General features: G+C 47.6%; 1 protein-coding gene and 1 long non-coding RNA gene across 3 annotated transcripts; one reads left to right on the forward strand and one right to left on the reverse strand.

The window, feature by feature from the left end:
- Positions 1 to 1,941: 1,941 nt before the first annotated feature.
- ERCC2 (ERCC excision repair 2, TFIIH core complex helicase subunit) lies at positions 1,942 to 43,349 on the reverse strand. The gene is made up of 24 exons (XM_056539841.1): positions 43,200 to 43,349; positions 39,688 to 39,787; positions 38,928 to 39,005; positions 17,908 to 17,970; positions 17,720 to 17,833; positions 17,527 to 17,643; positions 15,290 to 15,406; positions 15,090 to 15,213; positions 14,920 to 15,016; positions 14,688 to 14,821; positions 14,247 to 14,415; positions 12,351 to 12,469; positions 12,207 to 12,276; positions 10,679 to 10,748; positions 10,498 to 10,599; positions 10,358 to 10,421; positions 10,161 to 10,282; positions 9,955 to 10,047; positions 9,804 to 9,876; positions 9,655 to 9,725; positions 9,321 to 9,464; positions 6,035 to 6,178; positions 2,213 to 2,330; positions 1,942 to 2,100 (listed from the first exon to the last, which is right to left on the reverse strand). The coding sequence occupies exons 1-23, from the start codon at positions 43,202 to 43,204 to the stop codon at positions 2,238 to 2,240; spliced, it is 2,283 nt and encodes a 760-aa protein (XP_056395816.1). The 5' UTR covers positions 43,205 to 43,349; the 3' UTR covers positions 1,942 to 2,100; positions 2,213 to 2,237.
- Positions 39,682 to 51,679, forward strand: LOC130291261 (uncharacterized). 2 transcript variants are annotated; one of them, XR_008847852.1, is made up of 3 exons: positions 39,682 to 39,817; positions 43,213 to 43,536; positions 51,407 to 51,679. It is a non-coding gene; the product is annotated as an uncharacterized LOC130291261 (long non-coding RNA). The 2 variants fall into 2 exon arrangements; XR_008847853.1 differs by having other exon boundaries at positions 39,698 to 39,817; positions 43,216 to 43,536.
- Positions 51,680 to 57,157: the final 5,478 nt, after the last annotated feature.

Genomic DNA, 57,157 nt, shown 5'->3' on the forward strand with positions numbered 1-57,157 from the left:
CTGACACAGACAGAGGTGTCAGCAGAGAGCACTGTGGTCAGACTGGAAAGAACTACACAACTTCCTCTAGAGCATACAGCAGCTGATAAGTACTGGAAGGATTAAAAGGGTACTCTGGTGTAATGTTTTAAACTCAACTGGTGCCAGAAAGTCAAACAGATTTTTAAATAACTTCTATTTAAAAATCTTAATCCTTCCAGTACTTATTTTTCTGGGATGTGATGTGACTAGAAGCCGAAATTTTATTTTAATAGTACGGACATTTACGCACCTGGCAATACCAACTATGTTGATTTATTTTATTTTTGCCTTTTTGTTTGGTAAAATGGAAAAAGAGGGGAATTTAAAAAAAAAATTATTGGGGGAGGAGCTTATTCACTTAAAACTTTTTTTCTTTTTTTACACTATTGTCAATGTATTTATTTATTGTGTATTTATTGCAATCCTAGGCTTCAGTGTTATCTGCTATCTACTTCTCTGCTCTGCCGGAAGGCCAAAGCAGGTGAGTGGAGTTCCATCGGCCATCTTAAAGGGGTACTCCGGTAGAAAACTATTTTTTTTTTTTTTAAATCAACTGGTACCAGAAAGTTAAAACAGATTTTTAAATGACTTCTATTTACAAATCTTAATCCTTCCAGTACTTATCAGCTGCTATATACCACAGAGGAAGTTGTATAGTTCTTTCCAGTTTGACAACAGTGCTCTCTGCTGACACCTCAGTCCATGTCAGGAACTGTTTGGAGTAGGAGAAAATCCCCATATCAAACCTCTCCTGGTCTGCACAGTTCCTGACATGGACAGAGGTGTCAGCAGAGAGCACTGGGGTCAGACAGAAAATAACTATTCCATTTCCTGTGGAGCATACAGCAGCTGATAAGTACTGGAAGAGTTAACATTTTTGAAATAGAAATAATTTACAAATCTGTATAACTTTCTGGCACCAGTTGATTTAATTATTATTATTTTTTCCCACCGGAGTACCCCTAAAACACATTGGACCACTGAGATTGCACCCCGGGGGTCCGATGTGTGTCTATACACACACCCAATATTTCAGATGCCCTGAATAGTATTGAGGTGGGGGTGAAGGATACCTACCCCGGGCACTGTGTATATATCTTATAGGAAGCAACAAAGACTCATACTTTTAAGTGATGTCATCAGTTACATTATATTCACTTGGATCATGAAAATAACAGAAAAATAGAATTTCAGTGAAAATTCTGTGTCCGAAAAGTCAGTTTAGAACTACGAAATTTTATCTACAAATCGAGAACATTTTTTTCTTTTAGATTTTAGAATTTTGTGAGAAAAATCTCTTCTATTGAGGCAGCAGGTCTGGAGACCGGAGTGAGAAGCGAGTAAAAGTATCTCTCCTCCAGAAGAAAGAGTCGGCCCTCTAGTGCCACCTAGTGGACAACCAGATATTTTTCTTCTGGAAGTAGCTAATTTGCATGTTTTTGTTTTTTTTCCCCCAGGGAGCATTGTCCGATCTATTGGAATTAGTATATTACCCCCCCCCCCCCCCCCCCCCCGCCGAATCAACCAGTGTTTTCCAACCAGGGTGCCTCCAGCTGTTTCAAAACTACAACTCCCAGCATGCCTGGATACACGCTATAACGGCTTATTCGTAAAATACAGTGACAGCTTCTGCTTTATTTACAGAAAATTTGAAAAAGAACAAGTCTGAAAATGATCGATTGTACATCACCAAAAATTCTTTAAAAAAATAAAATAAAAAATAAAAAACAATAAAAAAAAAATTAAAGTTAAATTTTTCATTTAAAGATCTGTATCACAAATAATGCTAAAATCCTGCAGTTTTCACTCTGGCCACTGGGCGGACCATAGACAGTCACTTCCTGTTTTTAATGTTATGGCTGCCGGGTGTAAATCCGTATAGTGAGTATTTGTATACAGATCACTCCGGTCACACACACAGATAAGAAATGTGATTTATTCAGTATGTAAAAACACATACAGCGTCCTCGGGGGCCAGCAGGAGGTCCGCACAGGGGCCCCCCCTCATAGGTCACATCCTGGACACAAGTCAGGACTGGAGGAAAACCAGGAGACAACAGTGTTTTTGAACCAGGGTGCCTCCAGCTGTTGCAACACTACAACTCCCAGCATGCCCGGACAGCCTTCGGCTGTCCGGGCATGCTGGGAGTTGTAGTGTTGCAACAGCTGGAGGCACCCTGGTTTGGAAAGCCTGTCTTAGAGGTTGAAAGAAATGGTCACACTTGATGGGCGATCTCCTGTATCTTCTGCAGCATCTCCTCGGACTGTAGCTGCTCCAACGTCAACAGAGACAGGCCCAGCTGGTCCTCCTACGGAAGAGACAGAGAGGATGAAAAGAGACAGTCCAGCTGGATGTCCTACAGAAAAGACAGAACATGAACAGAGACAGCCCAGCTGGTCCTCATATACAAGAGACAGAGAACATGAACAGAGACAGCACAGATGGACCTCCTACAGAAAAGACAGAGAACATGAACAGAGACAGTCCAAATGGATGTCTGACAGAACATGAACAACCCAGTTGGACCTCCTATAGAAGAGACAGCCCAGCTGGAACTCCTATAGAAGAGACAGCCCAGCTGGGCCTCCTATACAAGAGACAGCCCAGCTGGACCTCCAATAGAAAAGACAGCCCAGCTGGACCTCCTATAGAAGAGACAGCCCAGCTGGACCGCCTATGGAAAAGACAGTCCAGTTGGACCTCCTATAGAAGAGACAGCACAGTTGGACCTCCTATAGAAGAGACAGCCCAGCAGGGCCTCCTATAGAAGAGACAGCCCAGCTGGACCTCCTATAGAAGAGACATTCCAGTTGGGCCTCCTATAGAAGAGACAGTCCAGCAGAACCTCCTATAGAAGAGACAGCACAGTTGGACCTCCTATAGAAGAGACAGCACAGTTGGACCTCCTATAGAAGAGAAAGCACAGATGGACCTCCTATAGAAGAGACAGCACAGATGGACCTCCTATAGAAGAGACAGCACAGGTGGACCTCCTATAGAAGAGACAGCACAGATGGACCTCCTATAGAAGAGACAGCACAGATGGACCTCCTATAGAAGAGACAGCACAGATGGACCTCCTATAGAAAAGACAGCACAGTTGGACCTCCTACAGAAAAGACAGAGAACATGAACAGAGACAGTCCAAATGGATGTCTGACAGAACATGAACAACCCAGCTTGACCTCCTATAGAAGAGACAGCCCAGCTGGACCTCCTATAGAAGAGACAGTCCAGCTGGACCTCCTATAGAAGAGACAGCCCAGCTGGACCTCCTATAGAAGAGACAGCCCAGCTGGACCTCCTATAGAAGAGACAGCCCAGCTGGACCTCCTATAGAAGAGACAGCCCAGCAGGGCCTCCTATAGAAGAGACAGCCCAGCTGGACCTCCTATAGAAGAGACAGTCCAGCTGAACCTCCTATAGAAGAGACAGCCCAGCTGGACCTCCTATAGAAGAGACAGCCCAGCTGGACCTCCTATAGAAGAGACAGCCCAGCTGGACCTCCTATAGAAGAGACAGCCCAGCTGGACCTCCTATAGAAGAGACAGCCCAGCAGAACCTCCTATAGAAGAGAGTCCAGTTGGACCTCCTATAGAAAAGACAGCACAGTTGGACCTCCTATAGAAGAGACAGCCCAGTTGGACCTCCTATAGAAGAGACAGTCCAGCTGGACCTCCTATAGAAGAGACAGTCCAGCTGGACCTCCTATAGAAGAGACAGTCCAGCTGGACCTCCTATAGAAGAGACAGTCCAGCTGGACCTCCTATAGAAGAGACAGCCCAGCTGGACCTCCTATAGAAGAGACAGCCCAGCTGGGCCTCCTATAGAAGAGACAGCCCAGCTGGACCTCCTATAGAAGAGACAGCCCAGCTGGACCTCCTATAGAAGAGACAGTCCAGCAGAACCTCCTATAGAAGAGACAGTCCAACTGGACCTCCTATAAAAGAGACAGCACAGTTGGACCTCCTATAGAAAAGACAGCACAGTTGGACCTCCTAAAGAAGAGAGAGCACAGTTGGACCTACTATAGAAGAGACAGCACAGATGGACCTCCTATAGAAGAGACAGCACAGTTGGACCTCGTATAGAAGAGACAGCCCAGCAGGGCCTCCTATAGAAGAGACAGCCCAGCTGGGCCTCCTATAGAAGAGACAGCCCAGCTGGGCCTCCTATACAAGAGACAGCCCAGCTGGGCCTCCTATACAAGAGACAGCCCAGCTGGACCTCCAATAGAAAAGACAGCCCAGCTGGACCTCCTATAGAAGAGACAGCCCAGCTGGACCGCCTATGGAAAAGACAGTCCAGTTGGACCTCCTATAGAAGAGACAGCACAGTTGGACCTCCTATAGAAGAGACAGCCCAGCAGGGCCTCCTATAGAAGAGACAGCCCAGCTGGACCTCCTATAGAAGAGACATTCCAGTTGGGCCTCCTATAGAAGAGACAGTCCAGCAGAACCTCCTATAGAAGAGACAGTCCAGCTGGACCTCCTATAGAAGAGACAGCACAGTTGGACCTCCTATAGAAGAGACAGCACAGTTGGACCTCCTATAGAAGAGACAGCACAGATGGACCTCCTACAGAAAAGACAGAGAACATGAACAGAGACAGTCCAAATGGATGTCTGACAGAACATGAACAACCCAGCTTGACCTCCTATAGAAGAGACAGCCCAGCAGGGCCTCCTATAGAAGAGACAGCCCAGCAGGGCCTCCTATAGAAGAGACAGTCCAGCTGGACCTCCTATAGAAGAGACAGTCCAGCTGGACCTCCTATAGAAGAGACAGTCCAGCTGGACCTCCTATAGAAGAGACAGTCCAGCTGGACCTCCTATAGAAGAGACAGCCCAGCTGGACCTCCTATAGAAGAGACAGCCCAGCTGGACTTCCTATAGAAGAGACAGCCCAGCAGAACCTCCTATAGAAGAGAGTCCAGTTGGACCTCCTATAGAAAAGACAGCACGGTTGGACCTCCTATAGAAGAGACAGCACAGTTGGACCTCCTATAGAAGAGACAGCCCAGCTGGACCTCCTATAGAAGAGACAGCCCAGCTGGACCTCCTATAGAAGAGACAGCCCAGCTGGACCTCCTATAGAAGAGACAGCCCAGTTGGACCTCCTATAGAAGAGACAGCCCAGCTGGACCTCCTATAGAAGAGACATTCCAGTTGGGCCTCCTATAGAAGAAACAGCCCAGCTGGACCTCCTATAGAAGAGACAGTCCAGCAGAACCTCCTATAGAAGAGACAGTCCAGCTGGACCTCCTATAAAAGAGACAGCACAGTTGGACCTCCTATAGAAAAGACAGCCCAGCTGGACCTCCTATAGAAGAGACAGCCCAGCTGGACCTCCTATAGAAGAGACAGCCCAGCTGGACCTCCTATAGAAGAGACAGCCCAGCAGAACCTCCTATAGAAGAGAGTCCAGTTGGACCTCCTATAGAAGAGACAGCACAGTTGGACCTCCTATAGAAGAGACAGCACAGTTGGACTTCCTATAGAAGAGACAGCACAGTTGGACCTCCTATAGAAGAGACAGCACAGTTGGACCTCCTATAGAAGAGACAGCCCAGCTGGACCTCCTATAGAAAAGACAGCCCAGCTGGACCTCCTATAGAAAAGACAGCCCAGCTGGACCTCCTATAGAAGAGACAGCCCAGCTGGACCTCCTATAGAAGAGACAGCCCAGCTGGACCTCCTATAGAAGAGACAGCCCAGCTGGACCTCCTATAGAAGAGACAGGCCAGCTGGACCTCCTATAGAAGAGACAGCCCAGCTGGACCTCCTATAGAAGAAACAGCCCAGCAGAACCTCCTATAGAAGAGACAGCCCAGCAGAACCTCCTATAGAAGAGACAGCCCAGCTGTCCCTCCTGAGAAGGTTACACTTGAGCAGTCTACCAACAGGACTTCTCTCCGGGTCTAACATTATTAATACGAGGCCAGCTGTCATGTGATCAGTCCTCAGGGTTTGATGGGTATTAGTTAGGAGGTGCTGGGAAGGGTTAACTCACCCTGCGGAATGGTTGTGCCATTTCTCTCAGGAAGTGTCGGGAGAGGTGGATGCACTCGTCCACCGTCAGGTTCAGGTTGGCATCTACCAGATGTTCCTGAATCCACAGCGGTAACTTTCCCCTCTTGTCGGATCGCGCATATCTCTGTGAAGGGGAGATCATCATGTGGACACAGCATGTGACCCCATCACATGTACACATGGGAGGAGCCTGTCCTGACCACATCACACGTACACATGGGAGGAGCCTATCCTGACCACATCACACATACACATGGGAGGAGCCTATCCTGACCACATCACACGTACACATGGGAGGAGCCTATCCTGACCACATCACACGTACACATGGGAGGAGCCTATCCTGACCACATCACACATACACATGGGAGGAGCCTGTCCTGACCACATCACATGTACACATGGGAGGAGCCTGTCCTGACCACATCACACGTACACATGGGAGGAGCCTATCCTGACCACATCACACATACACATGGGAGGAGCCTGTCCTGACCACATCACATGTACACATGGGAGGAGCCTATCCTGACCACATCACACATACACATGGGAGGAGCCTGTCCTGACCCCATCACATGTACACATGGGAGGAGCCTATCCTGACCCCATCACATGTACACATGGGAGGAGCCTATCCTGACCACATCACACGTACACATGGGAGGAGTCTGTCCTGACCACATCACATGTACACATGGGAGGAGCCTGTCCTGACCACATCACATGTACACATGGGAGGAGCCTGTCCTGTCAGCAGCCACATCACACATAAACATGGGAGGAGCCTGTCCTGACCCCATCACATGAACACATGTGAGGAGCCTGTCCTGACCCCATCACATGAACACATGGGAGGAGCCTGTCCTGACCACATCACACATAAAAATGGGAGGAGCCTGTCCTGACCCCATCACATGAACACATGGGAGGAGCCTGTCCTGACCCCATCACATGTACACATGGGAGGAGCCTGTCCTGACCCCATCACACGTACACATGTGAGGAGCCTATCCTGATCCTGACCACATCACACGTACACATGGGAGGAGCCTGTCCTGACCACATCACACGTACACATGGGAGGAGCCTGTCCTGACCACATCACACGTACACATGGGGGGAGCCTGTCCTGACCACATCACACGTACACATGGGAGGAGCCTATCCTGACCACATCACACATACACATGGGAGGAGCCTGTCCTGACCACATCACACGTACACATGGGAGGAGCCTATCCTGACCACATCACACATACACATGGGAGGAGCCTATCCTGACCCCATCACACGTACACATGGGATGAGCCTATCCTGACCCCATCACATGTACACATGGGAGGAGCCTATCCTGACCACATTACACGTACACATGGGAGGAGACTATCCTGACCACATCACATGTACACATGGGAGGAGCCTATCCTGACCACATCACACACATACACATGGGAGGAGCCTATCCTGACCCCCTCACACGTACACATGGGAGGAGCCTGTCCTGACCCCATCACATGTACACATGGGAGGAGCCTATCCTGACCCCATCACATGTACACATGGGAGGAGAATATCCTGACCACATCACACGTACACATGGGAGGAGCCTGTCCTGACCACATCACATGTACACATGGGAGGAGCCTGTCCTGACCACATCACATGTACACATGGGAGGAGCCTGTCCTGTCAGCAGCCACATCACACATAAACATGGGAGGAGCCTGTCCTGACCCCATCACATGAACACATGTGAGGAGCCTGTCCTGACCCCATCACATGAACACATGGGAGGAGCCTGTCCTGACCACATCACACATAAAAATGGGAGGAGCCTGTCCTGACCCCATCACATGAACACATGGGAGGAGCCTGTCCTGACCCCATCACATGTACACATGGGAGGAGAATATCCTGACCACATCACACGTACACATGGGAGGAGCCTGTCCTGACCACATCACATGTACACATGGGAGGAGCCTGTCCTGACCACATCACATGTACACATGGGAGGAGCCTGTCCTGTCAGCAGCCACATCACACATAAACATGGGAGGAGCCTGTCCTGACCCCATCACATGAACACATGTGAGGAGCCTGTCCTGACCCCATCACATGAACACATGGGAGGAGCCTGTCCTGACCACATCACACATAAAAATGGGAGGGGCCTGTCCTGACCCCATCACATGAACACATGGGAGGAGCCTGTCCTGACCCCATCACATGTACACATGGGAGGAGCCTGTCCTGACCACATGACACGTACACATGTGAGGAGCCTATCCTGATCCTGACCACATCACACGTACACATGGGAGGAGCCTGTCCTGACCACATCACACGTACACATGGGGGGAGCCTGTCCTGACCACATCACACGTACACATGGGAGGAGCCTGTCCTGACCACATCACACGTACACATGGGAGGAGCCTGTCCTGACCACATCACACGTACACATGGGAGGAGCCTGTCCTGACCCCAACACATGTACACATGGGAGGAGCCTATCCTGACCACATCACACGTACACAGGGGAGGAGCCTATCCTGACCACATCACATGTACACATGGGAGGAGCCTGTCCTGTCAGCAGCCACATCACACATAAACATGGGAGGAGCCTGTCCTGACCCCATCACATGAACATATGGGAGGAGCATATCCTGACCACATCACATGAACACATGGGAGGAGCCTGTCCTGACCACATCACTCGTACACATGGGAGGAGCCTATCCTGACCCCATCACATGAACACATGGGAGGAGCCTGTCCTGACCCCATCACACGTACACATGGGAGGAGCCTGTCCTGACCACATCACACGTACACATGGGAGGAGCCTGTCCTGTCAGCAGCAACGTCACGTGTGCACATGGGAGGAGCCTGTCCTGACCCCATCACACGTACACATGGGAGGAGCCTGTCCTGACCACATCACACGTACACATGGGAGGAGCCTGTCCTGACCACATCACATGAACACATGGGAGGAGCCTGTCCTGACCACATCACACGTACACGTGGGAGGAGCCTGTCCTGACCACATCACATGAACACATGGGAGGAGCCTGTCCTGTCAGCAGACACATTATATTTACATACAGGTGGAGCATGTTAGTAGATGATGGCCACAGGTTGGCCCCTGTACAGGTCACACAGCATGCTCACAACACTCCCCTATAAAAGTCAATCAGATGGCCACAGCTCCCCTCCTGCCCCTCTTGTTGTACATTGGGGAAAAGTAACTTTACCTTATCAGCAAACAGCATGATCCCATAGTCCGTCTTCCCACGTATGGCTCGGCCCACGCACTGCGCGGCGTGTCTCATGGCATCGAACGTCAGGAAATCGTTCTCCCGTAGGTGGAACTGATCGCGCAGGAACTGGAGGCGAGCCTGGAGGACGAGAAGCAGAAAAAGAAAAAACTAATGGGCAGCATTCCCGAACCAGGGTGCCTCCAGCTGTTGCAAAACTACAACTCCCAGTATGCCCGGACAGCCGTTGGCTGTCCGGGCATACCGGGAGTTGTGGTTTTGCAATAGCTGGAGGCACACTGTATGGGAAACAAATGATCTAGAGACTAACCTTCAGTATCCGGCTCTGGGTGTACACATAGGGGATCCCGAACATGATCACGGCGCGGCCATAGTGGTGGACTGCGGGGGAGGAGCAAACACATGGTCATGTGATGTCATAGAGCGGGAACAGTCAAATAAAGCCCGGCCCCCGTTTACCGAAATCAATTCCTTCAGACACTTTTCCGCGAGCGACAGAGAGTAAGATGGCGCCTCGACCGTTCTCACAGGCCTGAAACGGTGGCTTGTTAGTAGGGTATCCCCCCACAACAGACCCCCCCCCCCCCCAAAGACCTAAACTGGTCCTCACCTCCTGATACTTCTCTAGGGCCACACTGGTCTCCGCCCCGTCCTGGGTCTCGATGAAGATCAGCTTGTTCCTCTGGATGTTCTCCAGAATTCCCTGTGGAGACACGGAAGAAGTTCAGTGGTCACATACATCATGGCTGCCGCCTAGCAGAGGGGGGCGCCACCTGACCCCCACACATTATAAGGAATACCACAGATAGGACTCACCTGTTCGTACCACGAGGCCACTATGTTCTCCATATACTGGTAGCTGGTGAAGAATCCCACTATCCCATCAGGGACAATGGCGGACATCTCCAGGAGAAGGTTCCCATAGTTTCGCATGACAGCTGTGGAGGTCAGAGGTCAGTCACATGACATAGAAAGCCCCCAGGGGGCCACACATTCAGAACAAAATCTCTTACCCAGATCCTCCCTTGTCTCAAACTTTGAGCTCATCGCTACTTGGTCGTTTCCACGGGCGATGACCTGTGGAGATGGCAACAAGAGGTTTACGCCCAGGTGCTGTTGCTATGGTTACCACCTCACCCTATGCTTTCCTTACCATCGGACACAGGCAGACCCGGGCAAGTGTCATTGTGAATGTTGCCATGGTTACGGGTCGGAAGTCCAGAATTTTGGGATAGATGTCCAGCGGGGAGAGAGTCTGCGGGAGACAAAGAGTTAACGGTGATGTGACATGTCAGGGGTACGGAGCGGCGTGAGGTAACGTGTGCGCCTCATACCCCGGATGTGATGATGACGGACTGGAACCTCTGGAACACCGGCTTAATGGCGAGGGAGGCGTCCAGGCAGCTGCGCGACAGAAACGTAAACATGTGAGATGACCTGAAAGGGCCCTACTATCCCCGCCCCCCACAGCCCCGACTACAATATGAATATGTATCCCCGCCCCCCACAGCCCCGACTACAATATGAATATGTATCCCCGCCCCCCACAGCCCCGACTACAATATGAATATGTATCCCCGCCCCCCACAGCCCCGACTACAATATGAATATGTATCCCCGCCCCCCACAGCCCCGACTACAATATGAATATGTATCCCCGCCCCCCACAGCCCGACTACAATATGAATATGTATCCCCGCCCCCCACAGCCCGACTACAATATGAATATGTATCCCCGCCCCCCACAGCCCGACTACAATATGAATATGTATCCCCGCCCCTCCCCACAGCCCGACTACAATATGAATATGTATCCCCACCCCCCACAGCCCCGACTACAATATGAATATGTATCCCCGCCCCCCACAGCCCGACTACAATATGAATATGTATCCCCGCCCCCCCACAGCCCCGACTACAATATGAATATGTATCCCCGCCCCCCACAGCCCGACTACAATATGAATATGTATCCCCGCCCCCCACAGCCCGACTACAATATGAATATGTATCCCCGCCCCCCACAGCCCCGACTACAATATGAATATGTATCCCCGCCCCCCACAGCCCCGACTACAATATGAATATGTATCCCCGCCCCCCACAGCCCGACTACAATATGAATATGTATCCCCGCCCCCCACAGCCCCGACTACAATATGAATATGTACCCCCGCCCCCCCCACAGCCCCGACTACAATATGAATATGTATCCCCGCCCCCCACAGCCCCGACTAAAATATGAATATGTATCCCCGCCCCCCACAGCCCGACTACAATATGAATATGTATCCCCGCCCCTCCCCACAGCCCCGACTACAATATGAATATGTACCCCCGCCCCCCCCACAGCCCCGACTACAATATGAATATGTATCCCCGCCCCCCACAGCCCGACTACAATATGAATATGTATCCCCGTCCCCCACAGCCCGACTACAATATGAATATGTATCCCCGCCCCCCCCACAGCCCCGACTACAATATGAATATGTATCCCCGCCCCCCACAGCCCGACTACAATATGAATATGTATCCCCGCCCCCCACAGCCCGACTACAATATGAATATGTATCCCCGCCCCCCACAGCCCCGACTACAATATGAATATGTATCCCCGCCCCCCACAGCCCCGACTACAATATGAATATGTATCCCCGCCCCCCCACAGCCGACTACAATATATAAACTTACCCAGGCCCCCCATAATAGGACTAAAATATATATAAGTACCCCCTTACCTCCAAACAGGCCGACTACAATATATCTATGTACCCCAACACCTCAGGTCCTGACTACAGACTATATAAGTCCAGGATGACTCCCCACACTGAATATCTGACCGCAGGAATCGGGGGTCACCTGAAGTGTAACACGGGGTTACTGATCGTTGGCGTCCGATCCTCAAATGGCTCAATAATGATCATGAATCCTGTGGGGAGAGAGGCCGAGTATGAGGACACAGAGGAGGCTCAGCTCAGGGGAGGCCATCCCCCAGACTCTCACCTTTGGTGTACGTGCTGACCAGGGTGGCAAAGTTGGTAATGAGGACGAGAGGAGACAGGTCGGTGATGTCTGCAATCTCCAGCGTCCTCGTAAGAGAGCGCAGCCGCTCCGCGCAGAACCTAATAGAGTCAGAAGTGACAGAGATGAGGACGGGGGCAGCTGGAGGCTGAGAGAGAAGCCTGAGGGCTCATTCACACTACGGAATCTCCATCAGTGAAGGGCGACGACAATGCATTTCCGAGCGGGTTTCCGCTGATAGAATGAACGTTCTTTCGGCAAAGTCTGTGATCGGGAATTTCAGTGGCGGACATTCTGTAGTGTGAACAGTGCAGCAGAATCCAATAAAAAAAACAATGGTTGGAGGCTTTTGCATCATATTTTCTATTTATCGTATATACTTGAGTATAAGCCGACCCGAATATAAGCCGAGGCCCCTAATTTCACCCCAAAAACCCAGGGAAAAAATAAAAAAAAATAAATAAATAAATAAATAAATAAAAAAAAATTATTGACTCGACTATAAGCCTAGGGTGGGAAATACATCATCCCTCCGTCATTAACACCCCTGTCATCATCACCCCATCATCATCATCACGGCCTGTCATCATCCCCTTAGTCATCCCCCCCCCCTTCATCATCACCGCCTGTCATCATCCAGACCCCCATCATTAACACCCCCATCATCATCATCCCGTCATCATCCCCCCCCCCCCCCCGCCCTTCATCATCACTGCCTGTCAATCCCTTCATCAGTGGTCTTCAACCTGCGGACCTCTAGATGTTGCAAAACTACAACTCCATCTATGCTGCAGGGACCATCTGGTGGGGAGGGTTAGTGGTTGCGGCCTGTCCATTTTCACAGGGAGGCCCTCTTCTCCGCTCTGTGCCCGGCCTAGTGACACGCACGGACGTCCCTGTGCATCGTCATCAAGGCAACGTCACTAGGCCGGGCCCAGAGCGGAGAAGAGGGCCTCCCTGTGAAAATGGACAGGCTGCAACGACTAACCCTCCCCACCAGACGGTCCCTGCAGCATAGATGGCCCGGACCAGCTCACCCTAATGTCCCACCGAGGGGAGGTGAGTAGAAAACTAAAGGGGGGGGGTCTGGATGATGACAAAGGCCGCAGTGGTCTTCAACCTGCGGACCTCCAGAGGTTTCAGAACTGCAACTCCCAGCATGCCTGGACAGCCGATGACTGTCCGGGCATGCTGGGAGTTGTAGTTTTGCAACATCTGGGGGTCCGCAGGTTGAAGACCACTGAGAAGGGGTTGACAGGCGGAGAGTTCACTCAAGTAGAAGCCGAGGGGGGCGTTTTCAGCACGAAAAATCGTGCTGAAAAACTCGGCTTATACGCGAGTATATACGGTATTTTTATTTTTTTTTTAAATAAAACAAAATGGGACATTTCTGCATTTCTTTGTGCCATAGCAGCCGCCGGTCACTGATCTTATAGCGGGAGCTGACACCGTGGCCACGTTAAGTCAGTGAGCAGCGTCTGCCGCTATTGTGTCAAGTGACGCTCCTGATGTTGCGCCCTGAGAAGCGCGAGTCTGGACCCTGAAGCGGGCACCGCGATGGTAACTCAACTACCACCCACGTCAGCTTCAGTGCCCGACTGCTCCTCCAGTGTGGAGACCTTCTGCTATCAGCCAGCCATAACAGTAGGTCCTGGCTCCGGACCGGAGGAACGGTGGGGCACTATGTCTGTGGGGTGGGGCCACATACCTACTACTACATATGGGGGCATAAAGGAGCCTATATATAGGGTAGTATAGGGGCCTTCAACTATATATGGAGCATGATATAGGCCGGAGTAAGAAGTCACGTCCAGAATCCTTTGTTGCCCTTAACGGGTCCTATAAAACGAGTCACATGATACAAGGGGTTCCTCTCACCTCATCGGCTTCCGTTCGATGCAGACTTTCTCGTAAAGGTCACGCAGGAAGGCCGCCGGGCCCTCCTGGGTCACGTGTCCCGAACGCAGACGAGACTTGATATAGCCGACCAGGCGCCGCAAGAAACCCAGGAAGTGCAGCGCGTTACGGATACAGCCGGGGACGGCCTCTGCCAAAAAGAGGAGGGTGATCCATGATGTGTACAATGTGTACATACAACGAGCGGCCCAATTATTACTACTCCCAATTGGATCTGCCCCGGAGATCTAATTTGCGGACCTCCAGGTGTTGCAAAACTACAACTCCCAGCATGCCCGGACAGCCGTTGGCTGTCCGGGCATGCTGGGAGTTGTAGTTTTGCAACGCCTGGCGGTCCACAGTGAATAGTGACATACACAGTGAACAAACATGGCAGCATTCACTCCCCCCAGGATGATTTACCTTGCAGGATTTCATCGGGTAACACTGGATTCGCTAGGTAAACATCAGTCTCGCGGGCGACCGTGGCCTCGCGCAGACCTTCCACCAGTCGGGCGTACTCTTGTTTTAACCTCTGCTCATCAGTTTCCTTAATCCTGACAATAAAGCAGTGATTCAGCGTGACCCTCCTGAGCGTTCCCCATCGTCCTCATCACTCACCCGCCTCCCTTATCCCCCCCCCCCATTTCCTCACTTTTGGATGGCGGTGTTGAGGGTTTCGATGTTGTTCTGGCTGCGCTCCAGGGTCCGTCGCGTGATGGTGACGCTCATGGAGTCGATGCAGACATTATCTAGGGGCGACAGGAAGGTTAACTGAGGGTCACAATGAGACAAGATGAATAAGGGAAGATTCACCCGACTCACCGATGTTATGAGCCTCGTCAAAGACGACGACCGCTTTCTTAGCCAGTTCTCGGGACACCTGGTCAGCGATCTTGGGGTCCAGAAGGTAATGGTAACTGTACACGATGATGTTACACTGCGCCAACTGAGGGAAAACGGGCCGGATGAGCAGAGGTCAGGGGAGGGCTGCATGAAAATGTATCCAACCCCCCGATACTCACAGCATGGCGGGCCAGGTAGTACGGACACCAGCCGCGCTGCCTTCCCAGAGTCCGAAGGTCATCTAGATTGTAAATCCCAGGAGGAAGAGGGGTGTCCCTGCCAATGGCATCGAACTCCTGGGGGTGAGGGAAGGGAAATTAATGTGCTAAATCAGGGCAGGACAAATCCCAAGTGCCAGGTTGCCATGGCTACTAAGAATTTCATTGTAATGCCTAGGTTTTTGTCAGCCCTTTCCAACAGGGCTTGGGCAATTATTTGTTGTTTGTTTAAATTTACCTTCAACTCCGTTCCCGCGCTGATCCCCCGTTCTGCTTTTGGTTGGCGCTACAGTGTTATATAAGCAGGGGATGTCAGGTGACCACAGCAGCCAATTAATGACAGTCACGTTCTGTGCTTGAGAGTATATCCGCTGCTCATGTAACACTGGAGTGTCGACCAGAGGATCAGAGGAAGAACGGAGGCGGAGATAACAGAGTTAAACGGTTTGTTTTTTAACCAAAGATGAGGGGACACTAATGACCGTGACACATGAGGGGAGATGAGGGGGACACTAATAATCGTGACACATAAGGCGACTTTAATGTGACACGAGGGGAGATGAAGCGGACACTAATGATCGTGACAAATGAAGGGGGACACTAAGGACTGACACATGAGGGGGACGTTAATGATTGTGACACAAGGGAAGATGAGGGGGACGCTAATGATTGTGACACATGATGGGGGGACACTAATGATTGTGACACATGATGGTGGCACACGAGGGGAGACACCAATGATGGTGGCACACGAGGGGAGACACCAATGATGGTGGCACACGAGGGGAGACACCAATGATGGTGGCACACGAGGGGAGACAGCAATGATGGTGGCACACGAGGGGAGACAGCAATGATGGTGGCACACGAGGGGAGACAATAATGATCGTGGCACACGAGGGGAGACAATAATGATCGTGGCACACGAGGGGAGACAATAATGATCGTGGCACACGAGGGGAGACAATAATGATCGTGGCACACGAGGGGAGACAATAATGATCGTGGCACACGAGGGGAGACAATAATGATCGTGGGACACAAGGGGAGACAATGATCGTGGCACACGAGGGGAGACAATAATGATCGTGGCACACAAGGGGAGACAATAATGATCGTGGGACACGAGGGGAGACAATGATCGTGGGACACGAGGGGAGACAATAATGATCGTGGCACACGAGGGGAGACAATAATGATCGTGGCACACGAGGGGAGATAATGATCGTGGGACACGAGAGGAGACAATGATCGTGGGACACGAGGGGAGACAATAATGATCGTGGCACACGAGGGGAGACAATGATCGTGGCACACGAGGGGAGACAATAATGATCGTGGGACACGAGGGGAGACAATAATGATCGTGGCACATATGGGGAGACAATAATGATCGTGGCACATGATGGGAGACAATAATGATCGTGGCACACGAGGGGAGACAATAATGATCGTGGGACATGATGGGAGACAATAATGATCGTGGCACATATGGGGAGACAATAATGATCGTGGGACACGAGGGGAGACAATAATGATCGTGGGACACGAGGGGAGACAATAATGATCGTGGGACACGAGGGGAGACAATAATGATCGTGGGACACGAAGGGAGACAATGATCGTGGCACACGAGGGGAGACAATAATGATCGTGGCACACGAGGGGAGACAATAATGATCGTGGCACACAAGGGGAGACAATAATGATCGTGGCACACGAGGTGAGACAATAATGATCGTGGCACACAAGGTGAGACAATAATGATCGTGGCACATGAGGGGAGACACCAATGATCGTGGCACACGAGGGGAGACACCAATGATCGTGGCACACGAGGGGAGACACCAATGATTGTGGCACACGAGGGGAGACACCAATGATTGTGGCACACGAGGGGAGACACTAATGATTGTGGCACACGAGGGGAGACAATAATGATCGTGGCACATGAGGGGAGACAATGATCGTGGCACATGAGGGGAGATAATAATGATCGTGGCACATGAGGGGAGACAATGATCGTGGCACATGAGGGGAGATAATAATGATCGTGGCACATGAGGGGAGACAATAATGATCGTGGCACATGAGGGGAGACAATGATCGTGGCACATGAGGGGAGATAATAATGATCGTGGCACATGAGGGGAGATAATAATGATCGTGGCACACGAGGGGAGACAATAATGACTTACCTCATAGAAGCGGCAGGAGGGAATGCTGGGGTCCCGCTGCCTCTGTGTCCTCACAAATGAGGCGGTCAGACTGTGGCATCGCCCGTCAATCTCCTTACCGAAGCGGAGAGAGCTGACCTAAGATGTCAGGACAAAGATATGAAGTAACACAGGATGGGGAGAGAGGACTGAGGGGCCGGGGGGCTGCACCCACCTCTGGGTTCACACACAGGTTACGTCTGGAGCTCAAGGCCAAAGCCAAGAAGTTGAGCTTCTCTTTGGTTTGGGACTGAATGTATTCCGTCAGTTTCCGGAGCTCCTCCACCACCTGCAAATAGTGACCATGTGATCAGTGAGACGCCCAATGCCACCCCGGGCATGACCACCGGCGCCGGACCTCACCTTCTCTATCTCCGGGACCGTCCGAGAGCAGTAGATCAGCTTGGTTACCTCCAGAGGGTAGGCCTGGAAAACAACACACAGTAAGAGCAGTGACTGGGAATCTCTAGATGTTGCAAAACTACAACTCCCAGCATGTCCGGACAGCCAACGGCTGTCCGGGCATGCCGGGAGTTGTAGTTTTGCAACAGCTGAGGCACCCTGGTTGGGAAACACCAACCTATAAAGTCAGGAAGTGTGAACAAGGAGATGGATATACAGTGATAGAGGAGGGGCCCCGCCATATAATCTATGAGGAGCTGGATATATACAGTGATAAAGGAGGGGCCCCACCATATGATCTATGAGGAGCTGGATATATACTGTGATAGAGGAGGGGCCCCACCATATAATCTATGAGGAGCTGGATATATATAGTGATAGAGGAGGGGCCCCACCATATAATCTATGAGGAGCTGGATATATATAGTGATAGAGGAGGGGCCCCACCATATAATCTATGAGGAGCTGGATATACACAGTGATAGAGGAGGGGCCCCACCATATGATCTATGAGGAGCTGGATATATACAGTGATAGAGAAGGGGCCCCACCATATAATCTATGAGGAGCTGGATATATACAGTGATAGAGGAGGGGCCCCACCATATGATCTATGAGGAGCTGGATATATACAGTGATAGAGGAGGGGCCCCACCATATAATCTATGAGGAGCTGGATATATACAGTGATAGAGGAGGGGCCCCGCCATATAATCTATGAGGAGCTGGATATATACAGTGATAGAGGAGGGGCCCCGCCATATGATCTATGAGGAGCTGGATATATACTGTGATAGAGGAGGGGCCCCACCATATAATCTATGAGGAGCTGGATATATATAGTGATAGAGGAGGGGCCCCACCATATAATCTATGAGGAGCTGGATATACACAGTGATAGAGGAGGGGGCCCCACCATATAATCTATGAGGAGGTGGATATATATAGTGATAGAGGAGGGGCCCCACCATACAATCTATGAGGAGCTGGATATATACAGTGATAGAGGAGGGGCCCCACCATATAATCTATGAGGAGCTGGATATATACAGTGATAGAGGAGGGGCCCCACCATATGATCTATGAGGAGCTGGATATATACAGTGATAGAGGAGGGGCCCCACCATATAATCTATGAGGAGCTGGATATATACAGTGATAGAGGAGGGGCCCCGCCATATAATCTATGAGGAGCTGGATATATACAGTGATAGAGGAGGGGCCCCGCCATATAATCTATGAGGAGCTGGATATATACAGTGATAGAGGAGGGGCCCCCGCCATATAATCTATGAGGAGCTGGATATATACAGTGATAGAGGAGGGGCCCCACCATATAATCTATGAGGAGCTGGATATACACAGTGATAGAGGAGGGGCCCCCACCATATAATCTATGAGGAGCTGGATATATACAGTGATAGAGGAGGGGCCCCACCATATGATCTATGAGGAGCTGGATATATACAGTGATAGAGGAGGGGCCCCACCATATAATCTATGAGGAGCTGGATATATACAGTGATAGAGGAGGGGCCCCACCGTATAATCTATGAGGAGCTGGATATATACAGTGATAGAGGAGGGGCCCCACCGTATGATCTATGAGGAGCTGGATATATACTGTGATAGAGGAGGGGCCCCACCATATGATCTATGAGGAGATGGATATATACAGTGATAGAGGAGGGGCCCCACCATATGATCTATGAGGAGCTGGATATATACAGTGATAGAGGAGGGGCCCAACTATATAATCTATGAGGAGCTGGATATATACAGTGATAGAGGAGGGGCCCCACCATATAATCTATGAGGAGATGGATATATATAGTGATAGAGGAGGGGCCCCACCATATGATCTATGAGGAGCTGGATATATACAGTGATAGAGGATGGGCCCCACCATATGACCTATGAGGAGATGGATATACACAGTGATAGAGGAGGGGCCCCGCCATATAATCTATGAGGAGCTGGATATATACAGTGATAGAGGAGGGGCCCCACCATATAATCTATGAGGAGCTGGATATATACAGTGATAGAGGAGGGGCCCCACCATATAATCTATGGGGAGCTGGATATATACTGTGATAGAGGAGGGGCCCCACCATATGATCTATGAGGAGCTGGATATATACAGTGATAGAGGAGGGGCCCCACCATATGATCTATGAGGAGCTGGATATATATATAGTGATAGAGGAGGGGCCCCACCATATGATCTATGAGGAGCTGGATATATACAGTGATAGAGGAGGGGCCCCACCATATGATCTATGAGGAGCTGGATATATACAGTGATAGAGGAGGGGCCCCACCATATGATCTATGAGGAGATGGATATATATATAGTGATAGAGGAGGGGCCCCACCATATAATCTATGAGGAGGTGGATATACACAGTGATAGAGGAGGGGCCCCACCATATGATCTATGAGGAGCTGGATATATACAGTGATAGAGGAGGGGCCCCACCATATAATCTATGAGGAGCTGGATATATACAGTGATAGAGGAGGGGCCCCACTATATAATCTATGAGGAGCTGGATATATACAGTGATAGAGGAGGGGGCCCCACCATATAATCTATGAGGAGCTGGATATATACAGTGATAGAGGAGGGGCCCCACCATATAATCTATGAGGAGGTGGATATATACTGTGATAGAGGAGGGGCCCCACCATATAATCTATGAGGAGCTGGATATATACAGTGATAGCGGAGGGGCCCCACCATATAATCTATGAGGAGCTGGATATATACAGTGATAGAGGAGGGGCCCCACCATATGATCTATGAGGAGCTGGATATATACAGTGATAGAGGAGGGGCCCCACCATATAATCTATGAGGAGCTGGATATACACAGTGATAGAGGAGGGGCCCCACCATATAATCTATGAGGAGGTGGATATATACAGTGATAGAGGAGGGGCCCCGCCATATGATCTATGAGGAGCTGGATATACACAGTGATAGAGGAGGGGCCCCGCCATATAATCTATGAGGAGGTGGATATATACAGTGATAGAGGAGGGGCCCCGCCATATGATCTATGAGGAGCTGGATATACACAGTGATAGAGGAGGGGCCCCGCCATATAATCTATGAGGAGGTGGATATATACAGTGATAGAGGAGGGGCCCCACCATATAATCTATGAGGAGCTGGATATATACAGTGATAGAGGAGGGGCCCCATCATATGATCTATGAGGAGATGGATATATATATAGTGATAGAGGAGGGGCCCCACCATATGACCTATGAGGAGCTGGATATACACAGTGATAGAGGAGGGGCCCCGCCATATAATCTATGAGGAGGTGGATATATACAGTGATAGAGGAGGGGCCCCACCATATAATCTATGAGGAGCTGGATATATACAGTGATAGAGGAGGGGCCCCACCATATAATCTATGAGGAGCTGGATATATACAGTGATAGAGGAGGGGCCCCGCCATATAATCTATGAGGAGCTGGATATATACAGTGATAGAGGAGGGGCCCCGCCATATAATCTATGAGGAGCTGGATATATACAGTGATAGAGGAGGGGCCCCACCATATAATCTATGAGGAGCTGGATATACACAGTGATAGAGGAGGGGCCCCACCATATAATCTATGAGGAGCTGGATATATACAGTGATAGAGGAGGGGCCCCACCATATGATCTATGAGGAGCTGGATATATACAGTGATAGAGGAGGGGCCCCACCATATAATCTATGAGGAGCTGGATATATACAGTGATAGAGGAGGGGCCCCACCGTATAATCTATGAGGAGCTGGATATATACAGTGATAGAGGAGGGGCCCCACCGTATGATCTATGAGGAGCTGGATATATACTGTGATAGAGGAGGGGCCCCACCATATGATCTATGAGGAGCTGGATATATACTGTGATAGAGGAGGGGCCCCACCATATAATCTATGAGGAGGTGGATATATACAGTGATAGAGGAGGGGCCCCACCATATGATCTATGAGGAGCTGGATATATACAGTGATAGAGGAGGGGCCCAACTATATAATCTATGAGGAGCTGGATATATACAGTGATAGAGGAGGGGCCCCACCATATAATCTATGAGGAGATGGATATATATAGTGATAGAGGAGGGGCCCCACCATATGATCTATGAGGAGCTGGATATATACAGTGATAGAGGATGGGCCCCACCATATGACCTATGAGGAGATGGATATACACAGTGATAGAGGAGGGGCCCCGCCATATAATCTATGAGGAGCTGGATATATACAGTGATAGAGGAGGGGCCCCACCATATAATCTATGAGGAGCTGGATATATACAGTGATAGAGGAGGGGCCCCATCATATAATCTATGGGGAGCTGGATATATACTGTGATAGAGGAGGGGCCCCACCATATGATCTATGAGGAGCTGGATATATACTGTGATAGAGGAGGGGCCCCACCATATAATCTATGAGGAGCTGGATATACACAGTGATAGAGGAGGGGCCCCGCCATATAATCTATGAGGAGCTGGATATATACAGTGATAGAGGAGGGGCCCCACCATATAATCTATGAGGAGCTGGATATATACAGTGATAGAGGAGGGGCCCCACCATATAATCTATGAGGAGATGGATATATATAGTGATAGAGGAGGGGCCCCGCCATATAATCTATGAGGAGCTGGATATATACAGTGATAGAGGAGGGGCCCCACCATATAATCTATGAGGAGCTGGATATATACAGTGATAGAGGAGGGGCCCCACCATATGATCTATGAGGAGCTGGATATATACAGTGATAGAGGAGGGGCCCCACCATATGATCTATGAGGAGCTGGATATATACAGTGATAGAGGAGGGGCCCCACCATATGATCTATGAGGAGATGGATATATATATAGTGATAGAGGAGGGGCCCCACCATATAATCTATGAGGAGGTGGATATACACAGTGATAGAGGAGGGGCCCCACCATATGATCTATGAGGAGCTGGATATATACAGTGATAGAGGAGGGGCCCCACCATATAATCTATGAGGAGCTGGATATATACAGTGATAGAGGAGGGGCCCCACTATATAATCTATGAGGAGCTGGATATATACAGTGATAGAGGAGGGGGCCCCACCATATAATCTATGAGGAGCTGGATATATACAGTGATAGAGGAGGGGCCCCACCATATAATCTATGAGGAGGTGGATATATACTGTGATAGAGGAGGGGCCCCACCATATAATCTATGAGGAGCTGGATATATACAGTGATAGCGGAGGGGCCCCACCATATAATCTATGAGGAGCTGGATATATACAGTGATAGAGGAGGGGCCCCACCATATGATCTATGAGGAGCTGGATATATACAGTGATAGAGGAGGGGCCCCACCATATAATCTATGAGGAGCTGGATATACACAGTGATAGAGGAGGGGCCCCACCATATAATCTATGAGGAGGTGGATATATACAGTGATAGAGGAGGGGCCCCGCCATATGATCTATGAGGAGCTGGATATACACAGTGATAGAGGAGGGGCCCCGCCATATAATCTATGAGGAGGTGGATATATACAGTGATAGAGGAGGGGCCCCGCCATATGATCTATGAGGAGCTGGATATACACAGTGATAGAGGAGGGGCCCCGCCATATAATCTATGAGGAGGTGGATATATACAGTGATAGAGGAGGGGCCCCACCATATAATCTATGAGGAGCTGGATATATACAGTGATAGAGGAGGGGCCCCATCATATGATCTATGAGGAGATGGATATATATATAGTGATAGAGGAGGGGCCCCACCATATAATCTATGAGGAGCTGGATATATACAGTGATAGAGGAGGGGCCCCACCATATAATCTATGAGGAGCTGGATATATACAGTGATAGAGGAGGGGCCCCACCATATAATCTATGAGGAGCTGGATATATACAGTGATAGAGGAGGGGCCCCACCATATAATCTATGAGGAGCTGGATATACACAGTGATAGAGGAGGGGCCCCACCATATAATCTATGAGGAGATGGATATATACAGTGATAGAGGAGGGGCCCCACCATATAATCTATGAGGAGCTGGATATATACAGTGATAGAGGAGGGGCCCCGCCATATAATCTATGAGGAGCTGGATATATACAGTGATAGAGGAGGGGCCCCACCATATAATCTATGAGGAGCTGGATATATACAGTGATAGAGAAGGGGCCCCACCATATAATCTATGAGGAGCTGGATATATACAGTGATAGAGGAGGGGCCCCACCATATAATCTATGAGGAGATGGATATATACAGTGATAGAGGAGGGGCCCCACCATATAATCTATGAGGAGCTGGATATACACAGTGATAGAGGAGGGGCCCCACCATATAATCTATGAGGAGCTGGATATATACAGTGATAGAGGAGGGGCCCCACCATATAATCTATGAGGAGATGGATATATACAGTGATAGAGGAGGGGCCCCGCCATATAATCTATGAGGAGCTGGATATACACAGTGATAGAGGAGGGGCCCCGCCATATAATCTATGAGGAGCTGGATATATACAGTGATAGAGGAGGGGCCCCACCATATGATCTATGAGGAGCTGGATATATACAGTGATAGAGGAGGGGCCCCACCATATGACCTATGAGGAGCTGGATATATACAGTGATAGAGGAGGGGCCCCACCATATAATCTATGAGGAGCTGGATATATACAGTGAGAGGAGGGGCCCCACCATATAATCTATGAGGAGCTGGATATATACAGTGATAGAGGAGGGGCCCCACCATATAATCTATGAGGAGCTGGATATAAACAGTGATAGAGGAGGGGCCCCACCATATAATCTATGAGGAGCTGGATATATACAGTGATAGAGGAGGGGCCCCACCATATAATCTATGAGGAGCTGGATATACACAGTGATAGAGGAGGGGCCCCACCATATAATCTATAAGGAGATGGATATATACAGTGATAGAGGAGGGGCCCCACCATATAATCTATGAGGAGCTGGATATACACAGTGATAGAGGAGGGGCCCCACCATATAATCTATAAGGAGATGGATATATACAGTGATAGAGGAGGGGCCCCACCATATAATCTATGAGGAGCTGGATATACACAGTGATAGAGAAGGGGCCCCACCATATAATCTATGAGGAGCTGGATATACAGTGATAGAGGAGGGGCCCCACCATATAATCTATGAGGAGCTGGATATACAGTGATAGAGGAGGGGCCCCACCATATAATCTATGAGGAGCTGGATATATACAGTGATAGAGGAGGGGCCCCACCATATGATCTATGAGGAGCTGGATATATACAGTGATAGAGGAGGGGCCCCACCATATGATCTATGAGGAGATGGATATATATATAGTGATAGAGGAGGGGCCCCACCATATGATCTATGAGGAGCTGGATATATACAGTGATAGAGGAGGGGCCCCACCATATAATCTATGAGGAGCTGGATATATACAGTGATAGAGGAGGGGCCCCACCATATAATCTATGAGGAGCTGGATATACAGTGATAGAGAAGGGGCCCCACCATATAATCTATGAGGAGCTGGATATATACAGTGATAGAGGAGGGGCCCCACTATATGATCTATGAGGAGATGGATATATACAGTGATAGAGGAGGGGCCCCGCCGTATAATCTATGAGGAGCTGGATATATATAGTGATAGAGGAGGGGCCCCACCATATGATCTATGAGGAGCTGGATATATACAGTGATAGAGGAGGGGCCCCACCATATAATCTATGAGGAGCTGGATATATACAGTGATAGAGGAGGGGCCCCGCCATATAATCTATGAGGAGCTGGATATATACAGTGATAGAGGAGGGGCCCCGCCATATAATCTATGAGGAGCTGGATATATACAGTGATAGAGGAGGGGCCCCGCCATATGATCTATGAGGAGCTGGATATATACAGTGATAGAGGAGGGGCCCCACCATATAATCTATGAGGAGCTGGATATACACAGTGATAGAGGAGGGGCCCCACCATATAATCTATGAGGAGCTGGATATATACAGTGATAGAGGAGGGGCCCCACCATATGATCTATGAGGAGGTGGATATATACAGTGATAGAGGAGGGGCCCCACCGTATAATCTATGAGGAGCTGGATATACAGTGATAGAGGAGGGGCCCCACCATATAATCTATGAGGAGATGGATATATACAGTGATAGAGGAGGGGCCCCACCATATAATCTATGAGGAGCTGGATATACACAGTGATAGAGGAGGGGCCCCACCATATAATCTATGAGGAGCTGGATATACATAGTGATAGAGGAGGGGCCCCACCATATAATCTATGAGGAGCTGGATATATACTGTGATAGAGGAGGGGCCCCACCATATGATCTATGAGGAGGTGGATATATACAGTGATAGAGGAGGGGCCCCACCGTATAATCTATGAGGAGCTGGATATACAGTGATAGAGGAGGGGCCCCACCATATAATCTATGAGGAGATGGATATATACAGTGATAGAGGAGGGGCCCCACCATATAATCTATGAGGAGCTGGATATATACAGTGATAGAGGAGGGGCCCCGCCATATGATCTATGAGGAGCTGGATATATACAGTGATAGAGGAGGGGCCCCACCATATAATCTATGAGGAGCTGGATATATACAGTGATAGAGGAGGGGCCCCACCATATGATCTATGAGGAGCTGGATATATACAGTGATAGAGGAGGGGCCCCACCATATAATCTATGAGGAGATGGATATATACAGTGATAGAGGAGGGGCCCCACCATATAATCTATGAGGAGGTGGATATATACAGTGATAGAGGAGGGGCCCCACCATATAATCTATGAGGAGATGGATATACAGTGATAGAGGAGGGGCCCCACCATATAATCTATGAGGAGCTGGATATATATAGTGATAGAGGAGGGGCCCCACCATATGATCTATGAGGAGCTGGATATATACAGTGATAGAGAAGGGGCCCCACCATATAATCTATGAGGAGCTGGATATATATAGTGATAGAGGAGGGGCCCCACCATATAATCTATGAGGAGCTGGATATACACAGTGATAGAGGAGGGGCCCCACCATATGACCTATGAGGAGCTGGATATACACAGTGATAGAGGAGGGGCCCCACCATATAATCTATGAGGAGGTGGATATATACAGTGATAGAGGAGGGGCCCCGCCATATGATCTATGAGGAGCTGGATATACACAGTGATAGAGGAGGGGCCCCGCCATATAATCTATGAGGAGGTGGATATATACAGTGATAGAGGAGGGGCCCCGCCATATGATCTATGAGGAGCTGGATATACACAGTGATAGAGGAGGGGCCCCGCCATATAATCTATGAGGAGGTGGATATATACAGTGATAGAGGAGGGGCCCCACCATATAATCTATGAGGAGCTGGATATATACAGTGATAGAGGAGGGGCCCCATCATATGATCTATGAGGAGATGGATATATATATAGTGATAGAGGAGGGGCCCCACCATATAATCTATGAGGAGCTGGATATATACAGTGATAGAGGAGGGGCCCCACCATATAATCTATGAGGAGCTGGATATATACAGTGATAGAGGAGGGGCCCCACCATATAATCTATGAGGAGCTGGATATATACAGTGATAGAGGAGGGGCCCCACCATATAATCTATGAGGAGCTGGATATACACAGTGATAGAGGAGGGGCCCCACCATATAATCTATGAGGAGCTGGATATATACAGTGATAGAGGAGGGGCCCCACCATATAATCTATGAGGAGCTGGATATACACAGTGATAGAGGAGGGGCCCCACCATATAATCTATGAGGAGATGGATATATACAGTGATAGAGGAGGGGCCCCACCATATAATCTATGAGGAGCTGGATATATACAGTGATAGAGGAGGGGCCCCGCCATATAATCTATGAGGAGCTGGATATATACAGTGATAGAGGAGGGGCCCCACCATATAATCTATGAGGAGCTGGATATATACAGTGATAGAGAAGGGGCCCCACCATATAATCTATGAGGAGCTGGATATATACAGTGATAGAGGAGGGGCCCCACCATATAATCTATGAGGAGATGGATATATACAGTGATAGAGGAGGGGCCCCACCATATAATCTATGAGGAGCTGGATATACACAGTGATAGAGGAGGGGCCCCACCATATAATCTATGAGGAGCTGGATATATACAGTGATAGAGGAGGGGCCCCACCATATAATCTATGAGGAGATGGATATATACAGTGATAGAGGAGGGGCCCCGCCATATAATCTATGAGGAGCTGGATATACACAGTGATAGAGGAGGGGCCCCGCCATATAATCTATGAGGAGCTGGATATATACAGTGATAGAGGAGGGGCCCCACCATATGATCTATGAGGAGCTGGATATATACAGTGATAGAGGAGGGGCCCCACCATATGACCTATGAGGAGCTGGATATATACAGTGATAGAGGAGGGGCCCCACCATATAATCTATGAGGAGCTGGATATATACAGTGAGAGGAGGGGCCCCACCATATAATCTATGAGGAGCTGGATATATACAGTGATAGAGGAGGGGCCCCACCATATAATCTATGAGGAGCTGGATATAAACAGTGATAGAGGAGGGGCCCCACCATATAATCTATGAGGAGCTGGATATATACAGTGATAGAGGAGGGGCCCCACCATATAATCTATGAGGAGCTGGATATACACAGTGATAGAGGAGGGGCCCCACCATATAATCTATAAGGAGATGGATATATACAGTGATAGAGGAGGGGCCCCACCATATAATCTATGAGGAGCTGGATATACACAGTGATAGAGGAGGGGCCCCACCATATAATCTATAAGGAGATGGATATATACAGTGATAGAGGAGGGGCCCCACCATATAATCTATGAGGAGCTGGATATACACAGTGATAGAGAAGGGGCCCCACCATATAATCTATGAGGAGCTGGATATACAGTGATAGAGGAGGGGCCCCACCATATAATCTATGAGGAGCTGGATATACAGTGATAGAGGAGGGGCCCCACCATATAATCTATGAGGAGCTGGATATATACAGTGATAGAGGAGGGGCCCCACCATATGATCTATGAGGAGCTGGATATATACAGTGATAGAGGAGGGGCCCCACCATATGATCTATGAGGAGATGGATATATATATAGTGATAGAGGAGGGGCCCCACCATATGATCTATGAGGAGCTGGATATATACAGTGATAGAGGAGGGGCCCCACCATATAATCTATGAGGAGCTGGATATATACAGTGATAGAGGAGGGGCCCCACTATATGATCTATGAGGAGATGGATATATACAGTGATAGAGGAGGGGCCCCGCCGTATAATCTATGAGGAGCTGGATATATATAGTGATAGAGGAGGGGCCCCACCATATGATCTATGAGGAGCTGGATATATACAGTGATAGAGGAGGGGCCCCACCATATAATCTATGAGGAGCTGGATATATACAGTGATAGAGGAGGGGCCCCGCCATATAATCTATGAGGAGCTGGATATATACAGTGATAGAGGAGGGGCCCCGCCATATAATCTATGAGGAGCTGGATATATACAGTGATAGAGGAGGGGCCCCGCCATATGATCTATGAGGAGCTGGATATATACAGTGATAGAGGAGGGGCCCCACCATATAATCTATGAGGAGCTGGATATACACAGTGATAGAGGAGGGGCCCCACCATATAATCTATGAGGAGCTGGATATATACAGTGATAGAGGAGGGGCCCCACCATATGATCTATGAGGAGGTGGATATATACAGTGATAGAGGAGGGGCCCCACCGTATAATCTATGAGGAGCTGGATATACAGTGATAGAGGAGGGGCCCCACCATATAATCTATGAGGAGATGGATATATACAGTGATAGAGGAGGGGCCCCACCATATAATCTATGAGGAGCTGGATATACACAGTGATAGAGGAGGGGCCCCACCATATAATCTATGAGGAGCTGGATATACATAGTGATAGAGGAGGGGCCCCACCATATAATCTATGAGGAGCTGGATATATACTGTGATAGAGGAGGGGCCCCACCATATGATCTATGAGGAGGTGGATATATACAGTGATAGAGGAGGGGCCCCACCGTATAATCTATGAGGAGCTGGATATACAGTGATAGAGGAGGGGCCCCACCATATAATCTATGAGGAGATGGATATATACAGTGATAGAGGAGGGGCCCCACCATATAATCTATGAGGAGCTGGATATATACAGTGATAGAGGAGGGGCCCCGCCATATGATCTATGAGGAGCTGGATATATACAGTGATAGAGGAGGGGCCCCACCATATAATCTATGAGGAGCTGGATATATACAGTGATAGAGGAGGGGCCCCACCATATAATCTATGAGGAGATGGATATACAGTGATAGAGGAGGGGCCCCACCATATAATCTATGAGGAGCTGGATATATATAGTGATAGAGGAGGGGCCCCACCATATGATCTATGAGGAGCTGGATATATACAGTGATAGAGGAGGGGCCCCACCATATAATCTATGAGGAGCTGGATATATATAGTGATAGAGGAGGGGCCCCACCATATAATCTATGAGGAGCTGGATATACACAGTGATAGAGGAGGGGCCCCACCATATGACCTATGAGGAGCTGGATATACACAGTGATAGAGGAGGGGCCCCACCATATAATCTATGAGGAGGTGGATATATACAGTGATAGAGGAGGGGCCCCGCCATATGATCTATGAGGAGCTGGATATACACAGTGATAGAGGAGGGGCCCCGCCATATAATCTATGAGGAGGTGGATATATACAGTGATAGAGGAGGGGCCCCACCATATGATCTATGAGGAGGTGGATATATACAGTGATAGAGGAGGGGCCCCACCATATGATCTATGAGGAGGTGGATATATACAGTGATAGAGGAGGGGCCCCATCATATAATCTATGAGGAGGTGGATATATACAGTGATAGAGGAGGGGCCCCACCATATAATCTATGAGGAGCTGGATATATACAGTAATAGAGGAGGGGCCCCATCATATAATCTATGAGGAGCTGGATATATACAGTGATAGAGGAGGGGCCCCACCATATAATCTATGAGGAGCTGGATATATACAGTGATAGAGGAGGGGCCCCACCATATGATCTATGAGGAGGTGGATATATACAGTGATAGAGGAGGGGCCCCACCATATGACCTATGAGGAGATGGATATATATATAGTGATAGAGGAGGGGCCCCACCATATAATCTATGAGGAGCTGGATATATACAGTGATAGAGGAGGGGCCCCACCATATAATCTATGAGGAGCTGGATATATACAGTGATAGAGGAGGGGCCCCACCATATAATCTATGAGGAGGTGGATATATACAGTGATAGAGGAGGGGCCCCACCATATAATCTATGAGGAGGTGGATATATACAGTGATAGAGGAGGGGCCCCGCCATATAATCTATGAGGAGGTGGATATATACAGTGATAGAGGAGGGGCCCCACCATATAATCTATGAGGAGCTGGATATATACAGTGATAGAGGAGGGGCCCCACCATATAATCTATGAGGAGATGGATATATACAGTGATAGAGGAGGGGCCCCGCCATATAATCTATGAGGAGCTGGATATATACAGTGATAGAGGAGGGGCCCCACCATATAATCTATGAGGAGCTGGATATATACAGTGATAGAGGAGGGGCCCCACCATATAATCTATGAGGAGCTGGATATATACAGTGATAGAGGAGGGGCCCCACCATATGATCTATGAGGAGATGGATATATATAGTGATAGAGGAGGGGCCCCACCATATAATCTATGAGGAGCTGGATATATATACAGTGATAGAGGAGGGGCCCCACCATATAATCTATGAGGAGCTGGATATATACAGTGATAGAGGAGGGGCCCCACCATATAATCTATGAGGAGCTGGATATATACAGTGATAGAGTAGGGGCCCCACCATATGATCTATGAGGAGCTGGATATATACAGTGATAGAGGAGGGGCCCCACCGTATAATCTATGAGGAGCTGGATATATACAGTGATAGAGGTGGGGCCCCACCATATGATCTATGAGGAGCTGGATATATACAGTGATAGAGGAGGGGCCCCACCATATAATCTATGAGGAGCTGGATATATACAGTGATAGAGGAGGGGCCCAACTATATAATCTATGAGGAGCTGGATATACAGTGATAGAGGAGGGGCCCCACCATATGATCTATGAGGAGCTGGATATATACAGTGATAGAGGAGGGGCCCCACCATATAATCTATGAAGAGCTGGATATATACAGTGATAGAGGAGGGGCCCCACCATATAATCTATGAGGAGATGGATATATATAGTGATAGAGGAGGGGCCCCACCATATAATCTATGAGGAGATGGATATATATAGTGATAGAGGAGGGGCCCCACCATATAATCTATGAGGAGGTGGATATATACAGTGATAGAGGAGGGGCCCCACCATATGATCTATGAGGAGATGGATATATACTGTGATAGAGGAGGGGCCCCACCATATGATCTATGAGGAGCTGGATATATACAGTGATAGAGGAGGGGCCCCACCATATGATCTATGAGGAGCTGGATATACAGTGATAGAGGAGGGGCCCCACCATATGATCTATGAGGAGCTGGATATATACAGTGATAGAGGAGGGGCCCCACCGTATAATCTATGAGGAGCTGGATATATACAGTGATAGAGGTGGGGCCCCACCATATGATCTATGAGGAGCTGGATATATACAGTGATAGAGGAGGGGCCCCACCATATGATCTATGAGGAGCTGGATATATACAGTGATAGAGGAGGGGCCCCACCATATGATCTATGAGGAGCTGGATATATACAGTGATAGAGGAGGGGCCCCACCATATGATCTATGAGGAGCTGGATATATACAGTGATAGAGGAGGGGCCCCACCATATGATCTATGAGGAGCTGGATATATACAGTGATAGAGGAGGGGCCCCACCATATAATCTATGAGGAGCTGGATATACACAGTGATAGAGGAGGGGCCCCGCCATATAATCTATGAGGAGCTGGATATATACAGTGATAGAGGAGGGGCCCCACCATATAATCTATGAGGAGCTGGATATACACAGTGATAGAGGAGGGGCCCCACCATATGATCTATGAGGAGCTGGATATATACAGTGATAGAGGAGGGGCCCCACCATATAATCTATGAGGAGCTGGATATACAGTGATAGAGGAGGGGCCCCACCATATGATCTATGAGGAGCTGGATATATACAGTGATAGAGGAGGGGCCCCACCATATAATCTATGAGGAGCTGGATATATACAGTGATAGAGGAGGGGCCCCGCCATATAATCTATGAGGAGCTGGATATATACAGTGATAGAGGAGGGGCCCCACTATATAATCTATGAGGAGCTGGATATACAGTGATAGAGGAGGGGCCCCACCATATAATCTATGAGGAGCTGGATATATACAGTGATAGAGGAGGGGCCCCACCATATGATCTATGAGGAGCTGGATATATACAGTGATAGAGGAGGGGCCCCACCATATAATCTATGAGGAGCTGGATATATATAGTGATAGAGGAGGGGCCCCACCATATGATCTATGAGGAGCTGGATATATACAGTGATAGAGAAGGGGCCCCACCATATGATCTATGAGGAGATGGATATATACAGTGATAGAGGAGGGGCCCCACCATATGATCTATGAGGAGATGGATATATACTGTGATAGAGGAGGGGCCCCACCATATGATCTATGAGGAGATGGATATATACAGTGATAGAGGAGGGGCCCCACCATATAATCTATGAGGAGATGGATATATACAGTGATAGAGGAGGGGCCCCACCATATAATCTATGAGGAGATGGATATATATAGTGATAGAGGAGGGGCCCCACCATATAATCTATGAGGAGGTGGATATATACAGTGATAGAGGAGGGGCCCCACTATATGATCTATGAGGAGATGGATATATACAGTGATAGAGGAGGGGCCCCACCATATAATCTATAAGGAGCTGGATATATACAGTGATAGAGGAGGGGCCCCACCATATAATCTATGAGGAGATGGATATATATAGTGATAGAGGAGGGGCCCCACCATATGATCTATGAGGAGCTGGATATATACAGTGATAGAGGAGGGGCCCCACCATATGACCTATGAGGAGATGGATATATACAGTGATAGAGGAGGGGCCCCACCATATGATCTATGAGGAGCTGGATATACACAGTGATAGAGGAGGGGCCCCACCATATAATCTATGAGGAGCTGGATATACACAGTGATAGAGGAGGGGCCCCACCATATAATCTATAAGGAGCTGGATATATACAGTGATAGAGGAGGGGCCCCGCCATATAATCTATGAGGAGGTGGATATATACAGTGATAGAGAAGGGGCCCCACCATATGATCTATGAGGAGCTGGATATATACAGTGATAGAGGAGGGGCCCCACCATATAATCTATGAGGAGATGGATATATATAGTGATAGAGGAGGGGCCCCGCCATATAATCTATGAGGAGATGGATATATATAGTGATAGAGAAGGGGCCCCACCATATGATCTATGAGGAGCTGGATATATACAGTGATAGAGGAGGGGCCCCACCATATAATCTATGAGGAGATGGATATATATAGTGATAGAGGAGGGGCCCCGCCATATAATCTATGAGGAGATGGATATATACAGTGATAGAGGAGGGGCCCCACCATATGATCTATGAGGAGCTGGATATATACAGTGATAGAGGAGGGGCCCCACCATATGATCTATGAGGAGCTGGATATATACAGTGATAGAGGAGGGGCCCCACCATATAATCTATGAGGAGCTGGATATATACAGTGATAGAGGAGGGGCCCCACCATATGATCTATGAGGAGGTGGATATATACAGTGATAGAGGAGGGGCCCCACCATATAATCTATGAGGAGCTGGATATATACAGTGATAGAGGAGGGGCCCCACCATATAATCTATGAGGAGGTGGATATATACAGTGATAGAGGAGGGGCCCCACCATATAATCTATGAGGAGCTGGATATATACTGTGATAGAGAAGGGGCCCCACCATATAATCTATGAGGAGCTGGATATATACTGTGATAGAGGAGGGGCCCCATAATACAATCATATAAGGAGCTGGACACACAGAAAGGGGCCACTATCATATGATCCTATGAGGAGCTGGATACACAGGAGGGGCCCCTATCATATAATTATATAAGGAGCTGGATACACAGGAGGGGCCCCTATCATATAATTATATAAGTAGCTGGACACACAGGAGGGGCCCCTATCATATAATTATATAAGGAGCTGGACACACAGGAGGGGCCCCTATCATATAATTATATAAGGAGCTGGATACACAGGAGGGGCCCCTATCATATAATTATATAAGGAGCTGGATACACAGGAGGGGCCCCTATCATATAATTATATAAGGAGCTGGATACACAGGAGGGGCCCCTATCATATAATTATATAAGGAGCTGGATACACAGGAGGGGCCCCTATCATATAATTATATAAGGAGCTGGATACACAGGAGGGGCCCCTATCATATAATTATATAAGGAGCTGGATACACAGGAGGGGCCCCTATCATATAATTATATAAGGAGCTGGATACACAGGAGGGGCCCCTATCATATAATTATATAAGGAGCTGGACACACAGGAGGGGCCCCTATCGTATAATTATATAAGGAGCTGGACACACAGGAGGGGCCCCTATCATATGATCCTATGAGGAGCTGGATACACAGGAGGGGCCCCTATCATATAATTATATAAGGAGCTGGATACACAGGAGGGGCCCCTATCATATAATTATATAAGGAGCTGGACACACAGGAGGGGCCCCTATCATATAATTATATAAGGAGCTGGACACACAGGAGGGGCCCCTATCATATGATCCTATGAGGAGCTGGATACACAGGAGGGGCCCCTATCATATAATTATATAAGGAGCTGGACACACAGGAGGGGCCCCTATCATATAATTATATAAGGAGCTGGACACACAGGAGGGGCCCCTATCATATAATTATATAAGGAGCTGGATACACAGGAGTGGCCCCTATCATATAATTATATAAGGAGCTGGATACACAGGAGGGGCCCCTATCATATAATTATATAAGGAGCTGGATACACAGGAGGGGCCCCTATCATATAATTATATAAGGAGCTGGATACACAGGAGGGGCCCCTATCATATAATTATATAAGGAGCTGGATACACAGGAGGGGCCCCTATCATATAATTATATAAGGAGCTGGACACACAGGAGGGGCCCCTATCATATAATTATATAAGGAGCTGGATACACAGGAGGGGCCCCTATCATATAATTATATAAGGAGCTGGATACACAGGAGTGGCCCCTATCATATAATTATATAAGGAGCTGGATACACAGGAGGGGCCCCTATCGTATAATTATATAAGGAGCTGGACACACAGGAGGGGCCACTATCATATGATCCTATGAGGAGCTGGATACACAGGAGGGGCCCCTATCATATAATTATATAAGGAGCTGGACACACAGGAGGGGCCCCTATCATATAATTATATAAGGAGCTGGATACACAGGAGGGGCCCCTATCATATAATTATATAAGGAGCTGGACACACAGGAGGGGCCCCTATCATATAATTATATAAGGAGCTGGATACACAGGAGGGGCCCCTATCATATAATTATATAAGGAGCTGGACACACAGGAGGGGCCCCTATCATATAATTATATAAGGAGCTGGATACACAGGAGGGGCCCCTATCATATAATTATATAAGGAGCTGGACACACAGGAGGGGCCCCTATCATATAATTATATACGGGGCTGGACACACAGGAGGGGCCCCTATCATATAATTATATAAGGAGCTGATAACACAGGAGGGGCCCCTATCATATAATTATATAAGGAGCTGATAACACAGGAGGGGCCCCTATCATATAATTATATAAGGAGCTGGATACACAGGAGGGGCCCCTATCATATAATTATATAAGGAGCTGGATACACAGGAGGGGCCCCTATCATATAATTATATAAGGAGCTGGATACACAGGAGGGGCCCCTATCATATGATCCTATGAGGAGCTGGACACACAGGAGGGGCCCCTATCATATAATTATATAAGGAGCTGGACACACAGGAGGGGCCCCTATCATATAATTATATAAGGAGCTGGATACACAGGAGGGGCCCCTATCATATAATTATATAAGGAGCTGGATACACAGGAGGGGCCACTATCATATAATTATATAAGGAGCTGGATACACAGGAGGGGCCCCTATCATATAATTATATAAGGAGCTGGATACACAGGAGGGGCCCCTATCATATAATTATATAAGGAGCTGGATACACAGGAGGGGCCCCTATCATATGATTCTATGAGGAGCTGGACACACAGGAGGGGCCCCCATTATACGATCATACGAGGAGCTGGACACAGGAGGGGCCCCTATCATATAATTATATAAGGAGCTGGACACACAGGAGGGGCCCCTATCATATAATTATATACGGGGCTGGACACACAGGAGGGGCCCCTATCATATAATTATATAAGGAGCTGGACACACAGGAGGGGCCCCTATCATATAATTATATAAGGAGCTGGATACACAGGAGGGGCCCCTATCATATAATTATATAAGGAGCTGGACACACAGGAGGGGCCCCCATTATACGATCATACGAGGAGCTGGACACACAAGAGGGGCCCCTATCATATAATTATATAAGGAGCTGGATACACAGGAGGGGCCCCTATCATATAATTATATAAGGAGCTGGATACACAGGAGGGGCCCCTATCATATAATTATATAAGGAGCTGGATACACAGGAGGGGCCCCTATCATATAATTATATAAGGAGCTGGACACACAGGAGGGGCCCCTATCATATAATTATATAAGGAGCTGGACACACAGGAGGGGCCCCTATCATATAATTATATAAGGAGCTGGACACACAGGAGGGGCCCCTATCATATAATTATATAAGGAGCTGGATACACAGGAGGGGCCCCTATCATATAATTATATAAGGAGCTGGACACACAGGAGGGGCCCCTATCATATAATTATATAAGGAGCTGGATACACAGGAGGGGCCCCTATCATATAATTATATAAGGAGCTGGACACACAGGAGGGGCCCCTATCATATAATTATATAAGGAGCTGGACACACAGGAGGGGCCCCTATCATATAATTATATAAGGAGCTGGACACACAGGAGGGGCCCCTATCATATAATTATATAAGGAGCTGGATACACAGGAGGGGCCCCTATCATATAATTATATAAGGAGCTGGACACACAGGAGGGGCCCCTATCATATAATTATATAAGGAGCTGGACACACAGGAGGGGCCCCCATTATACGATCATACGAGGAGCTGGACACACAAGAGGGGCCCCTATCATATAATTATATAAGGAGCTGGACACACAGGAGGGGCCCCTATCATATAATTATATAAGGAGCTGGATACACAGGAGGGGCCCCTATCATATAATTATATAAGGAGCTGGACACACAGGAGGGGCCCCTATCATATAATTATATAAGGAGCTGGACACACAGGAGGGGCCCCTATCATATAATTATATAAGGAGCTGGATACACAGGAGGGGCCCCTATCATATGATCCTATGAGGAGCTGGACACACAAGAGGGGCCCCCATTATACGATCATACGAGGAGCTGGAGACACAAGAGGGGCCCCCATCATATGATCCTACGAGGAGCTCGGTGATGGCGGCAGACACTTACCCTCTGATAGGCCACAATCAGTGACAGCAGTGACACCGTCTTCCCGGTCCCTGATGGCATCTCCAGGACTCCATGACCCTGTCACCAGAACACAGGATAAGTAAGGACTCCACAGGACACAATGCCTCTCACAGACACCTCAGACATGGGCTATACGGTGATTTTGGCCATGACAGGTGACGTGTGACCACAAAATGCTGTGTCCCTCAGGATGGTGACGTATCAGGACTCAGACTGTCCCAGCCAAAATCACTGTCCACAGGAAAAGTTACTGAGTTGCCCATAACAACCAATCAGATGGTTCCTTTAATTTTTTTAAAGGCCTCTGGAAAATGAAAGAAGCGATCTGATTGGTTGCTATGGGCAACTCAGACACTTTTCCTCTGGACGGGTTTTGATAGATCTCCCCCCTGTGTACATTACATTGGCTCCTAAAGTTCCAGTATTAACTGGTTCCATGACAACCATTCTATGTTGAAACTATGGGGGGATTTATCAAAATCTGTGCAGAGGAAAAGATCTCTTTTTTCATTTTCTAGAGGACTTTTCAAAAATGAAAGCAGCGATCTGATTGGTTGCTATGGGCAACTTTTCCTCTGGACAGGTTCTGATAAATCTCCCCCTGTATGACCCAAAGACCAACACTGAGAGGACGACTGGAGAAGAATCAATACCAACCAATATCATCAATAATCAATATCACCAATCAATATAATCAATCCCCTCCAATAATAATCATCATCACCGCCCCTCACTGCACCTTGGCGTCCAGCGTCCTCTTCAGCTCCACCATATAGGAGTACTGCTCCGGATAGATGTATTCATAGGGGAAATAGACCAGTAAACCATCTATATTCAGCCTGGAGAAGAACCACACAGTATATATAGAGGTATATAGGGCAGGGGGTGTATGGTATATAACAGTATAACAGTATAGATAGAGATGTATATAGGGCAGGGGGTGTATAGTATATAACAGTATAGAGATGTATATAGGGCAGGGGGTGTATAGTATATAACAGTGTATATAAAGGTATATAGGGCAGGGGGTGTATAGTATATAACAGTATAGATAGAGAGGTATATAAGGCAGGGGGTGTATAGTATATAACAGTATAGAGATGTATATAGGGCAGGGGGTGTATAGTATATAACAGTATAGATAGAGATGTATATAGGGCAGGGGGTGTATAGTATATAACAGTATAGAGATGTATATAGGGCAGGGGGTGTATAGTATATAACAGTATATATAGAGATGTATATAGGACAGGGGGTGTATAGTATATAACAGTATATATAGAGATGTATATAGAGCAGGGGGTGTATAGTATATAACAGTGTATATAGAGATGTATATAGAGCAGGGGGTGTATAGTATATAACAGTGTATATAGAGATGTATATAGAGCAGGGGGTGTATAGTATATAACAGTGTAGATAGAGATGTATATAGAGCAGGGGGTGTATAGTATATAACAGTATATATAGAGATGTATATAGGGCAGGGGGTGTATAGTATATAATAGTGTATATAGAGATGTATATAGGGCAGGGGGTGTATAGTATATAACAGTGTAGATAGAGATGTATATAGGGCAGGGGGTGTATAGTATATAACAGTATATATAGAGATGTATATAGAGCAGGGGTGTATAGTATATAATAGTGTATATAGAGATGTATATAGGGCAGGGGGTGTATAGTATATAACAGTGTAGATAGAGATGTATATAGGGCAGGGGGTGTATAGTATATAATAGTGTATATAGAGATGTATATAGGGCAGGGGGTGTATAGTATATAACAGTATATATAGAGATGTATATAGGGCAGGGGGTGTATAGTATATAACAGTGTAGATAGAGATGTATATAGGGCAGGGGGTGTATAGTATATAACAGTGTAGATAGAGATGTATATAGGGCAGGGGGTGTATAGTATATAAAAGTGTATATAGAGATGTATATAGGGCAGGGGGTGTATAGTATATAACAGTATATATAGAGATGTATATAGAGCAGGGGGTGTATAGTATATAACAGTGTATATAGAGATGTATATAGAGCAGGGGGTGTATAGTATATAACAGTGTAGATAGAGATGTATATAGGGCAGGGGGTGTATAGTATATAATAGTGTATATAGAGATGTATATAGGACAGGGGGTGTATAGTATATAACAGTGTATATAGAGATGTATATAGGGCAGGGGGTGTATAGTATATAACAGTATATATAGAGATGTATATAGGGCAGGGGGTGTATAGTATATAACAGTGTATATAGAGATGTATATAGAGCAGGGGGTGTATAGTATATAACAGTGTATATAGAGATGTATATAGGACAGGGGGTGTATAGTATATAACAGTATATATAGAGATGTATATAGGGCAGGGGGTGTATAGTATATAACAGTATAGATAGAGATGTATATAGGGCAGGGGGTGTATAGTATATAACAGTATAGAGATGTATATAGGGCAGGGGGTGTATAGTATATAACAGTATATATAGAGATGTATATAGGACAGGGGTGTATAGTATATAACAGTGTATATAGAGATGTATATAGAGCAGGGGGTGTATAGTATATAACAGTGTATATAGAGATGTATATAGGACAGGGGGTGTATAGTATATAACAGTATATATAGAGATGTATATAGGGCAGGGGGTGTATAGAATATAACAGTATATATAGAGATGTATATAGGGCAGGGGGTGTATAGTATATAACAGTATAGAGATGTATATAGGGCAGGGGGTGTATAGTATATAACAGTATATATAGAGATGTATATAGGGCAGGGGGTGTATAGTATATAACAGTATATATAGAGATGTATATAGGACAGGGGTGTATAGTATATAACAGTGTATATAGAGATGTATATAGAGCAGGGGGTGTATAGTATATAACAGTGTATATAGAGATGTATATAGGACAGGGGGTGTATAGTATATAACAGTATATATAGAGATGTATATAGGGCAGGGGGTGTATAGTATATAACAGTGTATATAGAGATGTATATAGGGCAGGGGGTGTATAGTATATAACAGTGTATATAGAGATGTATATAGGGCAGGGGGTGTATAGTATATAACAGTATAGATATAGATGTGTATAGTATATAACAGTGTATATAGAGATGTATATAGGGCAGGGGGTGTATAGTATATAACAGTGTATATAGAGATGTATATAGGGCAGGGGGTGTATAGTATATAACAGTGTATATAGAGATGTATATAGAGCAGGGGGTGTATAGTATATAACAGTGTATATAGAGATGTATATAGAGCAGGGGGTGTATAGTATATAACAGTGTATATAGAGATGTATATAGAGCAGGGGGTGTATAGTATATAACAGTGTATATAGAGATGTATATAGGGCAGGGGGTGTATAGTATATAACAGTGTATATAGAGATGTATATAGGGCAGGGGGTGTATAGTATATAACAGTGTATATAGAGATGTATATAGGGCAGGGGGAGTATAGTATATATAACAGTGTATATAGAGATGTATATAGGGCAGGGGGTGTATAGTATATAACAGTGTATATAGAGATGTATATAGGGCAGGGGGAGTATAGTATATATAACAGTGTATATAGAGATGTATATAGGGCAGGGGGAGTATAGTATATATAACAGTGTATATAGAGATGTATATAGGGCAGGGGGTGTATAGTATATATAACAGTGTATATAGAGATGTATATAGGGCAGGGGGTGTATAGTATATAATAGTGTATATAGAGATGTATATAGGGCAGGGGGTGTATAGTATATATAACAGTGTATATAGAGATGTATATAGGGCAGGGGGTGTATAGTATATATAACAGTGTATATAGAGATGTATATAGGGCAGGGGGTGTATAGTATATAACAGTGTATATAGAGATGTATATAGGGCAGGGGGTGTATAGTATATAACAGTGTATATAGAGATGTATATAGGGCAGGGGGTGTATAGTATATAACAGTGTATATAGAGATGTATATAGGGCAGGGGGTGTATAGTATATATAACAGTGTATATAGAGATGTATATAGGGCAGGGGGTGTATAGTATATAACAGTATATATAGAGATGTATACAGGGCAGGGGGTGTATAGTATATAACAGTGTATATAGAGATGTATATAGGGCAGGGGGTGTATAGTATATATAACAGTGTATATAGAGATGTATATAGGGCAGGGGGTGTATAGTATATATAACAGTGTATATAGAGATGTATATATCCTACTTCATTGTTGCAGCAGACTCCGCCTCCTTCGGTCCGGCCCCGCCCCCCGGGCTCGCCGTAAAGTTGGTCGTTAGTCTCCGGCACGAGATCAGGACGGGGAAGCAGCCATTGTTTGTTTCTGGAAGTTCGACCAATAGGAAACGACTCAGGAGTCATGTGACCGCGCGACCCGTGACCCCCGCGACGCGGTTGTCGACTAGAGAGGAGTCTTCGGAAAAATGGCTGCGCACCGCCAGCAAAGCATGATGGGTAGAGAGCAACATGTGATCATTTATCTGACCTACAAAAACCGATTATCTGGGTGTGGGAGGCGAGGAATAAACTGGAATCAGATATGGTGAGATGAGCAGGCACATACACTAATCATATCACTCATCTCTGTCCTGTGGACCTACAGCTGTTGCAAAACTATAACTCCCAGCATGCCCTGACAGCCTTTGGCTATCTGGGCATGCTGAGAGGTGTAGTTTAGCAAACTTCAGGTTGGGTATCACTGATTCAGTCATATAATATCCAGCCCCAGAGGGGTGTAAAGAGTCACATGGAGGGGTGTAAAGCATCAGATGGAGGGGTTTATAGCGTCAGATGGAGGAGTGTAAAGCATCAGATGGAGGGGTTTATAGCGTCAGATGGAGCGGTGTAAAGAGTCAGATGGAGGGGTGTAAAGAGTCAGATGGAGGGGTGTAAAGTGTCAGATGGAGGGGTTTATAGCGTCAGATGGAGGGGTGTAAAGCGTCAGATGGAGGGGTTTATAGCGTTAAATGGAGGGGTGTAAAGCGTTAAATGGAGGGGTGTAAAGTGTCAGATGGAGAGGTGTAAATCGTCAGATGGAGGAGTGTAAAGCATCAGATGGAGAGGTGTAAATCGTTAAATGGAGGGGTGTAAAGCGTCAGATGGAGGGGTGTAAATCGTCAGATGGAGGAGTGTAAAGAATCAGGGAGAGGTGTAAAGCGTCAGATGGAGGAGTGTAAAGCGTCAGATGGAGGGGTGTAAAGCTTCAGATGGAGGGGTGTAAAGAGTCAGATGGAGGGGTGTAAAGAGTCAGATGGAGGGGTGTAAAGCGTCAGATGGAGGGGTGTAAAGCGTCAGATGGAGAGGTGTAAAGCGTCAGATGGAGAGGTGTAAAGCGTCAGATGGAGGGGTGTAAAGCGTCAGATGGAGGGGTGTAAATCGTCAGATGGAGGAGTGTAAAGAATCAGGGAGAGGTGTAAAGCGTCAGATGGAGGAGTGTAAAGCGTCAGATGGAGGGGTGTAAAGCTTCAGATGGAGGGGTGTAAAGAGTCAGATGGAGGGGTGTAAAGAGTCAGATGGAGGGGTGTAAAGCGTCAGATGGAGGGGTGTAAAGCGTCAGATGGAGAGGTGTAAAGCGTCAGATGGAGAGGTGTAAAGCGTCAGATGGAGAGGTAAAAAGCGTCAGATGGAGGGGTGTAAAGCGTCAGATGGAGGGGTGTAAAGCGTCAGATGGAGGGGTGTAAAGCGTCAGATGGAGAGGTGTAAAGCGTCAGATGGAGAGGTGTAAAGCGTCAGATGGAGAGGTAAAAAGCGTCAGATGGAGGGGTGTAAATCGTCAGATGGAGGGGTTTATAGCGTCAGATGGAGGGGTGTAAAGCGTCAGATGGAGGGGTTTATAGCGTTAAATGGAGGGGTGTAAAGCGTTAAATGGAGGGGTGTAAAGTGTCAGATGGAGAGGTGTAAATCGTCAGATGGAGAGGTGTAAATCGTTAAATGGAGGGGTGTAAAGCGTCAGATGGAGGGGTGTAAATCGTCAGATGGAGGAGTGTAAAGAATCAGGGAGAGCTGTAAAGCGTCAGATGGAGGGGTGTAAAGCGTCAGATGGAGGGGTGTAAAGCTTCAGATGGAGGGGTGTAAAGAGTCAGATGGAGGGGTGTAAAGCGTCAGATGGAGGGGTGTAAATCGTCAGATGGAGGGGTTTATAGCGTCAGATGGAGGGGTGTAAAGCGTCAGATGGAGGGGTTTATAGCGTTAAATGGAGGGGTGTAAAGCGTTAAATGGAGGGGTGTAAAGTGTCAGATGGAGAGGTGTAAATCGTCAGATGGAGGAGTGTAAAGCATCAGATGGAGAGGTGTAAATCGTTAAATGGAGGGGTGTAAAGCGTCAGATGGAGGGGTGTAAATCGTCAGATGGAGGGGTGTAAAGCTTCAGATGGAGGGGTGTAAAGAGTCAGATGGAGGGGTGTAAAGAGTCAGATGGAGGGGTGTAAAGCGTCAGATGGAGGGGTGTAAAGCGTCAGATGGAGGGGTGTAAAGCGTCAGATGGAGAGGTGTAAAGCGTCAGATGGAGAGGTAAAAAGCGTCAGATGGAGGGGTGTAAAGCGTCAGATGGAGGGGTGTAAAGCGTCAGATGGAGAGGTGTAAAGCGTCAGATGGAGAGGTGTAAAGCGTCAGATGGAGAGGTAAAAAGCGTCAGATGGAGGGGTGTAAATCGTCAGATGGAGGGGTGTAAAGCGTCAGATGGAGGGGTGTAAAGCTTCAGATGGAGGGGTGTAAAGTATTAGATGGAGGGGTGTAAAGTATTAGATGGAGGAGTGTAAAGCGTCAGATGGAGGGGTGTAAAGCGTCAGATGGAGGGGTGTAAAGAGTCAGATGGAGGGGTGTAAAGTGTCAGATGGAGGGGTGTAAAGTGTCAGATGGAGGGGTGTAAAGTGTCAGATGGAGGGGTGTAAAGCGTCAGATGGAGGGGTGTAAAGAGTCAGATGGAGGGGTGTAAAGAGTCAGATGGAGGGGTGTAAAGTGTCAGATGGAGGGGTGTAAAGTGTCAGATGGAGGGGTGTAAAGAGTCAGATGGAGGGGTGTAAAGTGTCAGATGGAGGGGTGTAAAGTGTCAGATGGAGGGTTGTAAAGCGTCAGATGGAGGGGTGTAAAGAGTCAGATGGAGGGGTGTAAAGAGTCAGATGGAGCGTAAAGCGTCAGATGTAGGGGTGTAAAGAGTCAGATGGAGGAGTGTAAAGCGTCAGATGGAGGGGTGTAAAGCATCAGATGGAGGAGTGTAAAGCATCAGATGGAGAGGTGTAAATCGTTAAATGGAGGGGTGTAAAGCGTCAGATGGAGGGGTGTAAATCGTCAGATGGAGGAGTGTAAAGAATCAGGGAGAGGTGTAAAGCGTCAGATGGAGGGGTGTAAAGCGTCAGATGGAGGGGTGTAAAGCGTCAGATGGAGGGGTGTAAAGCGTCAGATGGAGGGGTGTAAAGCGTCAGATGGAGGGGTGTAAAGCGTCAGATGGAGAGGTGTAAAGCGTCAGATGGAGAGGTGTAAAGCGTCAGATGGAGGGGTGTAAAGCGTCAGATGGAGGGGTGTAAAGCGTCAGATGGAGAGGTGTAAAGCGTCAGATGGAGAGGTGTAAAGCGTCAGATGGAGGGGTGTAAAGAGTCAGATGGAGGGGTGTAAAGAGTCAGATGGAGGAGTGTAAAGCGTCAGATGGAGGGGTGTAAATCGTCAGATGGAGGGGTGTAAAGCTTCAGATGGAGGGGTGTAAATCGTCAGATGGAGGAGTGTAAAGAATCAGGGAGAGGTGTAAAGCGTCAGATGGAGGGGTGTAAAGCGTCAGATGGAGGGGTGTAAAGCGTCAGATGGAGGGGTGTAAAGCGTCAGATGGAGGGGTGTAAAGCGTCAGATGGAGGGGTGTAAAGCGTCAGATGGAGGGGTGTAAAGCGTCAGATGGAGAGGTGTAAAGCGTCAGATGGAGAGGTGTAAAGCGTCAGATGGAGAGGTAAAAAGCGTCAGATGGAGGGGTGTAAATCGTCAGATGGAGGGGTGTAAAGCGTCAGATGGAGGGGTGTAAAGCTTCAGATGGAGGGGTGTAAAGTATTAGATGGAGGGGTGTAAAGTATTAGATGGAGGAGTGTAAAGCGTCAGATGGAGGGGTGTAAAGCGTCAGATGGAGGGGTGTAAAGAGTCAGATGGAGGGGTGTAAAGTGTCAGATGGAGGGGTGTAAAGTGTCAGATGGAGGGGTGTAAAGTGTCAGATGGAGGGGTGTAAAGCGTCAGATGGAGGGGTGTAAAGAGTCAGATGGAGGGGTGTAAAGAGTCAGATGGAGGGGTGTAAAGTGTCAGATGGAGGGGTGTAAAGTGTCAGATGGAGGGGTGTAAAGAGTCAGATGGAGGGGTGTAAAGTGTCAGATGGAGGGGTGTAAAGTGTCAGATGGAGGGTTGTAAAGCGTCAGATGGAGGGGTGTAAAGAGTCAGATGGAGGGGTGTAAAGAGTCAGATGGAGCGTAAAGCGTCAGATGTAGGGGTGTAAAGAGTCAGATGGAGGAGTGTAAAGCGTCAGATGGAGGGGTGTAAAGCATCAGATGGAGGAGTGTAAAGCATCAGATGGAGAGGTGTAAATCGTTAAATGGAGGGGTGTAAAGCGTCAGATGGAGGGGTGTAAATCGTCAGATGGAGGAGTGTAAAGAATCAGGGAGAGGTGTAAAGCGTCAGATGGAGGGGTGTAAAGCGTCAGATGGAGGGGTGTAAAGCGTCAGATGGAGGGGTGTAAAGCGTCAGATGGAGGGGTGTAAAGCGTCAGATGGAGGGGTGTAAAGCGTCAGATGGAGAGGTGTAAAGCGTCAGATGGAGAGGTGTAAAGCGTCAGATGGAGGGGTGTAAAGCGTCAGATGGAGGGGTGTAAAGCGTCAGATGGAGAGGTGTAAAGCGTCAGATGGAGAGGTGTAAAGCGTCAGATGGAGGGGTGTAAAGAGTCAGATGGAGGGGTGTAAAGAGTCAGATGGAGGAGTGTAAAGCGTCAGATGGAGGGGTGTAAAGCATCAGATGGAGGGGTGTCAGATGGAGGGGTGTAAAGTGTAAGATGGAGCGGTGTTAAGAGTCAGATGGAGGGGTGTAAAGTGTCAGAGCGGTGTAAATCATCAGATGAAGGGTTGTATGGTGTCAGATGGAGAGGTGTAAAGTGCCAGATAGAGGGGTGTAAAGCGTCAGATAGAGCGGTGTAAAAAGTGCCAGAAGGAGGGTTGTAAGGTATCAGATGGAGGGGTGAAAAGTTTTAGAGGGGTGTAAAGCGTCAGATGGAGGGGTATAAAGCCTCAGACAGAGTGGTGTGAACCTTCAGATGGAGGAGTTTTAAACTTCAGACAGAGGGGTGTAAGGCATCACACAGGTATAAAGTGCCACATGGAGGGGTGTAAAGCATCTGACACCTTATACCTATCCGTCTCATGCTAACACCCCTCCATCTGATGCTGTACACCCCTCCATATGACACTTTCACACCCCTACAGACTATGCTTTACACCACTACATACTATGCTTTACACCCTTACATACTATGCTTTACACCCCTCCATATGACGCTTTCACACCCCTACATACTATGCTTTACACCCCTCCATATGACTCTTTCACACCCCTACATACTATGCTTTACACCCCTCCATATGACGCTTTCACACCCCTACATACTATGCTTTACACCCCTCCATATGACGCTTTCACACCCCTACATACTATGCTTTACACCCCTCCATATGACGCTTTCACACCCCTACATACTATGCTTTACACCCCTACATACTATGCTTTACACCCCTACATACTATTCTTTACACCCCTACATACTATGCTTTACACCCCTCCATATGACGCTTTCACACCCCTACATACTATGCTTTACACTCCTCCATATGATGCTTTCACACCCCTACATACTATGCTTTACACCCCTCCATATGATGCTTTCACACCCCTACATACTATGCTTTACACCCCTCCATATGACGCTTTCACACCCCTACATACTATGCTTTACACCCCTCCATATGACGCTTTCACACCCCTACATACTATGCTTTGCTTTACACCCCTACATACTATGCTTTACACCCCTCCATATGACGCTTTCACACCCCTACATACTATGCTTTACACCCCTACATACTATGCTTTACACCCCTACATACTATTCTTTACACCCCTACATACTATGCTTTACACCCCTCCATATGACGCTTTCACACCCCTACATACTATGCTTTACACTCCTCCATATGATGCTTTCACACCCCTACATACTATGCTTTACACCCCTCCATATGATGCTTTCACACCCCTACATACTATGCTTTACACCCCTCCATATGACGCTTTCACACCCCTACATACTATGCTTTACACCCCTCCATATGACGCTTTCACACCCCTACATACTATGCTTTACACTCCTCCATATGATGCTTTCACACCCCTACATACTATGCTTTACACCCCTCCATATGACGCTTTCACACCCCTACATACTATGCTTTACACCTCTCCATCTGATGCCTTATGCTGCTTCATCTGACACCTTGCAGCCATTTGGTCTGACACCTTACACCCCTCTGTCTGACGCCTTACACCATTTTGTGTGATGCCTAGCCCCCGTTCATCTGATGCCATACACCACTCCGTTTGATGCATTACACCCCTTTGTCGGCTGCACATCCATGATAAGAATCTCCGGTTTCACCACATCCCTGCGGTGATCTATAGGATGAGATCTGGTGACTGTGGAGGCCATTGGAGTCCAGTGACCTCATTGTCCTGTAAGAGATGATGTCATGTGACCTCATTGTCCTGTATGAGATGATGTCATGTGACCTCATTGTCCTGTAAGAGATGTCATGTGACCTCATTGTCCTGTATGAGATGATGTCATGTGACCTCATCGTCCTGTATGAGATGTCATGTGACCTCATTGTCCTGTATGAGATGATGTCATGTGACCTCATTGTCCTATATGAGATGTCATGTGACCTCATTGTCCTGTATGAGATGATGTCATGTGACCTCATTGTCCTGTATGAGATGATGTCATGTGACCTCATTGTCCTGTATGAGATGATGTCATGTGACCTCATTGTCCTGTATGAGATGTGGGGTTTATACAGGATCAATTGGTACTAAGGGGCCCAAAGTTCCCAGAAAATCCCCCCCCCCTCCCCATTACACCCCCACCAGCCTGACCCTGATACAAGGCAGGATGGATCCATGATTTATGTTGTTTACACCAAATTCTGACCCTGTCATCTGATGTCACAGCTGGAGGGAGACTCCTCAGACCAGACAACGTTCTTCCATCTTCTATTATCCAGTTTTGGTTCCTGTGTAAATTGTGGCCTCAGTTTCCTGTTCTTAGCTGACAGGAGTGGCCCCCGGTGTGAACGTCTGCTGCTGTAGCCCATCTGCATCAAGGTTGGACATGTTGTGCGGTCAGAGATCATATTCTGCAGACCTCGATTATAACCAGTGGTTATTTCAGTTACTGTTCCTTTCTGTCATCTCAGACCAGTCTGCCCATTCTCCTCTGACACCAACAAGGCATTTTCCTTCACACAACTGCCGCTCACTGGATTTTTTCTTTTTCGGACCATTCTCTGTATATCCTAGAGATGATAGTGTGTGTACATCCCAGAAATACTCAGAGAGGCCCGTCTGGCCCCAACAACCATGTCGCATTCAGAGTCACTTATATCCCCATACTTCCCCTAAATGTATTGAGTTGCTGCTTGTGTTAACAAAAAATAGGTCAGGGATACCTAATAAAGTGGCCAGTGAGTGTATAGAAATTATCTGAATGTAGTCTCTAGTTGACTATGTTAAAGGGGTACTCCAGTGAGAAACGTTATTTATTTATTTTTTAAATCAACAGGTGCCAGAAAGTTATACAGATTTGTAAATTACTTCTATTAAAAAATCTTAATCAGTCCAGTACTTATCAGCTGCTGTATGCTTCACAGGAAGTTCTTTTCTTTTTGAATTTCTATTCAGTCTGTCCTCAGTACTTTCTGTTGACACCTCTGTCCGTGTCAGGAACTGTCCAGAGTAGGAGCAAATCCCCATAGCAAACCTCTCCTGCTCTGGACAGTTCCTGAACTTCCTGTGGAGCATACAGCAGCTGATACGTACTGGAAGGATTAAGATTTTTTAATAGAAGTAATTTACAAATCTGTTTACTTTCTGGCACTAATTGATTAAAACATTTTTCCACCGGAGTACCCCTTTAAGGCCATTAAACTCTATGGGGCCTATACCTGTCCAGGCTCGTGTATGTTGGCATCCAGTTTTGACACTGTGCAGGCGTATACATGCCCTGGAGGGCACAATCATAATGTGAACAAAGCCAAAGTTAATAAATGTCTAGAGTCTTGCAGGTCTATACATTCATTGTGAAGCTATAAAATGTAATATAATGACTCTGAGTCTCTATAAACTCAGGAAAGGTTTGTGCTTCTCCTTCCCATAAAATGAAGATGTTGTCCTCAAAGTTAAGTGTATTGTCCCACCACGGAGCAGATCCTGATATGACACAAACTGCACCCATCGCAGTCCCCAAAGGTTAAGGAGGAATTTACCACCAAACTAAAAACAGTAAAGTGAGCGCCAAAGTAAACTGCAGGAAATGTAAAATAAACAGATTGTGTTAGCTGAGGTGCGGCTGCTTGTCTCATTGCGTAGGGTGCCAATATGTGCCGGGTGCCAATATGTGCCGGGTGCTGCTCCACAACAAGTCCACATTTACTCGTCATCTACTTGTCTCCAAAATGTATCTCATATGTATGGTGCAGATGGTGTTGAATGAAACAATGGTCCTATTATTTCACCTTCTATGTATGGTGAGGTTGGTGTTAGGTTATATAATGATGTTGTGGTGTGGCGGGTTGTGAGGTGCATGGCAGATGTTGTTACCCTAGGGGCAGATGGTATTAATCCCTTGTGTTTGTGACACATCTTTCAATATACAACATATATACAAATGGGGAAACAACTACAGGGGGCCCTGGGACACTGCCTGACAGGGCAGGAAAGGTACAAGGCAACATCATCCCACACTGGGCCACCACAAACTCCCCCTCTTAATTGCAGTCGCCCTCGATGCCCTGTCCTGGAGGGGGGAGGACCGAAGTGCCACTGGGGCCAATGACGATGCCAATGTTCCTGAGGCATTTTTAACACAATGTCCTTTCCAACTCTGACAAAGAGAAATGAGTCCATGTGGCATAGTGAATGTCCATACATGCTCCTGTACATATGCGAGGACTTTTGACCTTGTAATGACATTCTGGACACTCTCTAACAACAATATGCATAACCATTATTAAAGATTTTCTGGATTGGGCTGCCGGAGGCTATCTACCCAATGCCTTGGCTAATGGGGTCCCTTAGTTTTACACACTTCCCCCCCAGAACTTTGTACATATTAATCTAGATATAAGTATTACTTTGACATTATATTATCTCTGTCACTGTACGTGTTTTGTATGGCTATCAGGGATACCTTCTGGCCAGTAAAGTATCCTGCACACTTGGACATAAGAAAACATTAGACATTTTAACTATAGACATGGGTGGACTGGGTGTTCAAATAATGTTACAGTCCTAACTGATATATTTATATGTATGTGGACTACTTTTACCATATAACTGGACTATGTGTGGTACATAACTTTTACATGTTTTAGGGTGAATTAATCTTTGTACCTTGCTGGGAGTTGTCTTTGGGTTGACTGTTGGGACCTACGTAACATCACTTCTGGAGAGTACACTGTGTCTCCTGGAGCTCTTGGCACACCTGGAACTGTGACTGGGTCTTCCTCAGCAAATTTGAGGGTTGGTACAGGGTCCGGACTGGCAGGACTCAGAGTCGCTGACGGTGGTGCTGGAGAGAATGGTGACAGAGTTGGCACTCTACAAACTGGTGTATAGACTGGAGCCAGCGGTGATAGGACTGGAGCTGGAGTAGAAATTAATGTTGGTAGAACAGACCCCGAGGCTGGTGAGACACAGAAAACTGCAGGCTGACTTGGGGAAAACATAGTGAAGTCCATAGATGGAAGAATTCCCTCGCCTGGGACATACTCTCTTGTAGGTCTGACAGCTGGAGGAAATGGCAGATCTTCTTTTAGACATAGTTTGATTCCGTTGCGATGAACAACTTGTGGCTCATACCATCATCTGGATAGGGTATGGCCGTCACCGTGTACAGTTCCGTCTCCCAGATAGAGTCTAATTTATGGGTTCTTGGAAATTTTCGCAGCCAGCACCCAATTGAAGCAGTTTGGCAGAGGCATGACGGTTGTAGTCCTGTTGCTGGCTTTGTTGAGCCTCACCCATCTTTTTTGCTATTTCCTTGGCTTCATGGATTCTTCTCTGTGGTCTGAGACTCATTCCAGGGAGGCTTGCGGAGAGTTATTGAACGGAGCCTGGAGCCCAATCGTCCGGTCTTTAGGCAGCTGCCCATGTTGCCCCATCATCAAGTAGAAAGGGGTGTATCCCATAGAACAATGGACGGTGTTGTTATGGATCTCCAAAAGTTCGGGCAACAGTCGGGGCCACTCTTCTTGTCTTGGCACAGAGGCTGCTCGCAACACGTGGATAAAGACTAATTAATGCGTTTGCACAGCCCGTTAATGCGTTCGCACAGCCCATTCCCCTGGGGGTGGTAAGCAGTAGTCCGGAGTTTCTTGCAGGCATGGAATTGACACAGATCTTGGAATAGTGTGGCCTCGAAGGCCGTTCCACCATCCATTAGGACAGACTCCAGACACCCAAGGGTTTGCACCCAATTGAAGCAGAACATCTGGGCCGCTGTCTTGGCTGTGAGATCTTTAACGGGTACAACGACAACCCATTACGAGTAGTGATCCACCATGGTGAGGGCATAAGTGTACCTGGACTGGGTAGGAGACAACTTGACATGGTCTATCACAACCAACTGGTTAGGCCTTTCACTCTGGATTCACTGCACCATTTGTCAATGTCGCTCCGCATTCCGATCCAATAGAATCTACTCCTGACAGTAGATTCGGTCTTGTGGACTCCAAAGTGAAATGACTGATCATGGTATGCCTGAGGACCATATCCGCGTCTCTTCGGGGAACCAGAATCTGAAGTCGATCACCAGAGACCGGATCCAAAGAATTTCGGTACAACAGTCCCTTGTTTACAAACAAGGGACTGTCGCCACAGACGTTTCAGCTCATAATCACACTGGCCCGGCGTAGACGGGTTGGTACCTTTTTCGCCAGCAGGTAGTCCAACAGATCCCCCATGACTCGGCTTTCGTCTTGAAGAGATATAGCCGGAACTGACTGTAGTCTGGATACCCCAGGATGGGTGGTTCTGTCAGTAGACATTTAAGAGCTCGGAATGCTGTCTCTTGCTCTTCGGACAATTTAACAGGTAGTCTTCCATTCTAGTTCTCCTTCGCCATACCCCGTAAAAGAGCTGTGAAAGGTTCTGCAATCTGGGCGAAGTGGGAGATGAAGCGGCGGTAGTAGCCGGAAAATCTGAGGAAGCTCCTGACATCTTTCACCGTGCGTGGGGTAGGCCAGTTCTTGACAACTTCCACCTTTTCAGGGTTGGGCTGGACTCCCTTGGCACTGGCAACATGACCCATGTAGTGTAAGGTTTAAGCAAGTGACACTTTGACGGCTTGATCTTCAGCCCATGCTTGATCAGGACTTGGAAGATGTCTGACAGATGACTGAGGTGTTCCTGGTAAGACTTGGAATACACAATAACATCATCCAGGTACAATAGGACACTTTGAAAATTCAGATGGCCCAGGCATCTTTCCATCAGATGCTGAAACGTAGCAGGGGCGTTGCACAGTCCAAACGGCATACTTTTAAACATGAACAGTCCCATGGGTGTCACGAAGGCGGTCTTCTCCCGATCCTCCACGGCAAAGGGCACTTGCCAATATCCACTAGTTAAGTCCAGGGTGGAAAAGTAAGCAGCCGACCTGAGGGTGGTGAGTGACTCCTCGATCCTTGGCAGTGGGTAAGCATCCTTATGTGTGACATTGTTCAATTTCCTGTAGTCGACACAGAAGCGGATGGTTCCATCCTTTTTCTTGACTAGGACAAGTGACGATGCCCTGGGGCTCGTACTTTCCTGGATTACGTCTGACTCTTTCATGTCAGCCAGCATCTTCTTGATAGTCTGATACATGCCTGGCGCGACTGGGCGGTGTCTTTCTTTGATAGGTGGGCTGTCGCCTGTGAGGATTCAGTGTCGGATCATGGGCATATGCCCGAAATCTGTGGGGTGTTTGCTGAAAGCTTCATGGTATCTTTTGGCGACATTGATGACTCCATTGACTTGGTCCCTCAGGGTAGTGTCATCTCCAACTTGGAGTTGTGCCCACCAGGGTTCAGGAGGACTCGTACTGGATCCTTCAGCCACTTGGGCTGCACGCTGTCAGGCCACCATACGTTCTGTTAAGATGTCCTTTGACTCTACGAGATACAACTGGGCTACTGGGATGTATTTGGGTAACACAGTAGCAGCATCAGACAGGTTGACTAACCGGACTGGAAGTCTCCCATTGGTAAAGGTGACAAGGCTTCTCGCAGCTCGGACAAGAAGGTGGTCGGGCAAAACACTTTCCACTGACAAAGTCCAATACACTTTCTGGCGCAAACTTTATTCGCATCGGCATGCGATTTTTGCAGATAATACTGGACACAGTTCAGACTAGGGGGGAGGACTTGTGGCATAAGGCACACACCCGTATCCTGTTCGTGAACCAAAAGACCAAAAGTTGTGGGGTGGCGAAGTGTGAGGTGCAGGGCATATGTTGTTACCCTAGGGGCAGATGGTATTAACCCCTTATGTTTGTGATTCCAGGGCATAGGTTATCCTTAACCACCCGAAGTATACCGCTGGATCCTGGGCTAGGCACGGGGGCAATGAAGACACCGACGCCAAGTTACGGACGGTAGCTTTACTGAGGGTAGACAGTTGGAACAGTCTATGCAGTACAGCCAGGGCCCAAGGAAGTGACCAGTGACACAGAGGCCTTGCAGGCTTGCTGGGACTTGTAGTTGGACGGGAGAATTTAGTGCAGGCCACGCTGGGTAAACAGATGACTTGACTTGACTGACTTGTGACTGACAGGACGGTGACTTTATCTTACTTGCACTTGACTGTAGCTGCAGGACTTGACTTGAGGCCTCCACTACTCTGGACACACACTCTAGGCACGACTTTACTGGACCTCAGCAGGAAGCAAGAGAGAAAAAAGAGAGAGAAGCTAGCTCCACCCAGGGTTTATATGGGGAGACTAGCAGGGAGCCCATAGGTCACCTTTGGGGTCAGCTGGTCACTGGTACCTCCTGGGTAACATTTTATTAAAGGCATAACACATTTTTTAATATACAACATATATACAAATGGGGAAACAACTACAGGGGGCCCTGGGACACTGCCTGACAGGGCAGGAAAGGTACGGGACAACACCATCCCATACTGGGCCACCACAATGTCATCACTTTACCTCCTATATACGGTGAGGTTGGTGTTAGGTTATATAATGATGTCATCACTTTACCTCCTACCGTATGTACGGTGAGGTTGGTGTTAGGTTATATAATGATGTCATCACTTTACCCCATATGTACGGTGAGGTTGGTTTAAGGTTATATGATGGTGTCATCACTTTAACCCTTATGTACGGTGAGGTTGGTGTTAGGTTATATAATGATGTCATCACTTTACCCCATATGTACAGTGAGGTTGGTGTTAGGTTATATAATGATGTCATCACTTTACCCCATATGTACGGTGAGGTTGGTGTTAGGTTATATAATGATGTCATCACTTTACCCCATATGTACAGTGAGGTTGGTGTTAGGTTATATAATGATGTCATCACTTTACCCCATATGTACGGTGAGGTTGGTGTTAGGTTATATAATGATGTCATCACTTTAACCCCTATGTACGGTGAGGTTCGTGTTGGGTTATATAATGATGTCATCACTTTACCCCATATGTACGGTGAGGTTGGTGTTCGGTTATATAATGATGTCATCACTTTACCTCCTCTGTACGATGAGGTTGGTGTTCGGTTATATAATGATGTCATCACTTTACCTCCTCTGTACGATGAGGTTGGTGTAAGGTCATACAATCCATGAGTATCCAACCAAATAAGGAGTAACGGCATAAACAAAAGGCCTA

This window comes from Hyla sarda, chromosome 9 (assembly GCF_029499605.1).
Source record: "Hyla sarda isolate aHylSar1 chromosome 9, aHylSar1.hap1, whole genome shotgun sequence".
Classification (NCBI taxonomy): Eukaryota; Metazoa; Chordata; class Amphibia; order Anura; family Hylidae; genus Hyla; species Hyla sarda.

What these genes read in the sequence shown, in the direction of transcription:
- ERCC2 (XM_056539841.1), bottom strand. An exon ending in CGGTCCCGGAGATAGAGAAG is followed by an intron (nt 17,834 to 17,907) that starts GTGAGGTCCGGC and finishes CACTATTTGCAG; the next exon opens with GTGGTGGAGGAGCTCCGGAA. An exon ending in GTCTGAAGGAATTGATTTCG is followed by an intron (nt 9,726 to 9,803) that starts GTAAACGGGGGC and finishes CCTCCCCCGCAG; the next exon opens with TCCACCACTATGGCCGCGCC.